At 42.4% G+C, this 72,089-nt stretch overlaps 1 protein-coding gene across 1 annotated transcript; it reads right to left on the reverse strand.

The window, feature by feature from the left end:
• Positions 1 to 11,542: 11,542 nt before the first annotated feature.
• Positions 11,543 to 37,660, reverse strand: LOC142500438 (uncharacterized). The gene is made up of 3 exons (XM_075610193.1): positions 37,609 to 37,660; positions 12,958 to 13,035; positions 11,543 to 12,594 (listed from the first exon to the last, which is right to left on the reverse strand). Exons 1-3 carry the CDS (start codon positions 37,658 to 37,660, stop codon positions 11,543 to 11,545), a joined length of 1,182 nt encoding a protein of 393 aa, XP_075466308.1.
• Positions 37,661 to 72,089: the final 34,429 nt, after the last annotated feature.

A 72,089-nucleotide genomic window follows, 5' to 3' on the forward strand; every position in this document is an offset into this window, starting at 1 on the left:
CTGGAGGAAGGATGGGATTCCCCTTGAAACACCCCCAGGCCAAGGCTGTCCAGCACTTCCTCAGCCAGAGCGCCCCTGAGCTAGGAGTGAATTGGCCCCTGTCTGTGTATTATTTTTGAAACACTTCATTTCAATACAGTCTAGCTATACACTTATTGCATGCATTCTACAGAGCTATTACCACTCCATCAGCCCATTACTTGCATATTCAGTGTTTAGTAACACGCGTGCACTGGGCCGTTGACACTCCATATTTCCTCTGCTTGCCATTCATGAGAAAATATCAAAGCTGAATAAAACAATAACACCTCATCAGTTATAGGTGCCAGTCACAGTGACAGAAATTCCATAAAATATGCCTATTGTTCTTCAGAGCATTGGGGCACAGCGAGCCCCAGATTAGACTTAAAGAAAACAAAGAAAACCGCAGTGAGGTCCTTAACGAAATAAAGCATGTGTGCAACTGCTTGATTCCTTGGCTAGTAAAGTTCGGCAAAGCTTGGGAAAGATCCATGGGAAACGGCTAGCCGTGTATTTGTAAGGAATCCGCTCCTCGGTTTACTGTTTGCCTTACCTTGTAGATTTGTGCAGTCCTGGAACACTTCCAATGATATTTACTGCAGCCTGGATTCACTCACCAAAGCAATACTGCCACACGCCCCTTCTGCCATTGGTTCTCTGACCTTTAAGTACTGCTTTCCCACAATGCTCCCTGCCGAGCATAGTCCTTCCTGGATGTCTCTGTGTTCTGCCATAAGCCTTGTCTTGTCTGTCTCCTTGGTTCCTGAGACTGGCTGCTAGTGTCACGCAGCGGTCTGTTCCTGTGCTGAAGCGGAGTACTCTCCTTGTTGTCTTCAGCTCTCTGGTTCCTGTGACCGGCTGCTAGTCTCATGCAGCGGTCAGTTCCTGTTTCCTGTGCTGAAGCTGAGTACTCTCCTTGTTACTTCAGCTCCTTGTTTCCTGTGACCGGCTGCTATATTCACGCAGCGGTCTGTTCCTGTCGCCTGTGCTGAAGCGGAGGTTTCCCCTGCGTCTTCAGCCTCCTGGTTTCCTGCACTGAAGCGGAGGTTTCCCTGTGTATCTTCAGCTTCAGGTTCCTGGGGCCTACTCTTTCCTTAATCTAGAGAGGCCGTGTCCTGGTTCCTGCGCTGAAACGGAGGATTCCCCTGCGTCTTCAGCCTCCTGGTTCCTGCGCTGTAACGGAGGATTCCCCAGCCCGCTCAGGACTCTTGCGCTGAAGCACTGGTTTACCAGTGCAGCTAGGCGGTGTGCTACTCTGGTCTATCTACCACCTCCTGAGACCAGTACCATGGGCCATGGTCGCCGCACGCGCAGAAGACACTCCCGCGCTCCTAAGCTGAAGTGGGGCTCTCCTGACTACCTGTTGCCGAACTCCTGCTTGAACAACGTTTACCCTGATGTCTCCAGTCCGGACCCTGGCGTGTCCACCGACGATGCTGTCTTCTCCTATCCTGATCCTGCTACGTACGACTACGAACTGCGCAATCCGGATCCGCCTGCGCGGTCTAAGGTCGGTGCTTTTACAACCCCACCTCAGCCACACGGTCCGACCCAGGTTTGTGGCGAGCACAGCCGTGACAGTATGCTCGGCCCCACAAACTCGGACCGCCCTGTGGTGAGGGTTGGTAAGTTTCTGTCTGAAATCCTGTCCCGGCCTGTAGACCAGTCCCAGTTTGAAAACCAGTATCTGTGTGAAATACTACCCCTGATTGAAGAACAGATTATGTATGAAGGTTTAACCCCGTTGCAAAGACAATGCCGTAACGATCTCATTATTAAGGCTTACTGCCTCAAGGACTTAAAATGGTCTCTGGCCGCTTGTGTTTGCTCCCCTGGTTCCCTTTAACCTGGGATAATGTGAATCCTATCAAACTTGCCAACGCCCAAGATATACTCTTTGCCTTGGCCTTATCATTGGACATTCCCGTAGTACAACAGGACCCTCTCTTCATGTTGGTTCATGCTCAAGACACACTCCGTGTACTTTCCCAGACTTTGGACATTTGCATAAAGGAACAGGACCCTCTCCTCGCCAGCTACGCTGCCGCTTGGCAGTCCACCTGTGCTGCCAGTCCTGTCGCTAAACCTGGGGATGTATCTCCCTCTCCAGGAAATGACCAAACTGACCCACTATCACTGCCCCCTAACGTAGAAGCTGCCACGGTCCCTAGACCTGATTGTACACCCGGGTACTCTGACACCAATGATACGTCTACATTAACCCCTGCTGATCAGTCCTGTGAGGTTCCCCTGGAATATACGTATATTTCTCTAGCCAACACTAAGGCTCTAGTATCCGAGAACAAGTCCCTTTGTCCCTTTATTCCTAACTCTGAATCTCCCTTTTCAGCCCTTGAAGTTTTTCCTGCTTTAACCCCTGCTAGGCAGTTCTGTATGCCTTCCCTGTCAGAGAACGAATCCCTCCTACCTCCACGTACTCAGTTTGAATTTCTAAGTTCTGTTCCCAGGGTCATTCCTGTATTAACCCCTGTGGGGCAGCTCTCTGAGTCCCCTTTGGTAACCCCCTGTTCTCCGCCAGCCATGGTCACCTCCCTAGCTCCAGAGGAAAAATCCCTTGTCTCACCTACAACTCTCTATGTTCTACTCTCTGGTACTGTCTGCATTAACTCCTGTAAATTCTTGCTGCCTCCAAGCTAATGCCTTCGTTCTAGCCTCAGAGAATGTGTCCCCAAGTCCTACAGCAGAGGTTGCATTAAATGACTTCCCCAAGGTTGCTGAATCCTTAGTTAGTTTTTGCTATAAAACCCCTGCTTCAGCTCAAGTCTCAGCTGCTGCGCCCCCTGAAACTTCGGCTAAAGTTCTGTTTCCAGTTAAATGTATTCAGTTACCAAGTTTTTCCCTAAGCTTGGTCGCAGAGTTCCCATTCCCGGGTACTTCGCTGAACCAGTCTGTCACCCAGAGAGCGATGATCCCTGCTTCAGCACATAGTCCCCATGTTGTGGAATCTGCAGTCATTTCTGGTTTCCCAGACACTCCTTACCAAATACCCACTTCAGAGACCAGTACAGTTATGATTACCCCCCGTGTACTGTCTGTGTTCTCCCCTTCTCAAAGCTTAGGGTTAAAACCGTACAGTGGTCAGTATGCCCCTCCTGGGGTTCATGTGGTGTTCCCAGGAGGGTTTGCTGACACACTGTTTTCACTCAAAAGTGACGCTTTTTCATATGTGCTAGCTAGAAGCATGCACACAGTTTCCCCTCTCTCTGAAATTTGCCTTGCTGGCCCTGATACTCGGAGAGGTAAAAACCTCCCTTCAGATTCAGAATATCTTTCTATAGAGGTCATCCTTGCTGTTAGTTCCCCTGATTTCTCTGCCCATGCAAACCCTCCAGGGATCAGCATATCTGTTGTTACCCCCTTAGTACAGTCTGAGACCACCGTGACTATATTACAAGTCCTGGTGTTTAAATCTGAGCTATTTAGTTTTACTGCCCTTGCTAAACCTCAGTCCCTCAGCACTACAGCTAAACGTGCTCCAGCAACCATTGGGTTACTCGGGGTAAAAATTAAAATTCCTGTCTTAAAGGGTACTTTCTCACACATGTCCAGCAAACATAGAACCTCAGTGATTGATTCTAAGTCACGTATCACTATATCTGATTTTCTCACTAGTCAAACCCTGACACCCTCACCACTGGCTAGGAGTCCCGTTATCAGAATTTTTGCACTAGTAAACACGCCTAAATCTGTTTTTGTCATGACAAGCACCCCTGTTGGTAGGGCCCTTGCAGTTTTGGATAAGACTCCTTTTACTTCAAAGGTTTCTGCTATTGTGAGTTTCCACGGTTCCAACTTACCGCTTATTGGGCCTCATGCAGTAAGCGTTGATAAGGGAAATATGGCCATGTTATAGCCAAAATTGGGTTTGAGATTCAGTAAGCGCCGATAAGTGCTTCATATCGCCAGGTTTCGGAGCCGATAATTTGGTTATGGCCAGTCGCCTGCCGATAAGCCTGTTTTCGACACTGATCGCCACTTTTTTAAATCGGCTGGATTCAACAAAAAAAAACAGCTTATCGGGGCTGATCGGCACTACGAAATTGAGATGTTATGGCCGATTTCTCCCGCCAACTAAAGTTGGCAGTTTGGACGGGAGAACGATCGCTAAGGCTGCCGGAACGGCACTTAGAAAAAAAACATCTTCTGTACATCAATGGAAGTCAATGGAGCGGGGACGTATAACAGTATAGTACTGTTTATGTTTCATTGCTCACAATACAAGGGGGATTTGCATGACAGTGTGGGGGCATTCCCTGCATTGTGTCACAGCTGATGTGTCTTATTTGCATAACATTCGACTTTTACATGTTTTCAGCATTTGCGGGTCACATTACTCATCATGTGATGATGTGGCAAGGGAAAATACTATACTACACTCTTAAAGGAGAACCTCACATCATATCACACATTTTACTCAACTCAGCGACAATTATTTACATGATGTCACACATGTCACACATGTCACACATACACAGTATATTCATCTTCCGTTACATTACACAATGCTTGTAATGTGACACGCATCTTTAAACGTTCATGTACATCTGTCTTCTCATGTTTACATATACTTTTGGGTCCTCCCTATTTTCATGACGTCACTTATTGGACGCTCAATCACATTGCATGTTTACATTGTAACCGTAGCATTACAAGCACTTCAACCTAACTTATACACACATGTACAGTAATTCAGCATTGGGACACCTTGTAAACTCATTCTATACCAACTATCCTCCTTACACAAATGCATGCATATGCACACGACTATTCATTGTTGCCAACATGTCACAATAACATGGATAATTACACATGTTACACAAAACTTTTCCCACGTCAATCTCAGCCTTTTTGTCTCATTACATGACTGACTCTTGCGTTCACAAGTGTTACATGCATTGCACATGCAACTATTTATTTGCAAGCAATCTTTGTACAAAGCTTCACGTCACATCATTGCCAAATATCATCATTCCCTGCAGAATACACACAACAAATACTTAGAACAACAAGTGCACACAGCTTGCCACAGAAGTACTTTATTATGTTAATGTAACACCTTGCATTTTACTATGTCACCTGACATCATCACATACCTATTTAAAGGACGCACATTACCTGCTCATTCACAGCTACTCATTTCAAAATGTTGCGAATGTTTAGGAGACGCAGGAACATTCTTTTCTATGACATGCTTGATGATCAAGAGAATGATATAGGGCAAGGTAGGGACACACCGAGGGACAGTGACAGTGACGCGGATACGACAGGGACAGGGAGAGGGACAGGCCGAGGGACAGGTAGAGGGACAGGAGATCAGAGGAGAAGACAGAGGAGACAACTTGTGCCTCGTCCGCGTCTGTACAGGGAGAGAACCCTGTTAGATGGGATGAGTGAGGAGGAGATTGTAAGTCGCTATCGTTTGAGTTCAGCAGCAATCTTAGCTCTTTATGAGGAGATAAGGGGGGATTTAGATTTTTTCACAGCCAGAGGTCGTGCAGTCCCTGGGCTTGTTAAAATGCTGTGCTCATTACATTATCTTGCTTCCGCGTCATACCAGACAACTGTGGGCATAGTGGGCGGGGTCTCACAATCTACATTCTCGCGGGCCTTGACCCAGTTTCTCTATGCACTCAATAGACGCGCTAGGAATTATATTCATTTTCCTACAGAGGCAACAGAGTGGCTGGAAGTCAGGACTGGCTTTTATAATATAGCAGGGATACCATCTGTGCTGGGTGCAATCGATTGCACACATGTTGCTTTGATTGCACCTAGTCAGAGTGAGCATGTGTACCGCAATCGGAAGCACTACCATTCACTCAATGTACAGGTGGTATGTGATGCCACGATGAGGATAATGCATGTGGTACCCAAGTTCCCTGGTTCCAGTCACGATTCCTCTATCCTGAGGAACTCTTCAGTCTTCCATGCGTTCGAAGAGGGACATTTTGAACCTGGTTGGCTGCTGGGTGAGTACATATTTACATGTTCTAACACAAAACACATGTTGATTTAGGAATGTTGGCATTGTACAATTTGATCACTAATGTCAGCTTATGTGTGCTCCATTCATTATAGGTGACTCAGGATACGGAATTAGGCCGTGGCTCTTGACTCCGGTGCTAAACCCTCAAACTGAAGCAGAGGACAGGTACAATGCAGCCCATATATCTACAAGATCTGTTATAGAGAGGACATTTGGCCTACTCAAGACCAGGTTTAGGTGTCTGGACAGAACTGGTGGGGCTCTTCTATACAAGCCTCAAAAAGTGTCTGATATTATCCTTGCCTGTTGCATTTTGCACAATGTTGCACTCAGGCACAATGTACAGTCAGACCTAGCTGAGGCTTTGGTAGACGAGCATCCCACCCATGTAGCTGCTGAAAATGAATAAACAGCCAGTGGTGGCCAGACACGACAGAATCTCATCAATTCATTTTTTTCTTGTAAGTACAAACTCATATGTTCCTAGTACTACTTTTATAGTTTAATTATGTTATATTAACAATAAAGTTTCTTTATATAACCTTCTGTTAGGACACAGATGAATATGGGTTGCACACCTTTCTTTTCTCTGCTGTGTGCACAAAGGGATGTGGCACCGGTATGTTATTGTTGCACAGGTTATATAATCCCGCTTCAATTGTACTTTAGTTGTGTGTATGTGAATACAACTTGGGTAACAAAGCAATAATATTTTAGCATTGTGTTATTCCTTATGCTAAGACAAAACACATATTATGCCCATAATCATTCATGCTTCTAGTATGCTTACATACAATGTTATTGGTGCAGTGTAACATGTACATCCATATGATGTGTACACCAGGCAGATTTACATTTTGAATGTCATGAAATATACATGGTGTTGTACATTTAACACCAAATACACACTTTGCTGTGTTGTTTACGGTACTGAAGATGGCATGTCAATGTTTGCAATTTATATATTGTTCCTTTGCATTATAGGTATATCTCCAGTATGACTGATCATGGTATGTATATTTGCTGACATCTCTCATAAGATGTGGCTACCTCAATCTTCCTATAATTATTGGAACTAAAAACCCAACATATTGGTTTAAACACAAATGTTACATATATGTACTTTCTGTATCATGTATATGCATTTAGCTACTCTTGAGCTTTCATGTGCATTGTATTACAAAATGATTACTCACATTTCATCAAATTTTATGTATGTTTCCTTATAATTTCCATTAATGTAATATAGAGGTGGTTGGAGAAAAGGGGATAACTGTACTTATTTGTTTACTTACGGGAGCACATTCATCACTAGCATAGACACACTTTTTAAGACAACTGTTTGTGTCTCTATCAATTGGTGTAGGATCCATGTATAACACCGACAAATGATAACACCAGCTTTATTATGGTAGCTTATATCATCATATTGACTATACTATGTATTTCTAAACGATTAATAAACACAGTAAACTATAGTTAGTTAGGTTAATGAAATATACACAGAAACGTACTTCATAACATGATGGTGATGTCATATTCAGAACATCATGCATTGGAGGGGACCATAACATCTGGCCAGTAACATTATTTGCTACAGTCCCAAACCATTTTATCTACATACCCATGTAACAAGAGATTTTAAAAATAAATGGCTACTTGGTTGTAAGTGTCCTTTACATTGGGAGAAGGAGTGGCTCAGTGAGTAAAGACACACACTGGCACTGATAGTTTGAAGCAGGGGAGTCTGGTTCAATTCCCGGTGTGGGCTCCTTGTGACCTTGGCCAAGTCACTTTATCTCCCTGTGCCTCATGCGGCAAAAAAACATTTGTACGTTCCACGGGCCAGGGACCTCAGGCTGAAACATGTGTCTGTAAATCGCTGCGTACAACTAGCAGCCCTATACATGAACATGCTCATATTATTATTATTATTGTTACATAGTTTCGACAGTCATACGTTCCATTACATATTATAATACACAAATGTGTTAGCAGAGTGGGAATGGTTGTTATATATAAAACACACCATGTCATAAAATGTTAGTAGTCATTAAAGAACACTCAATAAAAATTCATGAGGCACTCTTTTGCAACATCATTATGTTAATTAAGTGCTTATGCAATATAGGCATAAGGGTATCACATTTTTAATTGTTTGTTAATAAGCGCTGCAAGCAATATAAAATTAGTTCCATATGTAGTATAGTAGTCGGTGGCTCCTCCTCACAATCATCTCATATAAAGGTAGACTCTTCTGAAATCATACATTGATCTGAAATACAGCAAACACATGATGGTCAAAGATGGCACCTTACTAGATATGCATCCGTGACAACGCGTTACGCAGCTCTATATGATTGTGTAGATACACACGTCAGTCACTTATATGTTAGAAGTAAAACTGTTCATCAGTATGTAATGTTTCTTTAAATTTGTAGCAGGCATAACTATGTATAAGAAGTGAACGTTGCCTGTATACTGAAAGATGTGCGCGCACATCTTTGTGTGCGCACGCACTTCACGCTTGGCTCCACTAACTGTTAGCGCATGCGCAAAACAAAGCGTACGTTGTGCGTTCAATACATGTTGAAAATACCAGTAAACATAACATCTTTATTTCAAATACAATGAAGACGAAACTACATTCGTTCTAAACGAGTACATCTGTATTCTTTTTAAACAGACGTGTTTGAACAGAAAGCACGGCCGATAACACAATGCGCAAATGCAATACGTGTGACGTCATGTTAAGCCAGCGTGAAACGCACGCTAACACTCCTCCCACTCAATTAACATTCGGCTAACGCCCAGGGTACGCCTACAAACACTGAGCCGCACGCATCACACACTGCAGTTACCGTTACTATAACAAAACATGACAGCCAATAGGCTTTGAGGCGCGCACGTCGCTTGGGGGCGGGACTTACATCACTAATCCTTTTTAAGGACGCCTTGGCCCATGACAAGGGTCCCACGTCATACGTGGTGGACCCGGTTTTCAATGTTGTAGATGTTGCATGATAACAAAACAGGTATGTGTTAGAGTAATGGTAAAATGTTGCTAATATGTTTAAAGGGATAGGAAAGTACGTATATTTATTCCGTCAGCAATGTGTACTACTCTTTCAGGTCCTACTATATTGTATTAGGAAACAATTTGTTTGTGATCGCTACATGTTATGCAGTCTGCAATGTTACGCTGTATCCACGCATTGAAAGTGAAAATGGTGGTTACAAAAAAAAAAAAAATTTAAACGCAGAGTCAACGCATAACGATTGTTATATTTACCATTCTTCTAGAATTAACTCTTCGCCTGGCTGCAACTGGTCGCTCCAGAAATGCAAGCCATTTTCATCCACGCTTAACCCAACCGCTGAATCCAGTATGGCACATATCTCCTCCAGGATGCGCTCATAGGAATCGCCACTGCTTTCTTCAAATAATTGGTCGGGAGGTAGGTTCATTTCTTCCGGTTCCCATTCCAATGCAATTTCAGCTGAAAGGCTTGGTACATAATCATAGTACTTTTGTTCTTGTACAATGTGGGTTTCAGGAATGGAGGCTGCAGATATTGCAGCACGTATCGATTCAAACGGATCAGTAGTAGCGGATACATTGCTATTGCCATTAGGAATAAATATGCCTTTCACGACAATATAAGTGCCGTCTTTCAGGAGAAATTGTTTTTCCGGGGCAATCTTCCAGAAACCATAGGTGTGTTGTAGCTTATCCTGGTCACGTTCAAAAAAGTCATTACTTGATAAAGTGAATCTTATTGAGGAATTAAAATTCCGTGCATGCTTACGGTCTTGGTAATAAGGATATTTTGCTCGAATGAAATCATCGATTTGGCGTGTGCTTGCTTTCTGTCCGCGACTGTTCAAGATGGCTTCACAGATCATGTACTTATACCCTAAAAGGGGATTAATATTGTTAACGAATTCATCAGCCATGTCTGAGTAGCACAAAAGCTGTGTGCAGGTCTGTGTTATTTGCTCATCAAAATGAATGTGCTGAATGGCTAACAAACTCCTGTTTTTCCTTGTCAAGGTCAACAAAACTAACTACTTTGACTCCTTCTTTCAAACGCCAATTGGATTTGTTTGTCTAATTGGGTTAACAGTTGTGGTTCGTGATATGGGACTGTGGGAGAAACATTTCTCCTTCTTTTATCTCGTTTGTGAAAAACATCCCTAGACTGTGAATGCGTTCACATAGTGTTTTTTTGAAAACTAACAAAGACCAGTGTGTGAAAATATTTCTTAGCCAGGCATATCAGTAAAAACACACCTGCAAAAAGAAATGTTTTTTCCCCGCTTACATTTCTGTGTGTATGTGAAAGTCTGGTTAACTCCCTGTCTGCATGAGTTTAAATACGTGTGTATATATATATATATATATATATATATATATATATATATATATATATATATATATAAATATATATATATATAAATATATCTCTTATAAAAATATATATATATTTATATATAATATTTTATTTTTTTTTATATTGCAGGAGTACACACAACATTGATGGCATTAAGTATACCTTGTATGAAACCTATTTAAATGGTGAGAAACATGATTGAATTAAGTAATAAACATTTGTTTAAGCACAATACTGTTAGAGTCTCATACTTAGGATATTTCTCAAACATTAGGCCTGTATTATTAACATAGTGTTTTCACAAGGAAGCATGTAGTGTATTAGTTTGTGTATACCAGTTTATATAGTACTATATATATATATATATATATATATATATATATATATATATATATATATATATATATATATACACACTCACACATATACATATATATATATATATATATATATATATATATATACACACTCACACATATACATATATATATATATACTCACACACTCACACTCACTCAGTGTGTGTGTGTATATATATACATATATATACACACACTCACACATATACATATATATATATATATATACTCACACACTCACACACTCACACTCACTCAGAGTGTGTGTGTGTGTGTGTGTGTATATATATTATTATACATTCTGAGATGTTATAGAAACGAACACACAACTGATTAAAGGACAAAATTACAATGGCCAAGCAAGGCAAAGGTAAGTAATAATTTACACATAATCCTGCTGTACACGTACAAGAAAGATGTTTGCACTTACTTAGGTGTTTTAATAATTGCATGTGACTAATATGCATATGCAATTCTTACATCAATTAACACACCCAAATGCAATGTTTTGCTGCAAAGTCAATGGCAGCTTCTCTAAACTTAGCAACTGGCTCCTGGTGGACCATTACTGAACAGACGATTACAACATAAATATTTATAACACAATTAATTATGAGTGTTAACATTTCCAAAACTTCACGTGTACAAGAACATAGTTGAAAGTTTGGAAACAACACAGTCTTCAGCATACATACAATAGTAATTAGATAATCTGAAGTCAACAAAACAAGGCCAAAGACATATTTTCTGAATTATAACATTTATTTTTTTTGTTCCTTTTGCGAGCGAGTAACAGGCCTGCTTGTTGTCTCTTGAATTTTCCTTTTTCTTTTGCCACCAACTTTAGGCACAACAGAGCCACTTTGAGTGGCCTCTGGCACTTCACGGGCAGGGCTTGTGGCCAGTGACTGTTCACCTACGGGGCTTGTGGCCAGTGACTCACCTACAGGGCTTGTGGCCAGTGACTCACCTACAGGGCTTTTGGGCAGTGATTCACCTACAGGGCTTTTGGGCAGCGATTCACCTACAGGGCTTTTGGGCAGCGACTCACCTACAGGGCTTTTGGGCAGCGACTCACCTACAGGGCTTTTGGGCAGCGATTCACCTACAGGGCTTTTGGGCAGCGACTCACCTACAGGGCTTTTGGGTAGTGACTGTTCACGGACAGGGCTTGTGCCCAGTGACACATGTGAGCAAGTTGGTAGACACTGCACAAGTGATGGTTGGTCTGTTTCATGTGTGTCTTGTTTTGTTTTTGTCGCCTCCTTTGTAGGTGTCTGCTGCTGAATTTGTACAGATGGCAGCGGTAGGATGTCATCAGGAACCTGCACAGCAATGTCTGCTACTTGACCGCTAACATTTGGGCCTGGTGAATGAATATCAGATGAATGTGGTGAAAACTGACCTGCATGAACAGATCCTGGCTGGGAGGTGTTGAATTGTGGTACATTAGTCATTCTCCAGTAATTAGCTTGTGTTTGCTGAACAACTAATGCTTCGAATGAGGTGTTGATTTTTTGCAACTGTTTAGGCACTTCAATGAAGACTCTGTGGAGATGTGCCAATTGTGATACTGTTTCTTCCTGCAGTCCAATCATCCTTTCCAGCACTGTCATCATGTCTGAATGGCGACGATTTTCTGCGTCCACTATTTTTCCCTCTGAAGCTACAATTGCATCGTATGTGGAAGTTGATGGACGATTTGGCGGTACAACAGTTTCTATTGGCACCTCTTCATGGTCACATGATTGTATTTCAGTCTCTTCTGTGGCGTCATCCTCATCATACTCATCATCCTCATCACCATGATGTTCTAAAAAGAAATGTACACATTATTAAATGGCATGTTAATGTTTGCTGTGTTACTATGTAATTGTACTGTGTCCTAAGTAACACCTAACATGTTAGCATACGTTTTATAACCTCATTAAAAACTACCTTGACTTACGAATAATGTTTGGACTCAGTATGAAATATGAATGAATGAAAAGTTGCTCTAAACTCAGAAGTCCTACATGATAATTAACATCACTAACACAATACATGTTGCCTTACACTTAATTTTCACTGACACTAAGTAATCCTATTTAAAGAAGATGTGCAAAACAAATAATGCACATGACAACATAACATATAGAAGAGCACATATTATATGGCCAGCAAATGATACACTCACCTTCTAGTAGTGTTGAGCTGGCTGACCCAGGTGAAGACACTTGTTCCATCTCAGGTGACACATGTCCTCCAGGGGCAACTATATATAACAATAACATAAGTTTTACATTTACATGTGTAAATATTGAACAAACACTTATTGTATGTTCTGTATTTATGATTAACTAACAACATCAGTTCCTTAACCGAAAATGTGTGTGAAAGTGAACATAAATAGTTGTAATAACACTGTACATGCCTGTGTACTTAGAATTTTTGAGTTCCCTAACATACAACATACTATGTTTCTGCAGTAATGCGTGAGGATAAATAGATTAAATGAGTACATAAAAATCATATGTTGTGTAGTGATAGCAGTATCATAATGTACATAACTATCATGAGATGACCATTCACAATGGTTATCATGAAGGTGGTCATATTGCAAAAAGTGTTGTTTTTGGTAGAGGATATGTGTGGTACATTAATCGAAGATGTGGCACACCTGAATGTGGCTGTGACTCAACAAGACAACACATGCAGTGTGTGATAATGTGTCTTTCATAGTAGTTCAACTATAGATATGAGTGAACTAATGTGTGACGTACGCTTTGATAAGTAATGAGTTGTTGGGGCATTTAGTAGCTAGAGTTAAGCTTTCAAATGAGTGTGATTAACTTCAGTTGTGCTATTCAGGTTGTAAGAAAGGTATTCCCTTCCCCAAAAAGCCTAATCAGCCACACCTTTCAATGACTTGAAACAGGTGCAAATGGTCTGAACTAAGTTGACCGTGAAATGAGGCTGTAATTAGTGTGTGTGCTGAACCCCACCCCCTCTGTTGAAGTGTATGCTGTGATGAGATATTAATTGCAGCTGCTTTAACACAATGGTAGATGAGCTACACTGGCGACACACTTTATTCGAGCTTGGCTAGTCCCACGAATTCGGGTATACCCGGGTGTATTGAGGTTTGTGACTGTTTTCTGCCCGAGTGCATTGAGTTATTTTCCAAGCAGGGATTGAAGCATTTTATTCCCGCTGGCTGCAATACTGCACAGTATATATATATATACTGCATTACAATTCATGAATTTATGCCATCTGGTAGACACGCGAAGCATTGCAGCCTATTAAATCCTAATCATTATCATTTAACAGATCAGCCGCCCATCAGCCAGGCATGAACCCAGGCTGGGAAGGCAAATGCAACGGGGCTTGTCAGAGGTGAGGAGTGGCGCATTCCAGGTATCTGCCAGGTACATACCGGGTATTTGCTCGAATAAAGTGTGTCGGTGCAGTAAGTAGTCATCTGCAGTGTTTAAGTTATGAAAACAATGACATAACATATGATACGTGTGCCTCATTATGCTGTCTGTATATGACATAAAGCAAAAATGGACCTTTTCATAAGCAACTATAGATGTGTTAGTGCCAGTGATGTTTGTAGGCCGTTACATGCAATTTCTTTGATGCATGCTTAAAATAGGCAGTAATGTCATGTTTGTCGGAGTAAAATCAATAAAATACACAATAATATGATACATATTTCTGTTCTGTACCTGTAGCTACTAATAATTTCTCATGAACATGTGTTACACATGTGTACTACCCTGTTGTTCCCCATCTTCGCCCACCATCAATTGCTTCCACTGCAGCTATGCATTTTGGGAATTCACATGTAAATGAGCACGCAATGGCACGTGCTATATTAGTTACTGCTTTTAGTAGGACTACTACATATATGTCTATTTTGAGATATATATATACAGAATCAGACATATACATATATAGATGCAGGTATGCTTATATTGTGAAGACAGTATAAAAAGCAGTGTAAATATGCAAAATAACTGTAAGCAACCACACGACTAGTACAGTAATATTTATCACCTGCTGGAAATTGTGACGGATAAATTCCAATGTCACGGTCACCAGCCAAGCCTTCCACGACGACGGTAAGTAATTTTGGCCGAAGCAGCTCCTCCAATGGAGTCAATATGAGACGTTGTGGTGTGGGCCCACCTCCAGTGCCAGTAGCATGCACGCGTTGGTCTTGTATTTTCTTTTTCAATTTGGACCTAATATCATCAAATCTTTTCCGACAATGATACTTGTCCCTGACACTATTCCCACAGGCATTGACACCAATGACTATTGTGTCCCACATTTCTTTTTTGCTTGCTGCACTTGTCCGCCCTTGAAAAACATATAAAAGATATGAGGTAAATTAATAATAATATAAGCACCAGTTTCCTACACTGCTAGCTGTTCCAAGAGATATCAAACATGCTGTTTTATGTGTAATATGTGCAGCACATGAGCATTCACTACTAAACCTATACATGTAAGCAAGGTTGCATTCATATTGTATGCAGTTCTGGCAAATTGACCGCCTGTGTTTATTTGTCCTTGTAAGGCATGATAAAAAGCTGTGTTTCCACACTAATGAACATAGAAAGATATTGTGTACCCATATTTGCATATGAACAAAACTCAGATGACCTAGGATCACATGTATTTGAATAATAAATGTAAAGTTACACTTACCTACTAAATGTCCATAGAGACTGTCATAGTGCTCCAGAATGCCAGTGACAAGAGCCCTATTTTCCTGGTCATTGAAGCGAGGATTACGTGGCTTCTCCACACGTTTCTTCCGAGCAGGTTTAGGGTCAGAGCTTGGCTGGTGCTGACTGGACTCTCCTTCTTCCAATGGAAGAGCCTCCAAAAGCTGGCCACCAGCAAGCACGCCACCACCAGACACCCCATCAGCAACTGCGCCACCAGCAGCACTCCCAGCACCAGCACTCCCACTCCTAGCACCAGCACTCACACTCCTAGCACCAGCACTCACACTCCTAGCACCAGCACTCACACTCCTAGCACCAGCACTCCCAGCACCAGCACTCCCACTCACAGCAACAGCACTCCCACTCCCAACAACAGCACTCCCACTCCCAACAACAGCACTCCCACTCCCAGCAACACCACTCGCAGCACCAGCACTCCCACTCCCAACAACAGCACTCCCACTCCCAGCAACACCACTCGGTGCACCAGCAACATCACTCCCCTGAACAGAACGTTCACTCCGACGCGTACTCCCACGAGTAGCACTCCCACTCCCACCAGCATCACTCTTCCCACGCTTTGCGGGCATACTTCCAGCACTCACAAAAAACAGACAAGAAATGTACAGGCAATCACACGACCCACTTCCACATATAAAACAAGACAAAGATGTAAACAAAACAACAAAGGACAAAGCTCACCCAATACACAACAAGTCTCTCAGTCAATATGCAAATCTTCAATCGTCCAGCTCTGTGCGTCTCTCTCTCTCTCTCACTCCCAACAACACAGAGAATGATTAGCAGTACACGTTGCCTTTAAATATGGCGCGCAATCAAAAACATGCTTGTTTCGCCTGATTCAGCAAGATTTGTGATTGTGCAACCTAACAGCACCCCGCCACGCACGCCGATACACCTGTGTGTGATCGGCTCATCATCGTGAGAGTGGGCGGATTTGTTTTCTGGTTGATTTTGAATGTATTCGGCACTTACTGCATACGGAGAGGGAAAAACGCCAATAACATGACTAATCGATAAGCTTGCCGATTTCACATAATCGTCGCTTACTGCATGAGGCCCATTGTCTCTTTAACTCCCATCATTACTCTCCCATTACCAGTCACTGATTCCCAGGCACCAACTCCTGACGCTAGTTCTCCTATCGGTACCCCTGCTTTGCGAGATGTTTCTGTTATGGATTCCAAGCCTCCAGCTCCGGAGTCAATTCCTTTACTCGCTGCTGTTTTTGTAGTCACTCAGGTCCCTGTCACTGAAGTACAGACTTCAGCTTCTGAGGTTAGCTCCCCTCCCTCCGCTACCCTTGCTCTGCCTGATTCTCAAGTTTCTGATATTAAAGCCCCAAAGCCTATTCCTACTCCCCAGACAATACTATCTCCCACTGAGGGTTCCCCAGTATTTGGGAGCTCCACTGCTGAGTGCTTCTCTGCCTCTGTGAAACCATGGTTTTCCCCCTCGGAACCTTCTGTTGCCCCTGTTATTTCCTTTGAGTTGGAAATACTCTGTACGTATCCCAAGATTTCGGTCTCTGGTTTACTGCTTGCCCTGTCACCTTCCATACCAATACCGAGAAATGCTCCCACCCTCCCTATACACTCGCTGACCACTACCTGGGAGACCTCTGGAGGAGAAGTCCCTCTCAAATTCCTACATGCAGAGGTCAGCCAAGACTTTGTCTGTCCCGAAGGTCGTCCTGGTATATTCGATCAACTATCAAGGCCGCTTATCCTAAATTCTGGTCCCATTACTATAAAGTGGGTTCCCAGTGGGGGTTCTTCTGCCGTTTCTGCTCCGGAACCCTCTGGTTCTTCACAGCCTTGGATTCCCAAGCCATTTCGCGGGGCGAGCCATGTACCAATGATATCTCTACCACCACTCTCATATCCTAGAACAGTACTCACCAAGGAACTACTCGTTTACGGATCCTCTTTCCGCCTAAAAAACTTTAGGAACAACTCGATGTCCCCGAGACCCATGGATGGCCCTGTCTGGCCGCAGTTCTCTCCGGCGGGTGGGGGTACACAAAGGAGTGACCACGAGTCTCTGGACCATGACTCTAACACCAATCCTAGACGGTTCAGGAACAAGTCCTGGTCCCCCAACTCTATGAGTGGTCTTGTTCGCCCGGAGGTCTCACGTGAAGGGGGGGGTACTGTAAGGAATCCGCTCCTCGGTTTACTGTTTGCCTTACCTTGCAGATTTGTGCAGTCCTGGAACACTTCCCCTGATATTTACTGCAGCCTGGATTCACTCACTAAAGCAATACTGCCACACGCCCCTTCTGCCATTGGTTCTCTGACCTTTAAGTGCTGCTTTCCCACAATGCTCCCTGCCGAGCATAGTCCTTCCTGGATATCTCTGTGTTCTGCCATAAGCCTTGTCTTGTCTGTCTCCTTGGTTCCTGAGACCGGCTGCTAGTGTCACGCAGCGGTCTGTTCCTGTGCTGAAGCGGAGTATTCTCCTTGTTGTCTTCAACTCCCTGGTTCCTGTGACCGGCTGCTAGTCTCATGCAGCGGTCAGTTCCTGTTTCCTGTGCTGAAGCTGAGTACTCTCCTTGTTACTTCAGCTCCTTGTTTCCTGTGACCGGCTGCTATATTCACGCAGCGGTCTGTTCCTGTCGCCTGTGCTGAAGTGGAGGTTTCCCCTGCGTCTTCAGCCTCCTGGCTTCCTGCACTGAAGCGGAGGTTTCCCTGTGTATCTTCAGCTTCCTGGTTCCTGGGGCCTACTCTTTCCCTAATCTAGAGAGGCCGTGTCCTGGTTCCTGCGCTGAAACGGAGGATTCCTCTGCGTCTTCAGCCTCCTGGTTCCTGCGCTGTAACGGAGGATTCCCCAGCCCGCTCAGGACTCTTGCGCTGAAGCACTGGTTTACCAGTGCAGCTAGGCGGTGTGCTACTCTGGTCTGTCTACCACCTCCTGAGACCAGTACCATAGGCCATAGTCGCCGCACGCGCAGAAGCCACTCCCGCGCTCCTAAGCTGAAGCGGGGCTCTCCTGACTACCTGTTGCCGAACTCCTGCTTGAACAACGTTTACCCTGATGTCTCCAGTCCGGACCCTGGCGTGTCCACCGACGATGCTGTCTTCTCCTATCCTGATCCTGCTACGTACGACTACGAACTGCGCAATCCGGATCCGCCTGCGCGGTCTAAGGTCGGTGCTTTTACAACCCCACCTCAGCCACGCGGTCTGACCCAGGTTTGTGGCGAGCACAGCCGTGACAGTATTAGGCTTAATTCAAACCGCAGCGAGGCAAATACTGTAAGCAAATAAACTTGGAGCTCATATTCAACACACCACCTTCCCTTTACTTGTTTTAGGTGCAATAATACAGAATTTAGTACAGTACATTTTGTTCAGGATAGTTAAAAAAAAACTACATCAAGACGTAAAATGTATTGCTTCATTTACATTCCTGTTGCTATCCTTATTCTGTTTGCTGCTAACACATTCCTCATATGGTTGATGTAATTGTTGCATATTTCATCACTCATTCTGTACATTCATTCCAATATGTATTTATCACCTTCACTATTTCATCTTTGTTAGCTCGCTTCATATACTTGCACAGATTGGAGTTTAATGTATGCCAGACCAATGCAATGGTATTCATATCAGGGATCTACTGTATAAGTATTGAGAGAAATATGGTAATTGCAATGAATACCACAAAGAGACAAAACAATACATATACAAATGCATATACAGTACTGTGTATGCACATATACCCTATATAAATGTATATATACTATATAGTATATATGTATATGTTACCCCTCTCCTTACCTGGTTTAAAAGGAGTGAGTTGCACAGGTGTATGTATACAGTAAGTGCAGGTGTTGTGCACTGGACTCTCTTTACGTGGATCTCAGGGTCTGGTGTCTGGCTGGCTGGGTGTGCAAGCCTTGAGGTAGACAATAGATGATGATAAAAAGGGCACCAGAGACTTTTAAACAAACAGGACAAGTTTTATTCACTTCAGAAAGGACAGGTTTTCATATAGATATGCTTCTCTGGATCCAACACAACTTATCCAGGAAGGTCCACATGGCTTAGTCACCTTTGACGTGTACCGCAGGGGGAGGAACACACCTTCTCTCTCCTGTAATTTCTCTTCAGAAGGATTTGGAGAGGCTGGAAACGTGGGCAGGTAAATGGCAGATGAGGTTTAATACAGATAAATGTAAGGTTATGCATTTGGGATGCAAGAATAAAAAGGCGACTTACAAATTAAATGGAGATATATTGGGGGAATCCTTGATGGAGAAGGATTTAGGAGTGCATGTAGACAGCAGGCTTAGCAATAGTGCCCAATGTCATGCAGTAGCTGCAAAGGCAAACAAGATCTTATCTTGCATCAAACGGGCAATGGATGGAAGGGAAGTAAACATAATTATGCCCCTTTACAAAGCATTAGTAAGACCACACCTTGAATATGGTGTACAATTTTGGGCACCAATCCTAAGAAAAGACATTCTGGAACTAGAGAGAGTGCAGAGAAGAGCTACCAAATTAATAAAGGGGATAGACATTCTAACTTATGAGGAGAGGCTAGCTAAATTAGATTTATTTACATTAGAAAAGAGGCGTCTAAGAGGGGATATGATAATTATATACAAATATATTTGGGGACAATACAAGGAGCTTTCAAAAGAACTATTCATCCCACGTGCAGTACAAAGAACTCGGGGCCATCTCTTAACCCTTTCCGGTCAAATGTCAGACTATATCCGACAAAATATTTTGCCACTTGCGGTCCAATGTTGGATCGGGAGGAGGAGGGAGGAAGATGTGGAGTGAGGCGCTGGCTGCAGCACAAGTCCTCTGCATTCCCCTTCTCTCAGCAGCCGTACTGATCCCTCTTCCTCCTCCCCCCCAGCCCTGCACGGATCGCCCCCCAATCCTCCACCGATTCCCCCCCCCCCCACAACCCCGCACCGATCCCCACAGGCAGACAAAGCAGCTGACATCGGAGGTGGGGGAGTGGGGGGGGGTGGCTGTGTGTGTGGTGTGTGTGTGCTATGAGTCCCCTTCTCCCAGCAGCCGCACTGATTTCTCTCCTCCAACAACCCCCCCAGCCCTGCACCGATCTGCACAGGCAGACAAAGCAGCTGACATCGGAGGTAGGGGGAAGGGGGGGGGCTCTGTGTGTGGTGTGTGTGTGGTGTGAGTCCACTGCATTCCCCTTCTCCCAGCAGCCACACTGATCCCTCCCCTCCTCCACCCCCCAGCCCTGCACCCAGCCCCAGCCATGCAGACAAAGCAGCTGACATCGGAGGTAGGGGTAGGGGGGTGTTGTGTGCGTAGTGAGTGTGTGCGCAGTGAGCTGTGAGTGTGTGCAGTGAGTGTGTGCGCAGTGAGTGTGCGCAGTGCACAGTGAGAGTTTGCACAGTGAGTGTGCACAGTGAGTGTGTGCTGTGAGTGTGCACAGTGAGTGTGCGCAGTGAGGTGTGCAGTTAGTGTGCACAGTGAGAGTGTGCGCAGTGAGTGTGTACGGTGAGTGTGTGCATGGTAAGAGTGTGCACAGTGAGAGTGTGCGCAGTGAGAGTGTGCACGGTGAGTGTGCGTGGTTAGTGTGTGTGGTGAGAGTGTGCGCACGGTGAGTGTGCGTGCGGTGAGTGTGCGTGCAGTGAGTGTGTGCGCAGTAAAACAAAGCTGTATGTGTTTTTTTTTCCGAAAAATAAATTAGACTTGCTGGCGCACTTAGTGAAAATTAATTGGATAGCAAAGGTTGGAGGAAAGGAGATTTCACCAGCAACAAAGGAAAGGGTTCTTTATAGTAAGGGCAGTTAAAATGTGGAATTCCTTACCCATGGAGACTCTGATGGCAGATACAATATTTGTTCAAAAAAGGTTGGACATCTTTTTAGATGGGAAAGTTATACAGGGATATACCAAATAAGTATACATGGGAAGGATGTTGATTCAGGGATTAATCCGATTGCCAATTCTTGGAGTCAGGAAGGAATTTATTTTTCCCCTTATGAGATATCATTGGATGATATGACACTGGGGTTTTTTGTTTGCCTTCCTCTGGATCAATAAGTAAGTATAGATATAGGATAAAGTATCTGTTGTCTAAATTTAGCATTGGTTGAACTTGATGGACCTACAGCCACGGCCCCTTTTATTCTCCAATATTTCCGAATTTTTTCGGGGATATTTTCCGAATGCCACGGAGTTTTACCGCACTTCACCGCGTTCATGCCGCATTCATACCGCATTCATGTTCATGCATTCAATATTACGAGCGCTACAATATCAGAGAATATTCCGAGGGGAAAAAAAAACTGCATCTGCCCGCGGTAATCAGAGTTGCGCAGATACGGCCGCATTAGGATAAAGGCGGCCGCCACTGTATGTCTTTTTTCAACCTCATCTACTATGTAACTATGTAAATACAAGAGGATGGTACAGACTCCTAGAGACTACTTTTTTGGGGTGCTTTCCTTCAGAGTTCCCATTCCCCATCATCCTGCATGGTGCCCTTAAAGTCTCTATCAATGGTGCCTGCAGTTTCTTGGCCTGGACTTATGGTACAGGCAAGCCCAACGTGGTACATGCCACTGGAGAGTCACTCTTAAGGTGTCCCAGCTGGGGATAAACACACAAGCCCCCGATATCACTGGTACAGAAATGGTCTGTTTTCTTGGTCGTGGCCCTAGTACTAAGAGGGGCATTTTCCCTCATATAGAAAATCACAAAAGATGACTTCATACACTTATACAAGTTACATATGAAACCTACACAAAATGAGACCCCCAACGCTTCTTTTAAGATGTTACTTCATGATCCTCCTGGGGTCTAAGGCCTTAAGCCCCCACCCCCAATATTTATAGGCCATGGTGACATAATAAATCACCATGGTAACTTGCGAGAACGAGAACACTGCTGCTGTTAACACTGCTGCTGGGGGTTAACAGCAGCAGTGTTCTCATGCAGGGAGTATTACAAGCTGATCAGGAAGAGCCATGTGTTGGTGTGAGCAGACGGACGTCCTGACAGCTGAGGACGTGTACCCGTCGGCGGTGAGACCAGAGGGGGAAGAACACGGCGCGCACATTCCACATCCGGTTACATGGAGTGTCTGTTGCAAACACCTGCCCCCCTGTACACGTAGACGGGACACTGGAGTTACAGTGGAGGCTCTGCTTGGACCCTGCTGTATCTGTTGGCGATTGAGTAATTATCTCATACATGCTATCAAACCCACTTTGTTTGTGAGTGCGCAGTTTATATTTTAATCCAGTTCCATATAAAATTTTGTAACTTTACTACACTATGAGTGCGCCTGTTTTCTGTTTGTCTTTTTTCTAGATATCTTCAAGGGACTCTAAAGAACAGTGTACTGGGACTGTTTTTTGCATCTTATATCACCTATATACAGTACATTTTAATTATTATTTTCATATATTAATTAGTCATTTGTATGTTTTATATTAGTTGATATTCTTGCACTTTATGATATAGCTTATTGCACTCTTCTATAACACATATGGTCTAGTTTATTGCAGCGTTTGAGACCTATTCCTGACATCTGTGTACTTTTTGTGTTTGCAAGGCGCCACTTCATATATCTTTTCACATATATATATATTATATATATGTATACTGTATATATACCTGTGGTGCCCAGGAGATCTGAGCCTCCACCACTGGGAACCTGGAGTGCACCTGAGTGATGCTCGGTAGTGCCTCCACCTGTACGGGATTCTACTGTGTGGAATACCTCAGTTACAAGACACATAAGGAATTACACACTGATGTAAGATAATGATTTTACTATAGGCAACCAGAAGTAACTCATAAAATATATATAATCCCACCATCCACCAGACCACACATGGCCGTACCAACCAGCCCTTTGTCCCCCACCTGGAACACAGTCCCCAAAGTAATGAAAGGGGCCCTTTGGCACCCAACCACCCTGGCGTTCACAAGGTAATTCCCCACCCAATGTGTAGTACAGCTCTGCCCACTAAAGTGTTTGGTTGGTGCACTGATGCGTTGGGTACCTGCCAGGTGATCCCACACCTGGGCACGCGATAGAAGATAGGATCCACTGATCCAGCGATGTCAGCGATGAGTCTGCCACCGCAGTGAGTGGTATCCGACTGGAGGGTCCCAAACTGATGAGAGTCTCTTATGGAGCAGGTGTCTGGTCCAAGACCACCTGAGGACAGGATGCAGTCGCGTGTTGTCTGTGTTCCTATGTGCTAGTGCTACAGGGGCAGTGTCCCTATCTATGGGCCTGTTCCCACAGCAACCACAAGCTAAACAGGGGAGTCGGGGCCCAGCTGGGGCCTAATAGGGATATCTGGCATAGTACAGGTGCCACAGACACCTGCACATACCTCTTCCCCCTTCCGTGTCCCAGCTCCGACTGGCGTGGTTACAGGGGATTGCTGCAGCCCGATTGGCAGGCTCAAACCATGTGATCTAACAGCCCCAGTGGCTGCTGAGTGTTTTAGTCCCCATGCGGGGCGTTTGGGTGTAATGGCAACCGCTCAGGACCTGCTGCGCATGCGCGAGGTGTAACAAGATGGCTGTCGCACTTGGATACCTATTGCGCATGCACAACTGCTTCTGCACATGTGCAAGCATACACAAAATGGTGACGCACTGCAGAGGGAGCCGCGGGAGCCTCGCCGATCGCCACTCCATACTCCCCCACAGTGCCGCCCGCACCTGTCCCTGCCACCGCTGTCAGGCATGACTACGCTGAGAGTTAAAGGGACACAGGGCACCAGGGGGACCCTGCTATACACACACATACAGTGGCGGCCGCCTTTATCCTAAAGCGGCCGCCACCGCGGGAATTTTCAAACCGCGGAGGGCGCGCGGCTTTCTTTTGGCCGGTTTCCCGCGCTGTGACATGCCAATGCATTTTACTTATTTACCAACAGTCACTAGATCAGTAAGTCTTGCTACATGTGTGTACTGTATGCCAATATTGTTTTTTTTTTACAAATTTCTTCATCAATATATAAATACACTTACATCTTTACCTACAGTAGCTCTTGTCTATTGACACCTACCTAATTCTCATAGGACCAAAAGTCCATCATGGAGACAAAAAAAGCAATCAGGTGCGTGCACGAGCGAGAGCGCGCTACCGCTGGTTCAAAATTCTCACTAAAAGTAATTGATGGAGACGAAAATGCGATCAGGCGCACCAACATAAGATAAAACAATCTATACCAGAGACAAACAACGACAGTTCCCATGATGCTTTGGTGCAAGAAACTCATCATGGAGGTCATGAGTTCACAGTGGTGGCTGTGTTACAACTGGGATTGGGGAAACTGAAACGGGGGGAACAGTGTGTGTGTGTGTGTGTGTGTGTGTGTGTGTGTGTGTGTGTGTGTGTGTGTGTGTGTGTGTGTGTGTGTGTGTGTGTGTGTGTGTGTGTGTGTGTGTGTGTGTGTGTGTGTGTGTGTGTGTTATACACTATACATACACAAATAAAAGGAACAGTGTTATTAGAGGAATTCCTAGTGAGTACAAATATAGAAGTGCAAATAGCTGAAATTTAAGAAATCTACTATTTATAATTAAAAATGGAGAAGTGCAAAACATGCGCGGTGTGTAAACATATGACACACGAATTGTATATAGATTAATATAATTTAGTAACTGTAATGATTATAAAAAAAAAAAAGGAGGGGTGTGTGCCGAGCAAACTTCTTTGCGTTTTGTCACTGAAATTTTATTTTGATTGAATGAAAGACTTTTGAGAGTAACGGCATTTAGATACTTTACAATCCAAAATATATGTATCTTACTCTAGTTATCTTAAGTCAATTATATCTTGTATTACAACTGATAATATGGAAATTTCTGCAGAAAAATAAATAAAATAAATTATACTCTCAAAAGTCTCATTCAATCAAAATCATACAAATCTAAATACAATTTCAAAGACAAAACGCAAACAAGTTTCACTTACAACACACGTGCTCAGCAAACACACCCACTTTTTCTTTTTTTCTTCAGTGGAGCTGTGTGTTGCAGCCATACAGTAATGGGAGGTAAACCTTAATATTTTCCCGCCCTTATTTGATCCTATGCCATTTCACCCCATATTTAACGGTATGCTTGGGAAATGTTTTTGCTAACAAGAGTAATAGTTTTTTGTACAGTATATTTATATCCTAACAAAACATATGTAAACTGTATCTTGCAATAATATGAACTTCTTTAAATACTATGCTCATTATTTTAATTATTCTCTTTCTCATTGGGTTATTTTTTTTTACTAAACCAATCCCTAGATGTCTGAATAAGAGCAAGGTGGTTAACATCATTTTCTGTTACATTTAAACTTGAGATTTGCTTGTAAACTACTAAAACTATAATGTGTTGCATACATTGTAAAACCATTTAAGTTGAATTTAAAAAAAAAAAAACACTGCACCATGCAAACATTTTAACTCATTTAGTGCTGGATTATGTCTACAGTGGGTTGTAGGCACTTCCATCATTAAAGGAGGCAGAGTGCTATTATAAAAGGTAAATATCTCAAGAAATAGATAAAGCCTACCTTAAATAATGTATATTAAACAAACCTAGAGTAAAAACTTCATATTAAACATTGATTCTATTTTCTTATATGGGAAAATGTACTTTTATTTTTCTTATTTAAAAAGTTAGATGTTTTAACCCTCAGAGATGCATTACAACAAGGGTCTGTCAGGCATGACAATTCACAGAAAGCAATATGTCAAATCATTAAAAGATGTGGATCCTTGGTTACGCATTGCAATACATGGTTAAAGACCAATAAGGCGTGCATGATTTCTGTCTCATACTGTTCTGTCTTAAGACAACTCAATTTGCATGCTCTTCTCTGCCAATTATATTCAATTTTTTATTATAAACACATGTATTTTAAATTAGTTTGTCAACTACATGTACATATTTTTTTTTTACATATTTTTGGGGGTGAACTTTAAACCAAGTGAACATTTTTATTTTATTACACTTAATTTTCTGAAATTTGTCAGGTGTGAGAACATGCTATGGAGAACTGCAAGAAGTATGTATTCCAGCTACCCTAACCCCTGCTAACCAGTTAGGAGACATAGGGGCCTATGCAGAGAGCAGCGCTATTTCGAAATTCGCCATTTTTTGGAGAAAATCGCGCAGAAAGCAGCAGAAAATGGCGAGTTCCGAAAAACGCGCCAATTTTTCTTTTCTATTTGTAAAACTCGCCTCGCGGCTGGCGAGAACCTCAATCTCGCCAGTTTTAAAAATATCCGTATTCAGAGAGGCGCGAACGGCATCTAGCGGCTGTTCGCGCCAATAAAATGGCGCGATTGTCTCCGTTTTGCCTCGCCACAAAAAACTGCCGCTCGCGGCCATTGCAAAGGGAAAAAAAAGGCGCGAATTTGTTTTAACACATTTCTGAAGCGCGCATCTCGCCAATTTAAACTCGCCACACGCATCCATGTTAAACATAGCAGAATTCGCACTTCTCTGCATATGGAGATTAAAATTCTCCAAAAAAGCTACTTTTTAATAAATTCGCCAATTTTAAAATTCGCTGCTCTCTGCATAGGCCCCATAGATGGAAAATGTGTGACCTGTCCCACTGGAGAACAAGATGTAACTTGTGACAGTCACTGATAACTTTGCTGCAGAAGAATTTTCAGGTAGAACTAATGTTTGAGCCTTTTCCTTTTTTTTTTCCAAATCAAATACAGAAGAGTTAGGGGCCTATTCACTAAACTGCGATAAAATCAGTGCATTGCCGATCGACTTTGCATTGTTTTATCGCCCTATAAAACATGTCGGTCAAAACGGTATTCATTAAGAAAAAACAGCATTTTTTTAAAGTTCGGTAAAAAAAAATGCAAATGCGTTGCGCTGGAAATACAAAAATGTTTCTATTGCGAAGTGCCGCTCACCCTGTTGCGCATGTGCACGGGCTATCGCGCACACTATGCGCATGTGCATTGCCATCCTTGTGTTTGTTTAGGCTCGAGCTACATAGCTCACACCGTATCCTGCACTATGGACAAAGCCTAAGTGGTATCTCGCTATAAGTCCTATCGCTCGGTAACTGATTGTTGAAACTGCAGCCTGGAAGAGCTGCACGGAGACGCTGCATCTCCATGCATGGCTCTTACAGGCGATCGTGCAGTTTAAATATTCATTTTAATACTAGTGTGCGGGAGCCCCTATTTTCTGAGATACAGGCCCCGGTATGGGGTGCCGGTATCCCCGGCATTTTTAAATCCTCCGCGACACGTGACCGGGGGATTTAAATACTGCAGGAGATACCGGCACCCCGTAACAGGGCCCGTATCTTGGGAAGTAGTGGGTCCCCGAGGCTGAAATCAATGCGGTTTAGCTAAAGAGACCCCCTGCTCCGGAAAACTAGTATTTAAAAAAAAAATCATTTCCGTAGTGGCTAGCCGCTAAGGTAATGAAGATGCTCTAATGTGATCTTTACTAATAGAGTACAGGATTTGGGGGTCTCCTGAGTTGAACCACATTCATTTCAGCCTCGGGACCCCCTGTTTGTTGAGTTATAGGCCCCGGTATGGGGTGCCGGTATCTCCTGTGCGTTTAAATCTCCCATGTCGCGTGACCGGGAGATTTAAACATTGCGGGGATACCAACAATAAAAAAAAACAAGCACCAAAAATACATACAGGAAATATAAACAAGCATTTGCCAAAAAATGCATTGCTTGTCACTGTACATATCTGTACCCTCAAAGGGAATAGAAAAACACATTGGCAGTCAATGGGCAACCAATTTTTTTTGTTTCAAATACAATAAAAATACCAAAAAAAGAAAAATAACCTACAATCAATGTTTTTCTTACCTTTTGATGTCTTCACCTTCCGGTTCTGACTTCAGCAGGAACCTCTTGAGCCTCAACGCAATGCTCCTCAACTTCTGGTAAATTATTTTCTTCTTTCTTGAGTCTTCTCTTCTTTAATTGTAATCCAATCCACTGGGTGGAAGTGGTCCCGTCATCTTCTTAAGCTCAAATGAGATGGGATAGGCCCCACACCCCTCCGCAGGTAACACTCGACAGCAGCAAAATGCATTTACCCCAGGTGAGAGGGCGAGTGCATTTGTCGAGACCCTGTATATATATATATGCGATGAAGAACAGCAGGTGCGCAGATTTCATCGGGACATGAAAGAAATTAAAACACAAATTAGTGCAACATTGTTTTTTTCCGAGAAATAGAATTCGTATTGTAGACTGCAGATTTTACACTCACGTGTTTAATGTGATACTCAGGCAGTGTGGTTATTAGAAGTGACCAACTTTACATCCAGTTACATCCAGACAGGTACTCCAAATCAACACAGGTGACCAACTTTGATTGCATCCAGACAGGTACTCCAGATCAACACAGGCAATATTCCAAAGGGGGAGGAGAAATCCACATATACAAGGAGAAAAGCAAAAATAGTGTAATATTGCTTTATTATTAAAAAAACACAAAGTATTGCACTTAAGTGTCTTTGTGGTGAGCATTCAGACCAGCCTGGGTTAGTTGGACAGACAGCACACCAAATAGCTGCAGCTTCTGCTTCACGGCCGATACAGCATCCACTGGGCTGAATGATGCAGTCTCCGATATGAATGCCTCCAACAAAGTGTCATTTAGTAGTGCATAACTTCACCCTACGCACGTTTCAACTTTACAGTCTTCCTAAGGGGCTAAAGGGCCAGATTAGCCTCTGAGGAAGACTGTAAAGTTGAAACGTCCATATATATATATATATATATATATATATGTATGTATATATATATATATATATAGATATATATATATATATATATATACATACATATATATATATATATACATATATATATACACACATATGTATACACACATATATGTATGTATGTATGTATGTATATATATATATATATATATATATATATATATATATATATATATAAAATGTAGATTTTACCAGATTGGAGTCCGGAAAAAACGAGACAGCACACAGTCCAGTAGTTCCAATGAAGCTGTATTCAAAGTAACATGGCACCACCTCCAACGTTTCGGTCCACTCAACGTGACCTTCCTCAGGGACGTGCAATAAGTGAATGCTAATCCACCCCCTTATATACCCAAACAAATCAAAATTAAAATGAACTCACCCGTGTAGGGGCAACATTGCCCGCGAAACCGCGCCGCTGTGACACGCATGCAAATGCTGGAACGCATCGCCATCTTGGATTTACAAATGTGGATCGTCCTATTGAACTACGGTGGCCTCAATGGTCTGCCTGTAGGCACGATCGCGCATGCGCGGACTCCTCATTGCCCCTTATGCCGTGACCCGCAAAGAACTGCTGGAACGCATCGCCATATTGTATCCAATGGTATTACATAGTTAACCTAACTACGGTGGCCCGAATGGTGCATATGGCCACTATAGTGGCGGTTCGCGCATGCGCGAACCTCCCCAGGCGACTCAGTGAGCAAAATGCGATATAACGCAGGATCTTTACTACCCTTAATCTGTCCCCACTATGCGCATAACGGCGCCCACACTCAGACACTACCTCAAGGACATATATGAGGATCTGGTATTATAAATGCCCAAACTCTATAAAGAAGGGCACCTGGCAAATGGGACCGTTTAGGGAGGCTCTGATATATTAGCACAATAAAGCTTTTTGTGATGTGTGTAGTTATTTGCTTAAAAAAATATATACGCAAAAGGACCTGTTCCAGCACGAGAACGCATGGCACACACAGCAAACATACACAAACCAATTAAACAACAAACATGTGAAACGCTGCGTGCATCACAGTGAGGTATGTTGTTATCAATGTCCCACTATAATAAATACTATAACTACAATGACTAATAAAGTCTAAAATCGAAAACAAGATACCATGTGTGGTCAAACCAATCTATTCTTAAATAGAGGGACCAATAAGCTTATAGCATATACGCCTAACGAGACAACTTGTAATGGGCAAGAGTATGTCCACCCGGAGCCAATATTCATATTGCACTCCGTTAGCAATCTCTGTCCTAAAGACAGCTTGTAACCGACACGACATATTTAAACGACATGTCAGATATTTTGCAGTCTCAAATGCAACATGCAGTATCTAAGATCTCGAAGCGGGACATCGTGAACAATCCTGATGCACACACCAAAACCATAGGGTGATAAAGTGAAAATAACAATACAAGGGCACATATAGAAATAACACATGAAGAAGTAATGCAGAAATATTACAAAAGGAACACTGACAGGCAGAAGCACACAACCACAAAACAGTAAACAATTGTTCAGCAACACAAAATGTCATAGTCCTGATTTCATTCATAAGAAACATCCTAACGAAAAATCTTCGTTTAAGCCAAAAGGGGCCACTGTTTTTAATTCAAAGATGTGCCTCGCTTCGCTTTGCAATAAAAGTCTGTTTCTATCACCCCCTCGTGCGGGCGCTCGGACCTGTGAGATTGGCATGCACCTAAACGTTGCCAATATATGCAGGTGGGGTCTTTCTATTGCCATCCACACAATGGGACCAAAATCAAAATTCACCAACATCTGAATTGTGAATCAAAATTTGTTATATATTTGATTAAATGTCCCTGTGGTTTACTTTATATTGGGAAGACAGTGCTAATGCTTAAAGAACGCATAGCCATCCATCGTTCAACAATTCGTAAAGCATTATCTACAGACGCCAAGGATTTGGAGTTTAAATGTCTCCCTGTTGCCAAACATTTCAGGGACTTTAAACATTCATTGGCAACGTTTAGGTGCATGCCAATCTCAGAGGTCCGAGCGCCCGCACGAGGGGGTGATAGAAACAGACTTTTATTGCAAAGCGAAGCGAGGCACATCTTTGAATTAAAAACAGTGGCCCCTTTTGGCTTAAACAAAGATTTTTCGTTAGGATGTTTCTTATGAATGAAATCAGGACTATGACATTTTGTGTTGCTGAACAATTGTTTACTGTTTTGTGGTTGTGTGCTTCTGCCTGTCAGTGTTCCTTTTGTAATATTTCTGCATTACTTCTTCATGTGTTATTTCTATATGTGCCCTTGTATTGTTATTTTCACTTTATCACCCTATGGTTTTGGTGTGTGCATCAGGATTGTTCACGATGTCCCGCTTCGAGATCTTAGATACTGCATGTTGCATTTGAGACTGCAAAATATCTGACATGTCGTTTAAATATGTCGTGTCGGTTACAAGCTGTCTTTAGGACAGAGATTGCTAACGGAGTACAATATGAATATTGGCTCCGGGTGGACATACTCTTGCCCATTACAAGTTGTCTCGTTAGGCGTATATGCTATTAGCTTATTGGTCCCTCTATTTAAGAATAGATTGGTTTGACCACACATGGTATCTTGTTTTCGATTTTAGACTTTATTAGTCATTGTAGTTATAGTATTTATTATAGTGGGACATTGATAACAACATACCTCACTGTGATGCACACAGCGTTTCACATGTTTGTTGTTTAATTGGTTTGTGTATGTTTGCTGTGTGTGCCATGCGTTCTCGTGCTGGAACAGGTCCTTTTGCGTATATATTTTTTTAAGCAAATAACTACACACATCACAAAAAGCTTTATTGTGCTAATATATCAGAGCCTCCCTAAACGGTCCCATTTGCCAGGTGCCCTTCTTTATAGAGTTTGGGCATTTATAATACCAGATCCTCATATATGTCCTTGAGGTTGTGTCTGAGTGTGGGCGCCGTTATGCGCATAGTGGGGACAGATTAAGGGTAGTAAAGATCCTGCGTTATATCGCATTTTGCTCACTGAGTCGCCTGGGGAGGTTCGCGCATGCGCGAACCGCCACTATAGTGGCCATATGCACCATTCGGGCCACCGTAGTTAGGTTAACTATGTAATACCATTGGATACAATATGGCGATGCGTTCCAGCAGTTCTTTGCGGGTCACGGCATAAGGGGCAATGAGGAGTCCGCGCATGCGCGATCGTGCCTACAGGCAGACCATTGAGGCCACCGTAGTTCAATAGGACGATCCACATTTGTAAATCCAAGATGGCGATGCGTTCCAGCATTTGCATGCGTGTCACAGCGGCGCGGTTTCGCGGGCAATGTTGCCCCTACACGGGTGAGTTCATTTTAATTTTGATTTGTTTGGGTATATAAGGGGGTGGATTAGCATTCACTTATTGCACGTCCCTGAGGAAGGTCACGTTGAGTGGACCGAAACGTTGGAGGTGGTGCCATGTTACTTTGAATACAGCTTCATTGGAACTACTGGACTGTGTGCTGTCTCGTTTTTTCCGGACTCCAATCTGGTAAAATCTACTTTTTACATGTGCATATGGGGCAAGCATCAGCATCTTACTTATGTTTACAGTGTGCCAACTGAGTGTGATTTTTTTATATATATATATATATATATATATATATATATTTTATATATATATATATATATATATATATATATATATATATATATATATATATAACAGAGAGAGAGAGAGAGATACCTCATAACTGGAGTTTTTGAGTATAGGAGAGCCTGTCCTGTTTTATATATATATACATATATATATAAATATATATATATATAAAAACAAAAATAGAAACAACGTATCCCACGTAAAGCACTCTGGTGTAAACAAGTATAACAAATTTATTAAAGACACATCACATAACATACAAACATAATAAAATCACTCTCTCACACCTCAAAAAGTATGGAAAAACAGACACATGCAACCTGGAATAATAGTGGGAACCAAAGCTAAAGCCAGAAATGTATAAGCAAAATAATAATCAAATGACACATAATATCAGAATGGTGAGGCTCAAATGAAGCCTCCCTTCTGTACAGATGGATTTTAAGTAATAGGGGGAAAAAATCTGCCTTTTATGAGACTGATCAGCGGAATTCTGTGGATGAAAGGAATTGGCCAAACAGCATGGAATTCAAATTCTGTCGAAATGTATGCCCATCTCTATTAGAGACACATACAGTACATTCTATAAGGTGTCTGATCAATTGTGTCCCTACATGGTTAGAGTGAAATATCTGCTTATTTGTCCATTATAGCATTTTCAGAAATTCTGCATATATAAAGTAATGCAAGGTCTCATACTGTCTACTGAAAAAAGGTTTATCATATAGCCCTTTAGTAATCTCATGTTCAGATAAAGGCAGGGTTGGTGCAAGGGTATTCGGCATCCTAGGCAAACTTTCAGCCCTGGACCCCCCCCCCCCCAACTCCCCCACCCCAGAACTTTCAGATTTAAAACAAAAATCGTTATTATAGACCCATTCTTCCTCACCCCCCCTCCTCATCCTCTCTCCTCTCACCCCCCTCCTCCTCTCTCACCCCCCTCCTCCACCTCCTCATCTCACCCTCTTAGCAATGTCTACTGTAGTTGGTGGAGGTTGAAGCAGGGCAGCAGAAGAGGAGGGCAGAAGTGGAGAAGAGGACCGAGGAGGAGGAGGAGGATGATGGTGGGACAAGTGGATGGACGACAGCAGGAGCAGAGCAGGGCAGCAGAAGGGAGGATGGCGGGTGGCCGTGGGAGAAGAGGACTGAGAATCATGGGAGCAGAGCAGGATGGCCGGGGAAGAGCTGCGCTGTAGCAGTGGCAGACAATGGGAGTAAGTGAAGACTTCTGGGTCAGACCGCTTGGGAACACTCCTCCCCCTGCCATCCTGCTCCCCCCATCCTCCTCTGCTCCAGCGATCCTCTCTCCTGTTCTTCCGCCACTGCCTGCCATCCTCTCCTGCTGCCTCTTCCCCTCTTCTACCACGGTTCCCAAAAATGTGCCACCCTAGGAGACTGTTAAGTCGCCTAGTGGTTGCACCGGTCCTGGATAGACGGTTAACGTAGTTCTTTTTATCCATTTTCTTTGGCTTTTAGATAGAAAGTAAACAGGGCCCCATTTTTTTTCCATTTGTCCATGATTATTTGTTATTGTAGCACCTTTGGTATGATTGTTTTTTTATCTGTTGGAGAAAGACATTCTAATTAACACTGAACTCCTTTAATGTCTTTTCTCTGTTCACATGTTCTGCAAGATGATCGGTTTTGCCTCTCCAGAGATACCTCATAACGGGAGTTTGCAGAGCACGTCTGTGGTTCCCTGTCAATAATAAAGTGTGCCGATAGCCATCTACCAGAGAGGGGAAGATGATGATCTTTCTCATCTATTATTCCTCTTGGATAAACTGTAAAACTAAGTCATCCCAAAAATGATTATATTAGTAAATGCAAAACTCTTGGTTGAACAAGATGGTGCAAACTATGAAATATATCTTTCTTATGTTTTATATCTCCCAGGAAACCTAAACAACAGTAACCTGAAGTCACCCACAAAAATATTATATCAGTAAACTGTAAACAGTAACTGTACAAATGTACATTCATTTGAAAGATGGCACAAACTGGTATCTTTCTTATCTACTTTATTACCCCTTGCTGGTAAATTAAACATCAGTAACTTTAAAGTAGCAAAACGTGAAATCTTATATGTTTTTTTTTTTAATAAATCAGCTCTGTAGTACTAGATAATACTCACTGCATTTTTTTAAATTATTATTCAACTCTTAATGCCATTTTTTATTCATTTTAAAATACCTTTGATTTCTATAGCAGTTTTTAACACACTTCCCCAGCAGTGCAAGATATTTGCAACACTTTCCCTGTTTGTAATAATCTGTTGCCAATATTCCAAGCAGTTTGAGCTGTAAACTGTAACAATAGATAATGTTACCGTAGTAACATACAGTAAGGATACATTGTAGCTGCTGAGTTACACTGACTGAAGTGGCCATTATGTTAGTAACCACATAAGGATTTTTACAGATTTATAACAAGAGCACCAAATGATTGCCAGCTTGGGTAAAGATGTAGAATTATACATTGCCACATGCTTTACATATACAAATAAGGAAAAAAAGGGGGAATGTAGTATTGCTCCGATGTCACCCTCAAAAATTGTACCAGTAAGATACTGTACATATATCCTGCCAAAATTCTTAAAGTAAGTAAAGTATCCAATCATAAAAATAGTTAGTAAACTAAAATAATATAACTGAAAAATGTAAAATAATAAAACACTCCAAATGTTCGACTACACTGGTGACTGTAGGCAAAATGGAGGGCCTATTCCTTTTAGATATCCTTGTAGTCATTGTAGTAGATTCGTGAAGAGGTGAAAACAGGGGACAGTTTGGGAAAAATATATAAACACAAAAAAGGGCGCAAAAGGGGATATACAACAAAATGCAAAATTAATAATATTGCAAAATAATTTAATGAAATCACAAGGACATATAATACATAATTAAGAGATCAATAAGTCCACTCCTCAAAAGCACCCGTCAACACGGGGGTATTGGCAACATAATGGTATTGGGGCAGGTAGTCGGGTGTGGCAGGTACTCAAGTGGAGGCAGATTGGAGTGATCGGTTAGGAAAGGTCTTTGCAATCTCTTTCTCCTTCGAAAAATGCCATGATTGAACATACCCATCCATGATGTGTGTAGTGTCCAGTACCCGCCCTTCATGCCGGGGTGCGCTATTCTAATAAAGCACTCATTAATGCTTAAGTTGTGTCGAATACAATTGTTCCAGAATTTCAGTTCTTTTTTCATAGAATGGGTACTTTGTAGCAATATAATCAAAGACGTCAGATAGAGTACAAACGGACAGAGACACATGCATAGTAATTTGAGTAAAGTATGATAGAAAAGTACAAGGCAATTACACAAAGAAAGGCAGTGTTTAAAGCAAGACATGTCTACATTGTATCTTGTATTGAGAAACCTGCGGGGTTACAACTGTACCATTCAAGGGAACATATACCTGTGGCTAGCGAGTATCACAGGCGGAGATATTCAGTGCGCCACCTGCCGGACATGTAATGAACTCAAATAACATAAAAAACAGCACAAATAATTATTCCGCCTGACTGCAGCCGAGCCGCAGACGAGGTGTGACACGGTCGCATACCTACTTTATGTGGAAAACAATGTGTTCATGCAGGTGTCACATATGTTTAGGTCTTATAAGAAAGCAGTGAGAGAAGTCCAAACTTTAGATTCTGTGAAACAGTGTTTCCCCCACCCGGTGGGAGATTTGTCCATTACTACGGTGTATGGGGCATATACCTGCTGGCAACAGGATGGCTGAGTCGTCCGCCGATGGTAGTGGGGAACAGGAAAAGGCTTCTGGGGTTCATACCGCACATATTTCTTTAGCAGTGCAGCGCCTCCATCTGCCTGAACTGATCTGTGGAAGGAACTGAAGGTGATCTCCCACATTAGAACTTATAACCTCTCCCCCCAGTAAGGTCACGCACCAGGCAGGAGGTATATAACAGGAATGGTTTATAATCTCCTCTGTACAGCACAGTTACACAGCAGGCTTCTGCCCGATGATGTACTCTCAGTTCTCACTGAATGATTATCCCTGGACCACCACTACAAGACAATGGCATTGTAGCTAAAACATTGTGTTCAGATTTTAAAATGCATATGAACTTTCGTCCTCATAAACGAAAAGATGTTGTATGGTGCTCTGTAGTAGAAAAAGCAGCACTAAAGGATTGTTCAATGATGAATATCGTATGTGGTTAATTAACCCCTTCAGTAGATATTGGTGTAAAGAAAATAACTGTCCCAAAAGATGTACTGTATGACTGGTATACTATAATCCCACATAGCACGGTAGTAAGGATATAATAATAGACACCTGCCGGTGACCAGTACTAATAAACATCCAATTCCATGGAACAGTATAGTAACATAAATTCAATGTCCAAATGAAGGTATAGATCAACTGGAATAAACTCACATGGGATGAATGTCCACGATCTGAAGTAAGTCCAATGTATCCAGCGATCCAGGGGTTAAGTGTGCCTCCGTCTGTAGATTGACATGATCAAAAGGGGAGAAAAAACAGAACTCTACATCCAGTGCTGGCAAGCCAGTGAATAACAACAAGAGTGCGTTCCCACAATGAAAATTAAAGCTTATTTAATGGATCAAAAATACAAACAAAAAACACCAACGCGTTTCAGACTATAAATAGCCCTTTATCAAGGTGAATACAGACTTACCTTCTGGAGTGCTTTTGTATATGATCGTGGTGCAGTAGGCGCCAATCGCCATCACTTACGGGTTTGTCACATGACACGGAACGCGTGACGTCCGCACACCAAGTGACGCGAGGCATAAGCGCCCCACCATCATTGCATGAAGCCCTGACCATGGTACACTCAGTACCAGTAAACACCCCTAAAGATGCGTCAGATGATACTAGGTGTGCGACGTCAGCGCGCCAAGTGTCGCAAGATGTGACGTCAGCGCTCCACGTGACGCGGGGCGCATGACGCCCACATGTCACAATCATAATTAAAAAAACAATAACTTCATTAATACCCAACATTGGCACTCCAGAGTAGTTATAGCCAAGGACATACATAATATTAAAAACAAATGTAAAAAAAAAAACAATTTAAAAAAAAAAAACAATTAAACCAATTGTCAAGTAAAATCCTTAGATATTGGGTATACATATGCCGTAGTAACGAAAGGTAATGTGTTTGAAAAGGTTTGAAAATAACTAATTTCATACTCATATAATGAAAAATTAATTAAGTGAAGCGACTTATAAATCTAAATAACAAATTCATTTATTAAACATAAATAATTATTTTCATAGAACCCAATATATAGAAAGGAATGAATTGAGACTGATATACCAATAATAATACTTATTAAACATAAATAAATCAATAAGTAATGCACCAACAGCAAATATTAATATGTGATCAATATTACGCATTTAAACATCCTGTATATTGCTATATAAAGTAACAACTAAGACTTTGTGGACAAGCATTTTCATGTGTCAAAAAGGAGGGGCCCTATATCCCAGTCTGAATTTAAACCATGTGGGATACGTGTTTGGAGAGTAAAAATCCAATATAGTTCTCTTTAATTTAGGATATTTAATCTATTGCCTCCTCTAATTTGACATGCTCTATGCCTAAAAATGAGAAATTGTCCACATTGCCCAAACTGCAATTTGTGAAATTCTGAGACACCTTGTGGTTGATATCTTTTTTGGTAATCAAATGTAAGTGTTCAAGTATACGAACTTTTAAACATCTAATAGTTCTTCCTATATATTGTTTACCACAACCACATTTTAACAAATAAACCACAAACGTGGTGTCACAATTGATAAGAGAATTTACATGATATTTTTTACCCGTCTTATTTGAAGAAAATTCAGATTTGCTCTCCATATATTTGCATACTTTGCATTTTGAGCAAATATAGCTTCCTTTTGGTAAATGTTTTAAGGGAGCTTTTATTGTGGAGAACAAACTTGTAGAAACATGATTGGCGATAGTCTTAGCCTTTCTGAAGACAAATTTTGGCCCTTCTTCATAAATTGAATGTAGGATTGGATCCGCAGCTAGCACTCCCCAATGTTTCTTAACTATACTCCTTATTGTTACGTAGCTTGATTGTTATGTTGCATAATAAAGAGTGGGGATTGAGAGTGCGAGTCTTGTCCCTTTTTAGTTCTACCCAAAAGAACATTTCTGTCCATCTCCTGGACTTCAATAAATTTTCTATCAAGGTCCTGTCTTGAGTACCCCTGGCCTCAAAACGCTCCCTCAGGTCCTGAGATTGAGTAAAAAAATCGTCATCGTTGGTACATATTCTTTTCAATCTAATAAGTTGACCTTTAGGTATTCCTTTAATGAGAGATCTAATAAGTTGTTATTCACTGGCTGTTGTTATTCTTGTTGTTATTCACTGGCTTGCCAGCACTGGATGTAGTGCTCCATTTTTTCTCCCCTTTTGATCTCGTCCTCATAAACGAGACTGACAACTTTTATAGATACTTACTAGAAATGCTCTTTGTACCTCTCTAGCTTTTTCTTCTGTAGCTGGATGAGGGGTATAACTTTACTCAGTGTTACATTTTTACTACTGACTTCCTGTGTGGCTACTTCAAAAGGTTTAATACTTCACAGATGGGTCATGTGATTCCACTGTGATAGAGGGAGGAATGATGTTACTTCTTTTTCTATGTCACAAAGTAATATCTACCTGTAGCTACAGTATACACAGTACTGCTTGTTTCTGCAAGCAGTAAATTGACAGAAAGTTGAATTCAATCTCTTCCTTGAGTTGATGGTTGGGCAAATTATGGCTAGTTGCAGGTCATTCAGCTTTATGCATGGTGTGGCACAATGGTGTAAGTGGCCTCAGATCCTTTGTGCCATTGCCAGCATCTCATGTAAAATCATTTAATTCTTGGTACTCCTTATAATTAAGTTAATTGTGTGCATAAAAAAAGGTATGAACACATAATCACCAGCTGTGCACATAAAATGTTGGTACCATTTTCAGACATGTTGAAACCTGGGGGAAGTCTCAAGTGGTGTTAGTAATTTATTAATAGATTGTTATAGTTGTTCAGAGATTTACACCAGAATGCTTCAGCAACATTAAATTCAAAAACGAATTACTGGCCACTAATTCCTTAATTACCTTAGCAGTTATTAACTTAAATAGTAATTGAGGGGTTAACCCAGCCCGCTAACCACCCGAGAGGCCTAACCACCCTCCCTGGGTCAACTACCCCACCCTCTACCCCCTCGCCCCCCATAACCACGCATACGAATGGGTAAAGCACTTGTAGCCAAAAATGGCAAATAGCACAATTGCCCATTTTATTTGCAAAACAAAAGAAATACACAATACAATAACATTTACATAACAGTACAATAGCAATAACAATAACAATAAACCCATTGATTGTGACTGTGGTAAACCATACCTGGATTGGCACTATGGCAATGAATGGGCAACCTAAAAAAAAAAAACACAAAGTCAAAGACATTACAATTCAATAATAACAAACATTTGCCAATAAACCATTGATTGTCAATGTGTTTTTCTATAACCTTAAAGGGGCATATATAAACACATTGCCAGTCAATGGGCAACCTAAAAAAAATACACAATTAAATAAAATACAATCAATGTGTTTCTTACCTTTGTCAGGATGGAAATTTAGCCTCCTCATCCAACAGCGGCACCAACTCTTGCTCCATGATGCAATCATCCACAGCAGCATGATGCGCAGAAGTCAATAATCCTCAGTTGCTTGAAGAGGAGTCCCCGGTGAGTAGTTTTTCTTTTCTTCAATACCCCCTTCACGCACCTCCTCAACCCAAACATACTGACATTTAACCCCTTCATTACCTTAGCGGTATATCGCTAATGTCATGAGGCTGCGTGAAAATGTATTTTTATTAAATAGGATTGAAGCCGGGGGTCTACGGAGCTAGTATTGATGTGGCGCAGCTCTGGAGACACCCAGCTTCAAATCCAATGTAGTAAAAATTATTTTTTTCTTCAGGATCCCATCTCACACCCTTCAGGTGGTGAGATAAGAATGTGCGAGTTGCACCCGCGATGTGAATCTCAGAGCTACCTGAATAGCTAAATTTCTCAAAAATTGCAAGTTTGAGCATTTGTTGAGCTCCCACTTGGTTTGTCTGAGCAGGCGAGCTATCGATGGGAAGAAGCAGGTCTGGAGCAATGTTATGAGAGCTTTCTGAATCGCTACACATTCAAACTCGCTCAAGATGTGCCCAAAACTTTCCATAACTTACCAGAACTCCCTCCTACTGTCTCTGTACGTTCTCCCTACCTACCAATTAGACTGTAAGCTCCTCGGGGCAGGGACTCCTCTTCCGAAATGTTACTTTTATGTCTAAAGCACTTATTCCCATGATCTGTTATTTATATTATCTGTTATTTATTTGATTACCACATGTATTACTACTGTGAAGCGCTATGTACACTAATGGCGCTATTTAAATAAAGACATACAATACAATACAATAACTAACTTGTCAAAGCTACTAGAATAAGCCCCATATAAGGGGCAATAATTGATACTTGGTTCACTGTGTCACTCCAGTGCAAGCCACCGTAAAAAGAACTCATACTCTGTCTGCTACATTTATTACATCACAAGAGTGATTAAAGAACTTTGTAGCTCACTGAGGAAATTCACAGAGGCTCAATCACAGAGGCTCAATCACATAGACTAATCTGATAAAGATAGTTTAGTATCATCAACCAAGTAGTAGGCTCTAAGATCGTTAATATCTTTCCTGCAAAAAGAATGATTGTGATACAGTATCTATAACATTCACACAATAGTGATTGATAAGTTCTATAGCTCATTTAGCCAAATTCACCACCATCACAGTGCCTCATTGGAACATTACCCATCATCACGTAGCACTTAGCAAGGTGGTTAACAGCAATTTGCTCTGATCCCAATCTAAGATGTACAGTATGCCACTTCCTGCTGAAGAATTTATACCAATAATTGGATGGACGATAATTCAGGAATTAACCTTTGAGTTTTAGTCTTTTGTTGTGTTTCCTATTTTTCGATCATCGTGTAGACCTACCCTATTTTAAGGTACATTATTTCTGTGCAACAAGGAGTGTAAAAAAGGTGCTCCTGTGTGGATAGTGAAGTGCAAAAAATAAAGGTGCACGCAATTATAGCTGGAATGATCAGCTAACACATTATAAAGTGGACACACAAAATAAATATTCACCACTTCAAAATGTGGAGTGACAAAGTGCAAAAAATAAAAATTAAGGACTCTTGATGCAGATAATCTTGATGCAGCTCAAAACCTTATTGAAGAACCGTTCTTGTGGTTCTTCTGTGGCAGTATATGTGGTATGACTCCCGAAGAAGCCAATCCAGGCGAAACGCGTTGAATTGAGGAATCAGGATAATGCATTCTCGTAGGAGAAGGGAAGTATCATGTGAACACCATACCCAGTAACGCAACTAGAAATCCTGACACCACGAGGCAACATCTTACCCAGCCGTGTGGCTGTCCAAGCAAATTTTGGACTGTGGGAGAAATACCGATAACGGCGTCGGCCCTGAGTGTCTAACGTCTCCCTCACTAATCACTTAAATGGGCATGTCCAATGTGCCGCATGTGAGTACACATTTTATTGTTTGTTATTGTTTATAAATTGTACCAGATGATCTGCACAACATCGGTTGTTCCCTTTATTCCCTTGAGAATCATCAGACCCACACATTCCGACATCTGATCCTTACACAGGGAAATTACCTCTTCAGTCCCAGACAAACCCCAAGCTCTTTTGAGAGTGAGTATGTGTCTCTGATATGCCTTAATTTATTTTGGAAATGTGAGTAAAACTTTCCATTTTCTTATCAACAAATTAATACCACCATCAGAATTTATTGGACCATTTGTGTTATTTTTTCTCTTTTCAAATGTGGACCCACGCTCCCATTCATCGAAGACTACACATTATTTCAGTATCATGTTTTAATAAAAGTTCATTATTAAATTCATATCAATTATCTTGCGGTTTATGAATTTTTGGTGTGCACCATCCATAGAATTTCTTTTTTGGTGTACGTCTCAAGAACACTTACCTCCTAGGATGCACCCTCTACCAAAATTCTGTGTACATAATTAGATTGAGCGAGGCTTTCTATAATCATTGCGGTCCATCAGGTAGTTTACCCTATCATACATAGCACTGTAAATAGTTTGTTCCTATACAGTATGTGACTGCCTTGTTAAATGCAGCAATCATTTTAGGTAATGTATTTTATCAAGCCTTAGTATTGAATTGTTGTGGCACATCCGTTTTGAAAAAGACAACTCTCTTTGGAATGTAATATTGTTTATTTTTTATAAACCACCCTTTTCAAATCAGTTGTTGCATTGTGGTTTTACTCTCATTGTAAAACTGATTCCATGCCTGTTTTCCCAAACATGACATTTTATAAACTAATCTCCAAAGTATATAACATTGTACATAGGGTATATAGTGATTTTATGATGGAACACACTTTTACACTAAAAATTTAGTCCATGAAAACCATAACATCAGCATTTTGTATAGTCTGTTACCCTTCCATCAACATTGCTGCCTAGAGAGGCCTTTTTTTGTCCATAAAAACAGCTTAATTATTATCTGGTCTTTGATTTCATGGTAGAAATAAGTTTTTATCTGTAGGAATGCAAAAATAACCTTCATTTATGTTTGCACGAGAGCTCAGTTATCCATTAGGACAGATTCTGTTTTTCATTTGTTGCTCACATTTCTGAGGAAAGTTTAGGTCTCAGCTTGTCAAAAATGTTTAAAGTAGTCCAGCAAAAAGTATACATTTTTCAAATTCACAGTTTGGGTCTATGGTTCGTGCCATGCAAAGATCTTAATCTAGCATTCCATGAGACCTAAAAAAGTATAGACTGATTTAAATGTGGGTTTAAATCAGAAGCTGAGCACATGGCTAATTTAAATTGGAAAAGGGAAAAATGACTCAGAAGGTGCTTCCTGATTGCATAAGCAAGTAATTATGGCTTGGATCCTTGAAACCCCTGTGATTTTACTCACATCGGACAGGGTTAAAAAAAACAAACAATTTTTAAAGAGTGTTGTACAGATACAGCAGCATAATGTATTAATTAATCTGTGTCATACAATAGGCCAATCATTTTTGTGAAATACATGCGAAATAAAGATAAAACATACAAGAACAAATGTCAAAAGTGATTTGAAAGGAGTAGTTGAACGGTGCCTGACTTTAAGAAATTGTAAATCTGTTAGCTATTGGGCACAGTTGTTGCGCCTTATTTTTAAACATTGGCAAAACATTTACTCAGGTTCGACAATATGGCCAACTTGGTGCAATTGTGGCTGTTGAATATTTTGCAAAAGGTGTCGGAGGGTCCTACTCATTAAACTGAAATAAGAGCACTTCCGGGCAAAAAAAAAGCAATGTCCTTCCAGCTACAGTATGCAATTCCATACGATTTGCAAATTAAACAGCTCACATATTCATGGCCTATTCGGGAAGCTGGGATTTTTTATTTTGGCCACTGGAGATGGGTGAATTTTTCGCCGACATTCGAATTTGAGGAAAATGTTGTGATTCTTCACAGTCGTGAACATTCGTGACTTGGTTTTGAAAAGTTACATTCACTTACCTTAGTACGAGTGTTTGCAAAACCATTGGCTGCCATTTCACATTTGATTGTGAATATTGTAACAATCCAGACACTGAAATATGGGTTTCTCTAGGGAGAGGGAGAGAGAGGGAGAGGGAGGGAGAGGGAGAGAGAGGGAGGGAGAGGGAAGGACAGGGAGGGAGAGAGAGGGAGGGAGTGGGAGGGAGGGAGAGGGAGGGAGAGGGAGAGCGGGAGAGAGAGAGAGAGAGGGAGAGGGAGGGACAGGGAGGGAGAGGGAAGGAGAGGGAGGGAGAGGGAGGGAGAGGTAGGAAGAGGGAGGGAGAGATAGGGAGAGAGAGGAAGAGAGAGGAAGAGGGAGGGAGAGAGAGAGGGAGAGGGAGAGGGAGAGAGAGAGAGAGAGAGAGAGAGAGAGAGAGAGAGAGAGAGAGAGAGAGAGAGGGAGGGACAGGGAGGGAGGGAGAGGGAGAGAGGGAGGGACAGGGAGGGACAGGGAAGAAGAGGGAGGAAGAGGGAGGGAGGGAGGGAGGGAGAGGGAGGGAGATGGAGAGAGAGGGAGAGAATGTCTACACATTGGCGGGTGGATGTTATGGCATTTGTAGACATTGGGAGCCCAAATAAAACCAATGGCGGTTTGAAGGTCATTTGCCTGACATTTTTACGGTCAAAACAACACTTGAATGTCAAACCACAAATGTAATGTTACTAGAAAATCAGTAAAACATTTAAATTTAGACACGTTCACACATCTCTAATGGCAAGAAAGTTCTGACCAGAAATCTCATCTCTCTTAGGTACTGTAGATAAAATAGGGCTTTTGCTGGAGAGGTGAGATTTCTGACTGTCACTTTCCGGGCAGAATTGCAGCAAATCAGACAAAAACGTGCATGCAAATGGAATGTCAAACTTTGCAAATGTTATGCATAGATAGTTCTTAATCACAACAGCTTGCCAATGCAAGATTTTTCTATGCCTATTTGTCCGACTTTGCGTTGGCAAAATCAGAGTTTAATGAATAGGCCTCTACAGTAGAAAAGAAAAATCGAGTACAATTAAACACATAAGTGTATTTAAAAAGTGCAACACTCTTTTGAGTGAAAATTTTAAAATGAATACTAATTCCTGGAAATAGTGCTGCTCCTCGAAAAGACTCAACCCAAGTCCAAAACAAAAATGTGAAGCAAGAATCCAGAGTGCAAATACGTCCAGGATTATGTGAAAATGAACCAAACACAATATAGTGAGATACAGTATAAACAGGTAATGTGATTAATATATCATTGAGATATCCCACTCACATTTTAGTGAGTAAATCAGGCGGTGTGGTGATTATGGGTAACCAACTCATATATCCTCAAGGAACCCTCGTCAGGCATCCATCAGATGCAAAAAAGGAGGGGAGAGAGGGAAGGGGATTCCCACATAGAATGAAAAACAACAATAATGGTGCAGATGGCTTTTAGCAATAAAAAAGTTAAAATATCTATATCACATTCACAGACATAAGTGGTTTTCAAGCACTTAGACCACCCAGGGTCAGATGCATAGATTAACAGCTTCTCTCTCTCAGTGATGACCCAATGTCGCAGGTGCACTCTGCGGATGACATCACTACCAAAGGGTATGAGGTTTACAGCCCCAGACTTCTCACCAACTGTTCCTGGGTGATTCCCCTGTGTTGCCCATGCCCTACGCATTTCGCTACACAAGATTCCTCAGGGCTAAGAGACAGTAGGCTCGTGAAAAGTCATCGGAATTATTCACTGCAACTTTCTCCAACTTCTCTACACTTTTCATGATGTTTGCAAATGCCGCAAATGTTTGTAAATGTTTGTAAATAACAATTAGTGTAAAAACATTTATTGCAGCCAATTTATGCAGCTGTTTTCTTGACTTCATTATTTTCAATGCACGCTTTCTTAAAAAATGCACCAAAACGTTCGCAAAGCAGGATTACTAATTTAAGAAAGGTTTATACAAAATTCACAACTGCTGCAATATAATATATATATATATATATATATATATATATATATATATATATATATATATATATATATATATATATATATATATATATATATATATATATATATATATATATATATATATATATATATATATATACCACGACTATTAAGGTTATGGTGGGTAAAAAAGTGACTAAAACCCTCCACAGTAAAGCATAAAGCAACTGTAAATATTCCTGTATATTCATTTGCATGTCTTAGACAGGTCTGCAACCCTGTCTTTCACCATTATCACCCAGCAAACAGCACTTCCACTGCAGCAAGGTATTCTGGGAAATGACATGCAAAGGTTATAGCTTTAAAAGCTGTGTTTAAAGCAGCATGCATTGACTAAGGGTTGCTCATGTAATGTGAGCATGAGATAAAAGGTGGCACTGTGTGCTCATTTGCATGTCATTTCCCAGAATCCCTTGCTGCAGTGGAAGTGCTGTTTGCTGGGTGATAATGGTGAAAGACAGTGTTGCAGACCTGTCTAAGACATGCAAATGAATATACAGGAATATTTACAGTTGCTTTATGCTTTACTGTGGAGGGTTTTAGTCACTTTTTTACCCACCATAACCTTAATAGACGTGGTGATTACCTACTCTTATCTCATTTGGGCAATTGTCAGCAAGCCAACCTCACACTGATGATACCCATCAAGGTTGAAACATGTCTGTGAGTGGGTTAACTGACTTTGCATCTCCCAAGTCCTTGCTTAAAAGCTGTGTTTAAAGCAGCATGCATTGACTAAGGGTTGCTCATGTAATGTGAGCATGAGATAAAAGGTGGCACTGTGTGCTCATTTGCATGTCATTTCCCAGAATCCCTTGCTGCAGTGGAAGTGCTGTTTGCTGGGTGATAATGGTGAAAGACAGGGTTGCAGACCTGTCTAAGACATGCAAATGAATATACAGGAATATTTACAGTTGCTATATATATATATATATATATAAAGTATTTCTTAAGAAAAAAATCTCTTTTTTTTAATCACATAATTGACATTTATTCACAGAGGCATTAAACCAACATTTCTAGTAAAGCAGAATGCATTTGCCTTTCTTACAAATGTACTGTGTAGCTGCAAGGCAAGTTGGCACTCATATGCCCTTGGTGATGTACTGACATCATAACAGGTGCATCACAGCTCACGGAAGGGTAGGAAATCATTTTCTACTCTTTTTTTTTAACTCTGTCATGGAACAAGAACCACATCTCTGTTTCACCCCCCCCCCCCCTTCCTTTGCAGCTTCTGCTTGTCACGTCTCACTCCAGCTGCATATATTTTGCTCTGTACACACACAGTGCCTGTGTGTTAGACACAGTGTTGCGATCCCTGTCTCTGCATTATGCCAGTGAGTTGCTATAGCTATTCCCTCAGAATGGGCTAGTCTGCTTTCTCCCCCTCTGCCTTGCCTACAGATGGTCTGTCCCCAGGCTATCTTGTTACCCAGAATACACTCACACTTCCTTTTCCACCTTCAACACTGGGTACCTTCTGAGAACCTTCTGTAATTGCTCTACTGGCAGGGCCTCATCCTTTTCACCTGCCCTTACTACAAAGCACCCACAGAGAGACATTATTCCAACACAAACATCTCATCCACAAGTGCCTGTCTTTATTGCTGCTTTCCCTAAATAAAGTGAAGAAAATATACAGGACTTGTTGTGTTTTGGAAAGAGGGCTGAGTTGAAGCTCGCTGGGTTCATTCATACCTCCAGACATGACCCTGGATCCAGAATAGTGAAAAGGAAGACCGTGTGTCTTGGAGATATACATACAGAAGCTGCTACTCTAGACTTTATGCTATCACAGAGCAGTCTCTGGACACAGCCTTACAAACAGCAAGCAGCTTACACTGCACAGAGCCTGCAGCTCACACAAAGGCAGCAGCACTGCAGTCAGACTGCAATATACACAGAACTTTGATTGCTCTTTTCTGTCTTTGAGCCCACGCTCTGCACAGCTCCATAGTGAAGAGATACCATCTCACCTACCACTGCGCACGTCCCCACAGCTAGCGCCACCAAGGGCCACACCACCGGACAACCGCCAGAACATGGGTCAGAGCCACCGGACACCTGTGAGTACAGATACCCCTACGCTGAACGCTGCAGGACACCGCTCGGCATCATCTGAGACAGTCGCCCATCACTGACACAGGTAACAGACCGCACGCCACACGCACTGGCTAAAGGCCTACACACCTACAACATGGCAGAACTCAGATCCTCACCAGACATCACGCAGGAGAGTGACCACTCAGACACAGAGACCGCTGCGCACCTGCAAAAGGCGCAGGCAGACGCAAGGCCTAAACGGACAGTCACACTGACACAAAAGGCCCGAGAAAAATATGAAACTGATGTTGAAGCGCACCGCGCTAAATTAGAGAAGGCCTGGGAAATAATCATACTGGGAATACGCATGCTACTAGCGTTGGCAACTATGCGCAACAGCTCGAGCAGGCAATAACGCAATTAAGGACTGATCACTTGTGTTACCAAGAGCTGTCAGAGACATACATTACTTACCTGACCAGGGCCAACACCAGCGAAAGCCTGCAAGAAAGAGACCTACAGAGTAACATTTACCTAACACGTGACAGCCGCGTGCGATCCACTATCACGGAGGGCGAGAGTAGGAGAAAAGACCTTGTGCTTGAAACAGCATCACAGCGCTCCAGCACATCCAGACACTCGTCAAGGTCAGCAAGATCAGCGCAATCTCGCGTGTCTAGCGCAAGCACCACCAAGGCGCGAGCCACCGCAGAGGCCGCACATGCCAGGGCCACATACGCTCAGAAAGAAGCAGCCATGAAACTAGAAAGGGCCTGCATAGAAGAGGAGGAGCAGACCGCCGCTGCCACCACCGCTGCAGCCGCTGCCACTGCTGCAGCCACCGCCGCTGCAGCCACTGCCACCGCTGCACGGAAAAAGACAGAGGTGGACGTTAACCTACAGGCCCTAAATCAAGAGAAGGAAGCCGCCGCCGCCATAGCCCAAGCTGAAGTCCTAGAAGCAGCCGCGAGACAGGACCGAAGGGAGCAACCGTACAGACAAATAGCCTCAGAGGATCCAGCCCAACGCACGGAAGACTACGTAAGGAGCCTCTTCAGTGTAAACACAAGCGCACCATCTCAACACGGAGAGAGTTACTCCACAGACATCGAAGACTTGCTAGGTCCACGAGGAGAAGACGCTGCTCCTTCAATGGTACATGCTGCCTGGGATAGCCACAGCCGCAACAGTGATCCACATGTCAGCGCGCACACGGATGCACCACAACAGGCTCGCAATCCAGGTACACCCACACGGGAGAACACAGACCCTCACACTGACCAGCAGTCATCACGTGTCCACGCCAAGGAAGAGGCAACCGCACGGACCCTCCCAGCAACTACCTCAGAACGTGACCAACACGCCGATGCCTCAGGCCTGACAGACATAGCCAAGTACATGATCTGGCGTGACCTGGTGCAAACAGGACTCACCAACTTTGACGACCGTCCTGAGAACTACCGGACGTGGAAGTTCACGTTCAAGGACGCAATCAATAGCCTGGGCTTCTCAGCAAGGGAAGAGCTCAACCTGCTATCCAAATGGCTGGGAAACAAATCCAGGGAGCACGCGAAGAGACTTCAGACGGCAAACGCGAACCACCCCCAAGTAGGTCTTGACTTAGTATGGGAAAGGCTAGAAGAGTGCTACAGTAGCCCCGAAGCAGTCGAGGATTCGCTCTTCAAAAGAGTCGCCAGCTTTCCCAAGATCACAGCTAAAGACTACTCGAAGTTATGAGAGCTCTGGGACCTGCTGCAAGAGCTGGAGTTTGCAAGGAAAGACCATTCCTTAACAGGTCTCAACATCTTGGACTCAGCTCGTGGAGTGAGACCCATCTTGGAGAAGCTACCCTACAACCTCCAAGAAAGATGGATTTCGCAAGGCTCCAAATACAAAAGGGAGAAGCAAGTCGCCATCCCCCCATTCTCATTCTTCTCGAGCTTCCTCCGCGAAGCGGCAAGGACAAGGAACGATCCCAGTTTCATCTTGGGTGCGCAAACCACACACAGTGCAAGCAGCCTGAGGAATGAGAGACCAGTGGCAAGATACGGTAACACTCAAACACCCATCTTGGTCCACAGGACGGACGTGCCTCCCACGACCCAGACTACTCCCGATCAGTCGGTCGCCGGAGACGAGGAACCAAGGGACCCAAACAGGGAATGTCTCATACACAAGAAGCCACACCCACTTAACAAGTGCTTTGGATTCAGGATGAAGTCCCTAGAGGAACGCAAGAGGTTACTCTGAGAATTCAGAGTTTGCTTCAGGTGCTGCGGTTCCACGACTCACCTAGACAGAGATTGTAAAGAAGAAATCAAATGTGCAGTGTGCAAAAGTGACAAGCACGTAACATCTTTACATCCAGATGCGCTGACACTCCACCAACTCAACAACCCATTCTCCGTAGCAGAGCATGGCGGGAGGAAGGAGAAGGAGAGCCAACATCTGTCACGTCTCAGCGCACAGAGGTTTGCGGAAAGGGAAGTGACAAATTGTCCTGTTCCAAAATATGCCTTGTCGCAGTGCACCCCCAGGGACAACCTGAGAAGGCTATTCGGATGTACAGTGGCGGCCGACCTGAGTCTAAATCGGCTAGATCCGCGATTTTCAGATTATCCCGGTTATGTGCGTTTTTTGTCGTTTTCACCCGGAGTGAACTGCGTTATTTTCGCGCTCGTGATATTAGCATTTTATTCTCGCTGTCTGCAATACTGCAATGCCGTGTAAAAACTCAGGGGGGCGTTTGCGAGCTGTTGTCTTGGAATTCCAATACCTTCGCGGTTCAACCTACGCCAGTACACAGTCTGTGAGTGCGTGCGCAGTCATTCTAAATTTGCATATTTAAAGTATAACATACTGGACACCTAACAAGCTCCTATTGAACCCCCAAAATAACCACAACATATATATAAGCATATGAGTGTCACAGAGGAGTGCTACTGAGCATGGCAATATATATTTAAAACCAGAGACAGAAGTATAAATTTACTATAAATCATTCTTCCTGTTATTACACAGGTTATTAAGAATTTATATTAGCGTTAGGGACCCCTGAATTGTGGTCTGCCGTGCAGTTGGCTCAGGGGCTTACAACAATTTTGGCCAAAAATGTTAAACTAAAAGACCATTTTACTTAATAGATATTTATATATATATATATTTAGGCACTGTACCGTGTATGAGTTTCACTGGATGTGCTAAAACTGAGCTTTGTCTGTGTTCTCATATTTAAAGTATACATGCATTTGCAGTGCTGTTATGCAGTACAGTATGTCTCATTTGAAAATTGTTGAAACGCATAGGCGTGTACTGTACTGTAACAGTGTCACATTTCAGCATATACCGTGCTCTCCCCTCGCGCGGGATAATTAACTACACTGCAGGGTATTTCAACTTCTTATCTTCTGTGCAATGCAGCACATCTCTCCCACACCATTCCTTTGAACGTGTGTCTGGTTTCAATCACATTCCTGCTTGACAGCAGGAATTTACTGCGCATGCGCCTGTAACTTCGCCCACCACTGCTTGCTTGAGTGAGTGAGTGAATTTTTTTTTTTGTAATTTATTTTATTTTTTTTCTCCACAAGCCTGAAAAAACCATCTTACTGTATTACGATATTCAATCTGTGCTGTACAGTAGCTTTTGTCTGCGACCCTGTGCGTTTGACTGCACATGGTTGATTTGTGTGCTTTTTACGTACTGTATTTGCGGGTGTATTATTATGATGAATTGTCTTTTGAAATTAAAGTATGTCTTTAGCTTTGAACTTCATGCGGCTGTCTTTCATTTTTGGAATCTTGCCATTGTGTTTTTAATCCGTCCATAGCCGAGCTTCAATGCCTCACTGCGCCTGCGTGTAATCCTTGTTCAGATGGGAGCTATTTAGCTGCTTAGTTGCTTACTGCGCATGAGTCACCCAACCCCCCCCCTTCTCCACAGAGTCATTTAACAGACACCTCCACAGAGTCATTCATTTTCTGAAGTTAGTCATTGTGTTTTTAATCCGTCCCAAGCCGAGCGTCAATCGCCTCACTGCACCTGCATGTACACTAAGCCTCTTTGAGATGGGAGCTAGCTGCTTACTGTCACCCAACCCCCCCCCCCCCCTCTCCACAGTCGTTAATTTTCTGAATCTTGCCATTGTGTTCTTAATCCGTCCATTGCCGAGCTTCAAAGCCTCACTGCGCCTGCGTGTGATCCTTTTTCAGATGGGAGCTATTTAGCTGCTTAGCTGCTTACTGCGCATGAGTCACCCAGCCCCCCCCTCTCCACAGTCGTTAATTTTCTGAATCTTGCCATTGTGTTCTTAATCCGTCCATAGCCGAGCTACAGTACAAAGCCTCACTGCGCTTACGTGTAATTCTCTTTGAGACGGGAGCTTTGAGGCTTTGTTTACGGCAACGTTTTGGAAAATCCCTTCTCGAATTTGATTTGCACAGAGCATCACCTTGATATTATTATAATAATAATAATAATAGCATGTTTTTGTATAGCGCTGTTAGTTACAGTATATGTAGCCCTTACTGTAGCTGTACTTACTCCACCAATAAAAGAACATGTTGATTTGTTTTACATTGTTCCATTTGCTCCTTTGCTACTGTAACAAAATACAGTGCTTCTAGAATGTCGAGGCATACTGCACTGTATACTGTAGGCATGCTCAGTATAAGAGTATTAAAAAAAATAGAAGACAAACTGTACTGTACTGTATGTACTGGCACTGTATACTGTAGAAGACACATAATGTATGTGATACATGTAGAATAAATGCATATTTTTATTTTTTCGGGTTTATTACACAGTATACTGTACTGTATATAAAAAAGTATTGTACAGAATACTGTACAGCCGGAAAACATCAGCATACTGTTTCAGGTACAGTATTACAGTACTCTATCCTAATCAATAACTACGGCCGCTAAACTGTAGACTCCGGTACATTGGTTTTTTAAATCCGATTCAGCAGGCATTGTTACACAAAGCGATATTATCCATCGAAATCCCTCCATTAGCCGTTTTCTTTTCTGAGGAAAAACAAAAAGAAAGGTTTTACTGTAATGGACAGCCCCCTAAAGAAGTTCCCAGCCAGTAATTTTCTCGGGGAGCGTCTCCTCTTCACATGCGCATGCGCCTACCGTCGATGTAATCACACGCATACTGTATGCGTTTCAAGAAGGTTCCAATGCGCATGCGCGTAGCGTTCCACCAATACAGTAGTTCAGTATCTGCAGTACAGTACTGTAGAAGCCGCTCAGCCAATAATATTGCTTACAGGAGAATCGCTTGACTTTTGAATCGCACCGATATTGATACTGTATTGTCAAAATAAAAAAAACACAGAAAATAATACGGCAACAATACTTACCATAGAATTTCCCATTCAGGTGGCGCCGGCGCCGGTCCATTGCCAGTCCAGTGTTCTTGATTATCCACGTCGATAGTTTGCAGCGGGACTGGTCCACCTGTAGTCAGCTGATGAGGCTGGAAATTGCTTAGGTACATGCAAGCTGGATCGAAACTGCACGCGAAATCCGGCTCAGGCTCAGGGTTGTCACTGACGACGGGACCGTCATTGGAAGCCGGTGCTCATGCATTGCTTGGTATTGTCGTGTCTTAGTTGGTTTTAACACGACCCTTCGCCTTTTGCCGTCATCATGATCATAGATACAGGAAAAAGCCGGTGATACACACCAATACCCTCCAACAAATTGTGGCTCAATACGATAAAAACAGGGATCGCTACATAACCTTTTCCTTATTGCACGCTTCCACGTATGAGGAGCTGGCGAAAATTTGTAAAAGTCATAGTTTTCGATAAAATACTGATAAATTTGAACAACTGTTGCCATCTTATCCTCTGTTGCATTAATCGCGGCCAATATCAAATACACGTAACTTCTGTCGGGTTTTTGGAAAGCGGGCTGCACATGAACACTCATGGCGGGCGGGTCTCTGGAGAATACTATAACCGAAACTGGTCTTTGTCTTTCTTTAATATGAAAAGCCTAAATTGATAAATTTTTGCAAACTCCTCCTTCAGTCTCAAGGCCAAGTTACAATAGCACACTGTGGTATCTTTTTTACACGAAACACCTGCAAGTCGACACATTACTGAAGCGCATGTGCATTACAATTCATGAATATCTGCCATCTGGCAGACACGCGAAGAATTGCAACCTATTAAATCCGAACCATTCTCAATAAACGCATCAACCGAGCGTCAGCCGCGCATTACCCGTGGCTGGGAACGCAAAATGAACGTGGCATGCGCCACGTGAAGTGCGTCGCATTCCAGGAAAAAGCCAGGGAAACGGCTATGTGTTAGAATAAAAGCTGCCGCAGCAGTATACAATCCTCGACGATCAAAGCAACAGATCATTGGCGAAGACGGAGTTCTTCCACTTATTCAACTCACAAGACAATGCCTCACCCTACACCCTCAGAACCTGTGCAGGGTCAACTGAGACAACAGGGAGAAGAGCAAGCGGTTACGTCATATGTTCAGTGGATAACAGCGTGAAGATAGCTCTCCCCACACTCATCGAGTGCAACCACATGGCCACAAACAGGGATGAGATTCCCACACCAGACGTGGCACGCCATCACCCGCACCTCAGAGGAATAGCCAACTACATCCCGCCGGTAGAATAAGGCGCCAAGATCTTGCTGCTGATCGGTAGGTACATCTTGAGGGTATAAAGTCCAGAAACAGCGTAACGGACCCCACAATGCACCATACGCCCAAAGACGACCTAGGATGGGTGATAGTGGGCAACGCGTGCACTGACAAAGAGCACGGACAAGACTATGTTGACGCCCGCAGGACGGTGATAACAGAATGTGGACACACATCCCTCTCTGAACCAGGTCTTGGCCATCTCCAAGCGACAGGAGGGCCAAGTGAAGAGAAGAGACAAGGTCATACCCCTGAGATCGACAAGAACATCTTCACATCAGGGGGATATGACAATGGCCTAGGATGCTTAGTGGTTAAGACAACCAAGGATAACGAGTCGACTCCACCGAAGGAAGAAAGTATCATCCCGAAGGTGACCGACAAAAGGAACTCCCAAAAGGAAAGAAACAATCTGATAGTCCTCCTGAGAGCAATGACACAGCTGAGACGTACAGCCATTCCTCTTCACAGAATGTCAAGCGACAAAGCAGCCAGCTGCCACGGCTGGAATAGCCGCAAAGGATTGTACCCTGCAGGTGAAACCACAAGGATAAAAAGACTGTTCTTTCACACACGTAAGAGGAGACAGTTGCAGAGACATTTTTTTAAATGATTTACAAGGACAAAAGAGACTGTTTTTCGTCATGTCCAGGGAGAGAACAACCTCCTGAGGGCAGTCAACAAAGAGACACAGAGGCGTATCACCAAAATACGTGGAGACATCCTCTTGCAAGAGGAATGCACCAATGACTTAGGGTGCACAGCGTTCCAGACCACAAGAGACGATGACAAGCAAACACCATCGATGGGAGATAGAGGATTCCTGATGTTAACGGTCAAGTAGCTCGTCAAAGACGGACCGAGCAGTTGGGTGAACCCGCTACTATTCCGTTCACCAAGAAGGCGCCTCCGAAACAATGGAGAACATGCCATCTCTAGGTTCACTTCGCACCTCTGCGACCTACAAAGGGAACCGGAGACCAAAAACAACTTTGTGGCCTTCATGCAGAAGATATTCCTTACCGGCCACTCAAAGCCAGCACCTCTAATAAAGAAAGGTGAATAATGCTGGTACCTCCAATCATCTGGGGTCTACCACCCTCAGGAACCTGATCAAATCCGTGTAGTGTTCAGCCCCAGAGCTCAGCTCCAAGGAGTCTCCCCGAACGACGCCCTATTTACTGGACTAGATTCGACAACTAGTCTTCCAGGAGTGTCGAACCGCTTCCGCAAGGAGCCAAAAGCCATCTCCTTCTGCCAAACGCCAGGTGTCAGAGTGACAGGCTGCCACAACTGGCATACCAACAAGGGGATGAACTCTGTAGGTAAAACCACAGAGACAAAAGGATTGTTCTTCCATAATTTCAAAAGGAAACAGTGCCAGAGACTTTCACCAAGAGAGACACTGTGGTGCGCCGAGCTAACCTGGAGCGGTGCATCCACTTTGCATCCTTTGCCCAAGAACCTTGGCCAAGGGACTTTGAAGCCAGTGATGCCAGCCGGTATCACATCGCTATGTGAACATGGACTTTTGCATTGTTATATTATGTTTGCATTGTACATATGTTCCACATACTTCATTATAGTGGTATCTCCAGACACCAGACACCAGACGGGGAGTGTCATGGAACAAGAACCACATCTCTGTTTCACCCCCCTTTCCTTTGCAGCTTCTGCTTGTCACGTCTCACTCCAGCTGCATGTATTTTGCTCTGTACACACACAGTGCCTGTGTGTTAGACACAGTGTTGCGATCCCTGTCTCTGAATTATGCCAGTGAGTTGCTATAGCAAAATCTGCCTTTCCCTCAGAATGGGCTTGTCTGCTTTCTCCCCCTTTACCTTGCCTACAGATGGTCTGTCCCCAGGATATCTTGTTACCCAGAATACACTCACACTTCCTTTTCCACCTTCAACACTGGCTGAGTGAGTACCTTCTGTAATTGCTCTACTGGCAGGGCCTCATCCATTTCACCTGTCCTTACTACAAAGCACCCACAGAGAGACATTATTCCAACACAAACATCTCATCCACAAGTGCCTGTCTTTATTGCTGCTTTCCCTAAATAAAGTGAAGAAAATATACAGGACTTGTTGTGTTTTGGAAAGAGGGCTGAGTTGAAGCTAGCTGGGTTCATTCATACCTCCAGACATGACCCTGGATCCAGAATAAACTCTTTAAATGAAAAATAGAATGGAAATGTATACCATGCAACAATTACAGGTGTACTGTAAATATTTTTTTAAATAGAAAAATGAGAGGTATAGCTGAAGAAAATTGAGTGGAGAGAAAGTATATTTGAACATACAAGTATCAAAATTAATGAATGGTTCAACTTGACTTAATGGTTCAACTTTACTTAACATTTTACAGGTACAACTATGATTTATTTAAGGTTGAACATTTTGGAACCCCTTGTTGTCTAGATTTTAGCCAATTTCAAAATGAGTACACAATCAGGTAGAAAATATAAAGTATTTAAATACATTTTACAGAATCTCGTATAAAAAAAAATATTGTGCTGCACTCCCATATTGTGCTAAATTACATAGTATAACAAGATATCACAACCTGCCACAAATATAAGATGCTTTTCTGTGTAACGTACAGTATCAAGGAACATTTAGGGCACCATCGATGCAAATATGCATGCTTTTTATTTGCACCCCTTTGCATCACTGTAGAGACCTTTGCTACAGTTCTTGCATCATGTGTGCCAGCTTACAACATAAAGAGTGGCTTTAGAGAGGCATGATTACATGTTGCACAAATTATAAAAAGATATATCAAACTTGGCATTTCTTTGTGTCATTTGTATTGTCTTATATTTTCCAAATATGAAGCAGTGTAAAATTTTCTGACTAACAATTTGTGTCACATGTTATCTTGGATGTGACACAAATGCAAGAATTGTAGCAATGCATCAAAACACATTTCTATTTGTGCTTTCTTTACATTGATACATCACTCACTTTATGCAGCACTCTTTAAAGCAGCAGACCAAGCTGCTGTTTTTTTGTTTTTTCTTCCCCCTTAATATGTGCATCAATATAATTCACACAATAAAAAGTAATTAACTAAGTTGCCGATCGATCCGTTCTTTCGTGATTAATCGGCAAGATGCTGCTCGGGGGTTCACTAAATGACTGTCAGTGCAGCAGGAGGACCAAAGATGCAAAGTTCTGTGGGGAAGATCATGTGACCAGGCATCACTAGATACAATTGGCACACTGCTAGAGAGCAGGCATGGCTCAAAAGGGGTGTACCAGAGCCTGTTTCAGAAGAGAAAGGGGATGTGACTTTGTAAATGGTTGTTATAGAAGCACAAAATGTACATTATAATACATATAAAATGTTTTTTTTTAAATATAAAAATACTACAAGTATTTTCTTATAGTACAAAACAGATTTATAGAAAAAAAAGAAGAAAAAACACAAATACAGTAGGATATTGCTTGGTCTGCAGCTTTAAACAAATGTCTTTATGTGTGAACTATATCTGGTAGCATTTTTAGCATTTTTGTTATTGGTAGATTTGTAGACAACAGGAAAAAAAAAAACAGACACAGTGAAGCCTTTGAGCTTGTTTCATAATATAGGTGTGAGAATACATATTTGTGTGAGAGATGTTGTAATAATCCCAATATATTTCAACATTTCAGATAACCATGAAAGTTTTCAGAATTGGAAAGCATTTGTTTTCAGTATTAGTTTTTACCAATAATACATACATTACTTGTTCCTTATTATTTATAGTGACAATAGGTGGTAAGTAGGAATTTAGAAAAGGGGTAATTCAGTTGATGTGGTCTACTAAGATTTTGAAAAAGCTTTTGATACGGTTCCTGTAACAGGGTGAATATCAGACACAAGCCCTATGCCTGGCAGACCTATGTTTAGATCTGCAGTGCAGCAGTGACCAGGTTAAAATTCAGCTGGGAAAAGGTCTTGTTAATTGGTTAGGTCACAGCTGCCTCGTTAAGGGGCTTTAAAAACCCCAGGCTGCTCACACATTCCTGGCTGCCTGAACCAGTGAGACACACTGAAACTCTTGAGGAACACTGCTTGCTGTAAAGGTCTGTCTTTCCAATAATTCCTGTTTGCTATACACAACCTGAGCAGCGCACTAAGGAGGCGATTCTCGAACACTTTGTTTTGGAACAAATCCTACAAGTGATAACCCATCCCGCATGCTTTTGGATAAAATGCCATGGGCTGTCCCGTTGTTGAAAACTTCCTCTGGGCCGAGGAGCAGGAGAGTATCCTGGCCACCGCAGACCTGACTCAACCAACACCGATGGATGCCCAAAGAGGGAGACTGGACCAGCGGATAAACTACAACCCATTCACATGTAACCATCATGTCCCACGAAAGGAGCAGTCGGTCCCGCAATGGAGTGGTCTGGACACCGCTCCCCACTGAGACCCTCATCTACTTCCTGATTCGAGCTCATCACCAAATGAGAGATACTTCAAAAGGCGTCGCACGCAGGATACACCCGACTCTAGGTCTCCAGAATCTGGTGCAGCTGAGCGGTATCCGTGGCAAACCCTGGTGAGAGATACATTGCCATGTTCTACCTGCGGGGAACAAGGCCATCGTCACATTGAATGCCCACAGATGGATTGTTCCTTCAGCAGAACCGTTGCCTCAGCCTTCCCCATAGAAAGCTGCAAGCCCTGACTACTTTCAGTCCTGATTGGGGGTAAAACCATCCAGGCCCTTGTGGATTCAGGCTCTGGGAAAACTCTGGTCTTCCAGGAACTGTTACCACCTGACGTGCTTTCCTATGACTCCCCATGGAGCATAGAGTGTATACACCGCGATGTAAAATGGAATCCAATGTCCAAAATCCTGCTACAGGTAAAAGGTCAGGAGGCCAGGCTCGAAGTAGGAGTCACTCCTGGGCTCCCTGCCCCAGTTTTGCTCGGCCGGGACCGGACTTTTTTTTTTCAAACCTACTGGCTACCTCTCAGGAGGAACCTCATTCTCTGGTACAGGAGAAGCCTGGTAAACTATTCCCCTTCTCGGCAGATCTATTCCCCTGTAGACACCAGGTTCTGAAGACTCTGAGGCAAAGACGCTGTGACAAACAGAACTGGTTGCAGAAATCTGGGACTCAAGGTGGCCATACTAATAGGCAGGAGTCACAGGTAATGACTGGAGATGGCCAGAAGGAGGGCGAGATAGGGCCTGGGGATTTACCAGAGCTATTTCTCCCTGATTTTCACCAGAGGCAGAGGGAAGACCCAGTCCTTGCCAGACAATATGAGAAAGTGGTAAAAATTGATGACCAGATATTGAATGCACAAGGGGTAATGGTGTTCCCTCATTTTGAATTCTCAAATGATATTCTGTATAGGGTGAACAGACAGACACAACAGGGGAGGTCACCAGACAAATCTTGGGTCCCAAGGTGTTTGTGTAAACTGTCCTCATCCTAGCCCATACTGTCCCTTGGGGTGGTCACCTCGGTAGAGATAAAACCATGAACCATATTTCATTCTCTTCAATTGGCATGGGATGCATAATTATGTGTGGCATGTCTTGAATGCGAGCAAACCAGTCTGAAGGGACAAAAAACAGCCCTCTTTGTTCTTCTTCCCTTGGTCTCATTTCCCTTTGAGAGGATTGGAGTAGACTTGGTAGGACCTCCAGATCCTTCTGCAAAAGGACACATGTTTATTCTGGTACTATTTGACTGTGCAACAAGATATCCTGAGGCGTTCCCCCTGAGGACAGCCCCTGCGAAGCAAGTAGCCAACAAATTGTTGGAGCTATTCTCACAGGTCGGACTTCCCCAGGTTTGTTGACAAACCAAGGTACAAATTTTATGGCTAAACTGATGCAGGATGTCTTAAAATTACTAGAGGTCAAGTCAGTTTAGACATCGGTCTACCATCCACAGACTGACGGCTTGGTGGAAAGATCTAATCAAACTCTAAAAGGTATGTTGAGAAAGTTTGTAGATTTGGAAAAGTGAGCCTGGGATGAACTTCTCCCTTTTCTGCTGTTTGCAGTGCGGAAAGTTCTCCAGGACTCCACAGGATTCTCTCCATTTGAACTACTGTATGGCCGCAAACCCAAGGGTATCCTAGACCTCCTAAAGGAGTCCTGGATGGAACTAAGGTCCCCTTCTAAGAATACCCTGCAATATGTATTGGACCTTAGGAAGCACCTACTGTAGATGTGGTTGGCCATTTTGCTAGGGAGAAACTTAGATCAGCCCAAGACAGTCAGGAGAGACATTACAAACAAAATGCTCGCATGAGTGTTTCACCCGGTTGGACCAGGTGATGTTATTATTACCCAGTTGTGAGAGAAAACTCCTAGCAAAGTGTCTGGGTCCATTCAAAGTACTCCGCTGCACAGGTGATGTGGATTACGAGATCTCTCAACCAGGGTCCAGGAAGGTTAAACAAATTTACCATGTGAACTTGCTAAACCCTGGAAGGTGGTGAGGTCTCTGGTCATCCACCAGGAGGAAGAGGAAATGGACCTGGGTCCTCAGACCCCAAAGGGGAACACCTTTGGGGATGATCAAATCCTTATCGGTAGCCAGTTGTCCTCTGAACAAAACGGGGACTTGTTAGAAATAATTAAACAATTCAATTATGTTTTTTTCTGATTTACCAGGGCAAACAAATTTAGTTTCACATGTGATAGATACAGCACCTGGGGTACAAGTACGTTCTCATCCTTACAGGTTGCCTTAAAGACATAAGGCCCTGGTAGAGAAGGAGGTTCAAGACATGCTAAATTTGGACGTGATCGAGGAATCATGCAGTGAGTGGTATAGTCCAATAGTTATGGTCCCTAAACCAGATGGGAAGGAAAGATTTTGTGTGGACCTCCAAAAGGTCAATGCAGTACCCAAGTTTGATGCATATCCGATGCCAAGGGTGGATGAGTTAATTGATGCCCTTGGTACAGCGGAGTATATATCCACGCTGGACCTAACAAAATAATTCTTGCAAATACCTTTAGAGGAGAAGTCCAAATGCAAAATCGCCTTTGCACTCCGATGGGTTTATACCAGTTTGTAACAATGCCTTTTGGACTGCATGGAGCCCCGGCCATGTTCCAGAGACTCATGGATAAAGTGCTGAGACCTCATAGGGCTTATGCCGCAGCCTACCTAGATGACATTGTCATTTATAGTAAACACTGGCAGGCCCATTTAAATATGCTAAAAGTGGTCCTCGGGTCTCTTAGAGAGGCAGGGCCCACAGCCAACTCTAAGAAATGTGCCTTGGGTAAGGTGGAAACCAAATACTTAGGTTATGCAGTAGGAAGTGGGAAAAGAAAGGCCACTAGCCGACAAGGTAGCTGCCCTGAAAGAAGTTCCGACCCCCCCCCCCGAACAAAAACACTTTCTGTTGGGTTTAGCAGGGTACTATTGGCGGCTCATCAGAGATAAGGCGAGGGGCAATGCTGTCACAACAGTTTGAGGGGGTAGAACATCCAATCCTTTTTCTGAGTAGGAAATTAACTACTCAGTGATTGAGAAGGAGGGCATCGCAATAAAGTGGGCAATTGAGGCCTTGAGGCATTACCTGGCAGGAGTCCGTTTTACCTTGGTGACAGACCATGCTCCCTTAAAGTGGTTAAATTCAATGAAAGACTCAAATGCTAGGTTGACCAGGTAGAATATGGCCCTCCAACCCTTCTCGTTTTAGATTCAGCACAGACCAAGAAAATAAATGCGAACGCTGATTTCATCTCTATAGAAGGGGTGGATGTCAAGCTTCAGCAGTGCGTGGCCCCAGCCACACACTTACAGGGGAGGAATGTAACAGGGTGAATATAAAACACCAGCCCTATGCCTGGCAGACCTATGTTTAGGTCTGCAATGCACCTGTGACTGGTTAAAATTCAGCTGGTAAAAGGTCTTGTTTATTTATCAGGTCCCAGCTGCCTCGTTAAGGGGCTTTAAAATCCCAGGCTGCCCACACATGCCTGGCTGTCTGAACCAGTGAGACACACTGAAACTCTGCAGGAAAACTGCTTGCTGTAAAGGTCTGTCTATCCTATAATTCCTGTTTTCTATATATAGACTTTGGACTTTGAACAGCCCTTGTTGGGAAAAGGGAAAAGCCCTGCACAGGACTTATCATTCTATTTGTTTATGTTTGCTGAAAAGAAGGTGTATTATTTTTGTATGCCATATTTTTTAGGCTAAATAAACCAGACAATTCAGAAACCTACGTGTGGTTGCATTGTCCCTGCAACAGTTCCACATAAGGTTAGTATACAAAATAAGGGAAATTGGTCTCTGTAAAAAATATTTGCACCTGGATTGAAAACTGATTGAAGGATAGACAACAGAGAGTTGTCATAAATGGAACTTTTTCAGGTTGGGCTAAAGTTGTGAGTTTAGTACCTCCGGGACCCTTGATTTTTAACTTGTTTATTATTGACCTTGAGTTGGCATAGAAAGCAAAGTCTCCGTCTTTACTGATGACACTAAGGGCCTCATTCAGAGAAGATTGATAAAAATTATCGCCAGGGCATTTAAAATGATGCTTTTTTGGGCGTTGCTATCACGGTATTCAGAAAGCATCGATTATCTGTGATAGCAAAATTCCCAAAACGGGCGAGTTGCTGCCAGTGAGAGCATCGAGCCTCTGAAAAAGCCTAAACCGGCGATTCATTTCTGCTGCAGAGAGAGCGGCTCTGAGAGAGCCGCCTCTCCCAGCGGAAATGTCGCCCGAAAATTATTTATTTAAATATACATTTCTTTCATAGTGTAGATGTGCAGGGGGTCTCCGGAGCTGAACCGCGTTGGTTTTATGTCCGGGGACCCCCTGCTTACCGAGATACAGGCCTCTTTATGGGGTGCCGGTATCACCTATGCAAGGAAATGTCCCGGTCATGTGGATGTGTTTTTTGATTTTTGGGGGGAGGCACATTGACTGATAATATATTATTCTGTACCACTTTAGGGTACAGATTAATACATTATTATGACAATATTTGGGGGGCATTTCTGGCTTTGTATTGCTGTTGGTTTTTTTAATTACAGTTTCTTATATGGATGTCATTATTTGTTTTTTTCCTGCTAAATGGTAATAAAATGTTTGCGATTGGTGTTCGTTTTTAGTTCATGTTGTATTATGTTAGCTAATGCGTTTCATGGTTATTTCAGATATTGTTTGAATTTATTTCTTTGTATTTTAATGTTTAAATTAATTAATTAATGTTGTAGTAATTAATTGGTTTGATTGGTTACTGTTTCGATTAATTTTGAGTTGGTTTAGTAATTATTTGGCTTCATTGGTTACTTTATAAAATAATTCGGAGTTGTTTTAGGAATTAATTGTTTTGATTGGTTAATGGTTTAATTAATTCATTGTTGATGTTATTGCTTGTATTCATTGGATTAGCTGGCTACTGTATTTATTTAGTGAAGTGTGTTTTTTTGGAGTTTAGTTATGTTTTATTATTGTGTGTCTTGTGTATTAATGTATTGTAATTAGAGTGCCCATTAAGTGCTATAGAGGCTTATCATGCCCATATTATTATTATATGGGTATGATGTACCACTATACTACTCAATGGATACAGGGTGGGTATAGTCAGTCCGGGGTGGGTGCTTAGGACTCACGGGTGGGTGAAGGGTGTATTAGCCCTAAGGATGGGTGTCTAGACCTTGCGGGTGGGTAGCGGTTGGGTTAACCCCTTTATTACCTTAGCGGTATTAACCGCTAAGGTAATGAAGGGGTTAAGTCCCCCCGCAACCGCCCCGCAAGGCCTAAACAGCCACTAAGGGCAAAATTCCCCTTCACCCACCCTCGCTAGCCACAGTAAGCCTGGCATGGGTGTTTAACCCCTTCATTGCCTTAGTGGTTAGCCGCTAAGGTAATGAAGTTGCTTTAAATGCATTTCTCCTGCATCGGATGCATGCCAGGGGGCTCCGGTGCTGGTATTAATGGCTTTCAGCTTCAGGGACCCCCGGAATCAATCCGAGGCAGGAAAAGGGCACGACATATCGCAGCTCATCGAGGCATATCCCCACCAATTTACCTAAATTTTGAGGTGAATTGGATTTTGGGAGAAGATCACCTTTTAGGGCTGCGATAGGCTACGATAGGCGGCAACAGCCGACTCGCGGGTACTAGATTCGCGCGAGTTTATGATCCTTCCGAAAATGGTCGATAAGCGGCTGATCGCCGCTCAATTGGCAATTTTCTTTTGATCATAAGATTTTGCGTCGATACAGGCCGTTATCGAGCACTTATCGAGGCTTACTGAATACGAGTAGCCATTTTGGTTGATAAGTGCTCGATAAGGGCCTTATCGAGGCTTTCTGAATGAGGCCCTAAATTGTGTAAGGAAGTAAAATCAGAGCAGGAGGTAAGTTCTCTCCAGAAGGCTTAGATAAACTGGAAACTTGATCAGGAAAAAGGCAGTTGAGGTTTATTACAAATAAATGTAAGTGTATGCACTTGGGAAACAAGAATAAACAGGCAACTTACAAATTAAATGGGGTAAAATTAGGTGAATCCTTGATGAAGGGTTAGGAGTCCTTGCAGACAGCAGACTAAGCAATCATGCCCAATATCATGCAGTAGCTGAAGAGGCAAATAAGATCTTGTATGGATGGACGGGAAGAAAGCATAATTATGCCACTGTATAAAGTATTAGTAAGTCCACACCGTACAGTTTTGTCCACCACTCCCAAAAAAAACACATTATGGAAATAGAAAAAGTACAGAGAATGCCATCAAATTAATAGAGGGGATCTTATAAATATGTACAAATATATTCAGGGTCAATACTAGGTTTCAAAATATTTATTTATCCCAAAGGGAAGTACAAATTACATGGGGTCACCGTTTAAGGTTGGAGGAAAGGAGATTTCACCCGCAACAAAGGAAAGGTTTTTTTTTTATAGTAAGGGCAGTTAAAATGTGGAAGACTTCTCCAGTTATACTGTATGCTCAAACTTTCATACATCTTATTATAATATTGTGCGATCTTCTCCCCTAATTCATTTTACGGCTAGAGATTAGAAAATGCATCAAAATTCAACCCGCATTTTGTTAATAATCGCACTACTGACTATTCGTCTGGGTGATTTTTGTTAAAAAAAAAAATGAAAATGTATGCAACTCCAACGGTGGTCACTATTAGCAAATTCGTCCTAAACATTAGATGGAACCAGAAATGTGGGTTTTGCGAGACAGAGAGGTTACAGGTTGATTAAATATTTAGGTCAAATTTGCACATAGATTGGCCATTGGAGAAATTGCATACATGTGCACACGTTTGTAAATACGTTCTTTTATGTTAGGCGAATCCAAGTTGTTTCTATCAATCCCCAAAATATTTGTGCCTGCAAATAAATGCCATATTCATGGCAAAATAAAATGTTGAAGAATAATTTCTTCCTCTCTACTTATGATCACTCCCCAAAACACTCACCGGTGCAAGAAGAGCAGAATTTGAACAAAGCACCTTGAAATATTGATACAGTACAAAGAGACACACGGTAACAATGATGCAATGCGCACCTGTTCTTGAACAGCGTGATACCCTTGATACATATGCCCCATATATATTTTTACCTTGTTTGTGTATTGCAGGCCACAAGGGAGATGTTTTCCTGAGATTTTTGCTGTTAGTTCTTAAACTATTAATATATCAAATACCACATACAAAATCCTGTAATGAAATAAATGGCATATGAAAAAAAACAGTAGTAAGGTTTACTTGCATATTCATCAGATTGCCTATTGTATTCAGAAAAACATTTGGGAAAATCAGCAAGCTTTGCAACAAAAAAAATCAAGAAACATGATGTCAGTGTGTAAGGCGCTTTATATACTGCCCTTTTCTGCCATTCTCTGTTAATTCTTGGGGGAAATGCCAAATTTCAGGCAACATTCTGATGAAATTGGGAACATTTTGAGTACTGTGAACTTTCATGAACATTTTGTGAAAATGCTAAATTTAAGAGCAAAACATCCCAAAAATATGTGAAAGCAAATTTTAAGTAATGCGTACATCTCTAATACTCATTTTATACATCAAGAGAAAATCAATCTTTGTTTTGATTTTGGTAGATGACACATACCAGATATCACATATTAAATGAGTGATTATAGAAAAGGGAGGTGTCAGTGGTCACAGGTGTTTTCAGACATCGGTTCCCATGAGACCAAAGTTACATTGTTTTTCTTTTTTCTTCTGATGAGAAGAGTAAACATGTCTTTTGAACTTAATTGGTATGTATTGTGAAAGGATAATGTACGTCTATTGTCCCAGACATGTCACAACACATCATCTTGAAAGGTCTAGCATTGAGAACCGTTTGTATATTTCTCATGGAAATGGTCTAAAGTATTTTGTATGAAAAAAAGGCTACCATTAGATACACTTCTTTGGATTGATCATTGAGGACTTATTGTACAGTACTTTAAAAAGCTACGCACAGTTGTAAAACACAGGTATATTATGAAAAAAAATATTGCTAATTGTAAAAATTGTCCATATGTCTGTGAACATTCAATTTGTCAACAACTCTGATTAGCAAAAGTAGTGATGATAACAACATAATTTATAAAAGTGGAAGATGACAATTTAAGATGAGCCATTCAGTGTACTCTGTAGTTGTTTTAGACAATAAAATGTGCTTTGCGGAAAAAAAAAAATCAGAGTTATACATAATACATACATATATACTTAATTATAAATTATGAGGAAAACCATTGACTATAGTATATTTCTTCATATTGAGAGGTTCATATAAAAAGGTTGTAAGATAACAAGTACTACCAAAAAAACTGAATTATCTGACTTGTTTGCACAACATATGTTTTGTGCAAATGCTTGCCAAACAGAAACTCATGGCAGTATTATATGGCGCTGATTAACATGTGCCTTGGCTATCTGTGATAAAGGTGACAAGAGATTGCTACACAATTGGGTACATATGTTTAAAAATCATTTCAAAAACAGAATTACACAGATGAATGGCAGAAATATTCAAAGCATTCAGAATTAAGTCATTAATCAAAATGAGGAACAGCTTACAGTGGCTTTAAGGTGCAACCATCTGGTAGCTATGCATAACCATTACAGATTTTAGAGGATATGACAATTTGTTCTTGGTTAAAAAACAAACACATTTCTTTGGTTAATAATTAAAGTTTCCTCTGTTATTTTTAAACATTTTAGAAAATAATTATAACATCAGTCAAATCTGGCACGTAACAAGCGTATTAGATGCAAATTAATTTACGGTTTGCCAAGGCCGTCATTTCATTTACTAAAAACTACAGTAGTGCTTGGAGCAGCACTATCACCAAATCTGACTTTTTTAAGTGAAAAGTAGGTGACACTATATGAATACCTAAACAATAACAATGTCCTCCCCTTGCTGTTATATTTTTTTGACTCTTTGCCTGTTGGGGTTCCTTTATAGGTAGTTTATATTAAAAATAAAAAGTTTCACATTTTAAATTGAAAAACCCATAGTTAAGGACTCTACTCTAATGAAACACAAATTTTGGGGAGAGCCGGTCCTCCTTAGTTTTTTTTAAGTAGTTTAAAGCCACGCCACTTATTCTATTGATTTGTGGCACAGACAGTCTGGATATAATTTTTGGGTGGATGTGGCATTATCTGTAGGTGGTTACCTACAGTACAATTCTATTTACGTACATAGACTCAACCCTCCCAACCACTTCCCATTCCTTAACTCTGGTTGTCCACAAGAAACAAGTGTCATCTGATAATCCCACCCTACCTGTCAATACTTCTGTTTTCTAATTACAGCCTTTGCCCCCAGTAAAAATCCTGAGTAATTTCAGAACTGATTGATTCCCAAATCATTAGGACCCAATACATGTTCCAAGATGGCTCTGTCAAAACATTAGACTCACTAATAAAAGATAAAGTCCTCTCACATGACAATGTATTGCAATATCTTCATACTTTGTTATTTTATTTCATCTCCAGGTCTTTTTCCAACAGGACCCAGGAATCTCACCCTATTTGAAAATATCTGTTTAAACTAGAACAACTCTAGAGGGATGACTTCCTTTATTTAACAGTGATTATCTTCCCAAACATCTGAAATAAACATACTTATATAAAAAATAGGGAGTCAGAGTTGAGTTCAGAATTGGATCGGAAATGAGATTTGGGAAAGAGGCACTACTGTATATCATCCATTTGATCTGTTATTAAAGATAACACCTTTAAGGTATTTTTTACCATAGTACTTAATGCCTATATGTTAAAATGCTAAAGTATGTTCCCTTTTGTTTCTTGTAACTGTTGCAGAAACCATGGATTAATAGGCACAATGTCCAATATGTTGTGGTCATGCCCAAATATTTGTGGGTATTAGAGGAGGGTCTATTATTAAATCCACTGTGTCATGAAAATTACCCTACATTGGCATCAATGGGTTGCTTTACTTCATAAACAAATAAAAAATATTCCCCCCAGAAATGGACAAATTATTAATATATATACCATGGTCCTGGTTAAAGGTGTACTGGCCAATATCTGGCATCAATATTTAACTCAGGTGTCTCCAAAAATGTGGTTTAGTATGGACATAGAATTAGTAGTCTCTTTAACTAATCCACCTCCATGTTCCATAAAATGTGAGACATTTGGCTTCTTAGGATGTTAGATAGAAATTAAAGACTGTGCTTAGAGTTGAACAAAATGTATTGGCTCATACAGTATTTGATGGTGACATGATATGTCATAACACAACAATCAGCATTTGTATGGGCCGTAATGTGTCCCCTGGCTCTGGAAACTGTGGAGAGAACTGCTAATTAAATATGGTCCTTTGAGCCTTTTTTGAATAAACGTTTATTACTTCATGATGCTTTTAGTGTTTTTCTGAGTCAGCATATTTTAATTGGAACACTGAATTACTTCACCAAAGAGTGAATGAGTGTATATATATTATTATTATTTTTCATTTGTTTTGTGCCAACATATTCAGCAGCATGGTATAATGTGGGAGGACAATCACATTGTATATCAAAAGGTGTTCATTAAGGTTAAGATAAACTTAGAAAATAGGAACCAGGTACTTTCAGATTCTCATTGAGAATCTTAGTTCCCCCTATCAGTTAGAGCAGCGGTGCGCAAACTGGGGGGCGCGCCCCCTTGGGGGGGCGCAAGATTATTTAGGGGGGGCGCAGGCTGCGTGCGGGGAAACCTGGGGGCGGACAGAGCTGTGCACGGGCAGCCAGAAGCTCCGTGCTGCTGCTTCCATGCTGTGTCTTGCAGAGGGGACGGGGCCTTGCTGCGGGGCCTTCCCTGCACACAGATAAGCCCTCCTCCTCCTGTCTGTTACCTGCCCGTTTTCAGCAGCACATGGGTCGGGGGGCCTGAGCAGGCTTAGTTACTCCCTTCTCCCACCCACAGGTGTGTGTGTGGTTGAGTGTGTGTGTGGTTGAGGGTGTGTGTGTGGTTGGTTGGTTGTGTGTGTGGTTGAGTGTGGGGGGGGTTGTGTGTGGTTGAGTGTGGGGGGGTTGTGTGTGGTTGTGTGTGTGGGGGGTTGTGTGTGTGGGGGGGTGTTGTGTGTGTGGGGGGCGGTTGTGTGTGTGTGGGGGGGGTTGTGTGTGTGGGGGGGTTGTGTGTGGGGGGGGGGTTTGTGTGTGTGTTGGGGGGTTGTGTGTGGGGGGGGTTTGTGTGTGTGTGGGGGGGTTGTGTGTGGGGGGGGTTGTGTGTGTGGGGTGGGGTTGTTTGTGTGTGTGGAGGGGGGTGGGGGGTTGAGTGTGTGGGGTTGTGTGTGTGTGGTGATTGAGTATGTGTGCTGTGTGTGTGTTGTGATTTTGCGTGTGTGGGTGTTGTGATTAAATGCAGCGGTGCACAAACTGGGGGGGAGGGGCACCCCGGGCGCAAGATTTAGGCGGGACGCGTGCGGCAAAACCTGGGTGCGCAGGCGCAAAAAGTTGTGCGCGGGCAGCCAAGAAGATGTGCGCGGGCGGGCAGCCGAAAATGTGCGCGGGCGGCCGAACGGGATAGTGCAGGAGGCGGCCATGTGATTCGGAGGTACGGGGGAGGAGCACGCACGCGCGAGCACTGTGATGTCAAACGCCCCTCCCTCCGGTGTCAGCTCTAGAATAGCGCTGTGTTCCTGCTTTCCTCCGCTGGCAACCTGCTTCGCTGCGAATCTCTGCAAGTGAAAGGGTAGGCAGCCACTATATCACTCATACTATGAATGTACAGAAATAATGTAAAAAAAACCTGTGAAAACACTTCCCTGCTCGTGCTTGCAAAATTATGCAGGACACCCTGTGCTCATGCTTGGAGAGTTGGTGATGTCACCGTTCTCAGGGGCAGCGTGGATGCAGCCTAATTTTGCAAGAGCGAGCTGTTGAAGTATGTAAGTATTTAGACTGCGCTTCTAGTGCCGGCGACGTGACGTCGCCCGAAAACAAATGCATTGTTGCCGCCACGTGCGCTTATAGTAAGCGCGACAGGGCGACGCGATTTTTTGAAGCCAGAAATATTTGATTTTTCAGGGGCTGTCGCCTCATGTGACAGCTCCTGAACCAATCAATGGCCTGGTCAAATACAACTTTCGCTAGCGGCGACGGGTGATGTCACGCGTCTCCGTCGCGGGCACTATATGCGCGGCCTTAGACATATTTGTATTTACATTGTATACCGTTTAATAAAATATTTTTTTTTTCATGTGATTTTGATTACATCAGGCAAGGGGGCCTGAGAAATTTCATGGATAAAAAGGGGGGCTCGGCATAAAAAGTTTGCTCACCCCTG

Source organism: Ascaphus truei, chromosome 1 (assembly GCF_040206685.1).
Source record: "Ascaphus truei isolate aAscTru1 chromosome 1, aAscTru1.hap1, whole genome shotgun sequence".
In the NCBI taxonomy this organism is placed as follows: domain Eukaryota; kingdom Metazoa; phylum Chordata; class Amphibia; order Anura; family Ascaphidae; genus Ascaphus; species Ascaphus truei.

Bases quoted from the DNA above. Each gene is read 5' to 3' on its own strand.
- LOC142500438 (XM_075610193.1), bottom strand. From the start codon at position 37,660: ATGGCGATTGGCGCCTACTGCACCACGATCATATACAAAAGCACTCCA. The intron at 13,036-37,608 runs GTAAGTCTGTAT...TGTTATATATAG, and splicing joins ATACAAAAGCACTCCAGAAG to TTGCCCCTGGAGGACATGTG. The intron at 12,595-12,957 runs GTGAGTGTATCA...ATTTCTTTTTAG, and splicing joins CAGCTCAACACTACTAGAAG to AACATCATGGTGATGAGGAT.